At 40.9% G+C, this 72,089-nt stretch overlaps 3 protein-coding genes and 1 pseudogene across 3 annotated transcripts; all 4 read left to right on the forward strand.

Moving 5' to 3' along the window:
• The first annotated feature begins 13,602 nt into the window (after nt 1-13,602).
• LOC100425119 (pseudouridine-5'-phosphatase-like) lies at nt 13,603-14,389 on the forward strand (annotated as a pseudogene).
• Nucleotides 14,390-19,308: 4,919 nt separating this feature from the next.
• Nucleotides 19,309-32,345, forward strand: TCHH (trichohyalin). The gene is made up of 3 exons (XM_077982623.1): nt 19,309-19,351; nt 24,433-24,599; nt 25,457-32,345. Exons 1-3 carry the CDS (start codon nt 19,309-19,311, stop codon nt 31,235-31,237), a joined length of 5,991 nt encoding a protein of 1,996 aa, XP_077838749.1. The 3' UTR covers nt 31,238-32,345.
• Nucleotides 32,346-49,330: 16,985 nt separating this feature from the next.
• Nucleotides 49,331-54,233, forward strand: TCHHL1 (trichohyalin like 1). Its single transcript, XM_015151130.3, has 3 exons — nt 49,331-49,375; nt 50,226-50,383; nt 50,848-54,233. Exons 2-3 carry the CDS (start codon nt 50,246-50,248, stop codon nt 53,413-53,415), a joined length of 2,706 nt encoding a protein of 901 aa, XP_015006616.1. The 5' UTR covers nt 49,331-49,375; nt 50,226-50,245; the 3' UTR covers nt 53,416-54,233.
• A 6,160-nt stretch (nt 54,234-60,393) lies between these two features.
• Nucleotides 60,394-61,101, forward strand: LOC107000772 (high mobility group protein B3). The gene has a single exon (XM_077987343.1). The coding sequence runs from the start codon at nt 60,484-60,486 to the stop codon at nt 61,081-61,083; it is 600 nt and encodes a 199-aa protein (XP_077843469.1). The 5' UTR covers nt 60,394-60,483; the 3' UTR covers nt 61,084-61,101.
• Nucleotides 61,102-72,089: the final 10,988 nt, after the last annotated feature.

The raw sequence follows: 72,089 nt of genomic DNA on the forward strand, positions 1-72,089 counted from the left end.
GGATATTTTCACTCATGTATCTTACTCCCACTTGTGGTATAGCCAGATGAGTTTGTGGTGAGTCAGTTGAGAAATAGAAGCAGCCACACTTGATACCTAATGCCTCTGTGTCTGAGCAGAGCACTGAGGGGCTTGTAAATCACACCACGGCTGCTCTCCTAGTAGGTCCAATGGTCTATGTTGCCACGCCCATATGCTTGCTCTGAAAAACTTCAGCCAAGCTATTTTGGGAAACATCTATACCTCCAACCCTGCCAACCTCTTCAGAGAGTTATTTCCCCACATTTACAAGCTAAAATGGCCTAATTCTTCTCCCTTCATTTGTCTTTGAAGTTCAAAGAAAGGGTCCTCTATTTTTATAAAATTTGCTCCCAAGAAAGATAGGAATTTCCAGAAGACTAGGAGCCACATTCAAGAGCTTGAAATAAGATTCAGTAAACTACTAAACACTCCTCTTCTTTATAATTTGTTTCCTTTGAGAGGAAAAAAAAGCCAGAAAGCCGAAGAGCCATCTCTTCATGGAAATTAATAAGACTTTTCACCACAATTTGATTAAATAAAACTCTATAAAGAAACCAACAGGAAACAAGTATAAGGAAAGGAGTCAGATTCCTTGACAACCTACTGGGTCTTTACCAGCTTGAAATATCCTGGCCATTGATAAGTATACTTTATTCAGCATTTATTTGTTAAGTTATTCAATAAATATTGAGTGCCTACTATGTTCCAAGAACCATGGCACCAGGGATACAACAATTTTTAAAAATAGACAAAAAATATGGTCCATATAGAGTTTACATCCTAATGAAAAGAGAGTAGGAAATAAATAAGTAAAATACATATTATGTCAGATAATGATAAATGCTACAGAAAAAATAATAAAGCAATGAAGGAAAATAAGGAATGTTGAGGGTCACAACTTTAAGATGGCCAGTGAAGGTCTTCTGAGAAAGTAACATTGGAGCAAAGATGTGAAGAAGGTAAGAGAAAGAACCAAATGAATATCTGGCAGAACACTCCAGGGAGAACAGACAGCAGCTGCAAAGGCCCCAAGGCAGTAGCATGCCAGATGTGTTCAGAGAATAGCAAAGAGGCAAGTGGATATAAAGTGAGTAAGGGTGTGAGTCATAGGACATGAGGTAAGAAAAGTAGCTCTGCAGGCCCACTAATGGTTCAGGGTTTTCTGGTTGGCTTAAGAGCTTTAGATTTTCCTCAGAGCTAGGGGAAGAGTCATCAGGTGGTTATGCCCCAAACCTTTTCTATTTCCTGCACCTGGGATTTTCCCTTATGCATTTGAAGCCTACAGATCTGGACTCGATGATACTGACTTAAGTGACATCCCATGCCTCTGTAGGCTGTCATCTGACTCTTGTTTCTGCTGAAAGGTCCAGAGGTCTCGTCACCTAGGAGCAACATCATCAGGGATGCAGCACTTGGTTAACCAGCATGAGCCAGCCAATGTTATGTGGCTATCTAAGAATCACAAGAGCCCACTAAGCTAAACAGGGTCAGAAAAGAAACAAAATATAATTTCTGTCTTCAAGAGGTTTATAATCCAATTGGAAAAATCAAACAAATACACACATACACACACACACTTTGGAATGATTGCAAACAACCAACTACAAGTGTAAAATTTAATAACATCACTCTACGGAATATCACATGTACAACATGATGTTTTGTTATATATATACTTTGTTAAATGGTCACCACCCATCAAGCTAATTAATAGATCCATCACTTCACATAGTTACCTTTTTTGTAGTGAGAACATCTAACACCTACTCTCTTAGCAAATTTTAAATATACAATACAGTATTATTAACTATGTTCAAACCAAGCTGTACATTAGATTTTCAGAACTTACTCATCCTGCATAACTGAAACTTTGTACCTTTTGACAAATACCTCATTTCCCATAGTTCATTGTTAGTATACAGAGATGCAACTGATTTTTGTAAGTTGATTTTGTATCCTGCAACTTTACTGAATTCATTTATTAGTTCTCACAGTTGTTGTTTGTTTTTGTTTTGTTTTGTTTGTTTGTTTTTGGTGGAGTCTTTTGGGTTTTCTATACATAAAACTGTATCATCTGCAGAGACAATTTTACTTCATCCTTTCCAATTTGGATGATTTTGTTTCCTTTTTCTTGCTTGATGGATCTAGGTAGGACCCCAATACTATGTTCAATCGAAGTAGTGAGAGTAAGCATATTTGTCTTGTTGCTGATCAGGAGAAAAAGCTTTCAACTTTTCACCATTAAGGATGATATTAGCTGAATGCTTGTCATATACGGTCCTCACTGTGTTGAGGTACATTTCTTCTATACCTAGTTTTGTTGAGAGTTTTTATCATGAAAGGATGTTTAATTTTTTTCAAATGTTGTTTCTGCAGCTATTGAGATGATTGTGTGATTTTTTTTCCCTTCACTCTGTTAATCTGGTGTATCACATTCATTGATTTGCATATATTGAATCATCCTTGCATCCAAGGAAAAATCTCACTTAATCATGGTGTATCACACTTTTAATGTGTTAGTAAATTTGGGTTTTTAGTATTTTCTTGAGAATTTTTACCTATGTTCATCAGAAATTTTGGCATGTAATTTTCTTTTCTTGCAGTGTCCTTATCTGGTTTGGTATTAGGGTAATACTGGTCTCATAAAAGATGTTAGAAGTGTTCCCTTTCCTTCAATTTTTGGGAAAAGTTTGAGAAGAATTCCATTAATTCTTTTTTAAATGTTCGTTATAATTCACCAGTGAGGCAATCAGGTCCTTGGCTTTTCTTTATGCCAGGTTTTTTAAATTACTGATTCAGTCTCACTTCTTGATCAGTTCAGATTTTCTATTTATTGGTGAGCTGTGTGTTTCTAGAAATTTATCCATTTCTTCAAGGTATCTAATTTGTTGGCTTATAATTGTTCGTAATAGTCTCTTCTAATCCTATGTATTTCTGTGGCGCCAGTTGTAATGTCTCCACTTTCATTTTCAATTTTATTTATCTGAGTCTTCTCTCTTTTTTTCTTAGCCTAGCTAAAGGTTTGTCAGTTTTGTTTATCTTTTCCAAAAAGAAAACCAACTCTTGTTTTTGCTGATATTTTCTACTGCTTTTTTAGTCTTGAGTTTATTTGTTTCTGCTCTGGTCTTTGTTTTTTTTTTCTTTTTTCTAACATTTTCTTCTTTTCTCACTTCTTTGAGATGTAAAGTGAAGTTTTTTGAGATATTTCTTTTTTGTTAATGTAAAAAAATCACTATAAATTTCCCTCTTAGAATGGCTTTTGCTGTATCCAATAAGTTTTGGAATGTTGTGTTTTTATTTGTCATTTGTCTCAAGATTTTAAAAATTTTCTCTTTGATTTCTTCTTTGACCCATTAATTGTTGAGGAGTATGCTGTTTAATTTTCACATCTTTGTGAATTTTTCAGTTTTTGCCCTGTTATTGGTTTCTGTTTTCATACCATTGTGGCATGAAAAGATACTTGATATTATTTTAGTCTTTTTAAATTTGTTAGACTTGTTTTGTGGCCTGACATATGACCTTTACTGGAGAATGCTCCATTTGTTGCTGTTAGATGAATGTTTTATATGATGTTTGTTAGGTCCATTAGATCTACTGCACTGTTTAAGGCCACTGCTTTCTTACTGATTTTCTGTCTGGATGATCTTCCCATAGTTGAAAGTGGGGAATTGAGGTTTCCTCCTATGATTGTATTGCTATCTATTTCTCCCTTCAGTTATGTTAATATTTGCTCACTCTCTCTCTCTGATATTGGATATATATAAATTATTATATCCTCTTTATTAATTGACCTCTTTATTATTATATAATGACCTTTGTTTCTTGTGACAATTTTTGACTGAAATTCTATTTTATCTGATATAAGTATAGTCACCTCTGTTCTCTTCTGGCTACAATTTGAATGGAATAGCTTTTTTCATCCCTTTGCTTTCAGCCTATGCATATCCTTAAAACTAAAATGAGTTTCTGGCAGGCAGCATATAGTTGGATATTCTTTTTAAAAAAATTCTTTCGGCCAGTCTACATATATTAATTGGAGAATTTAAAGTAAGTGTTGATAGGTAATGACTTACTCTTGCCACTTGTTCATTGTTTTCTGTCTGTTTTGTAGTTATCTTATTTCTCTCTTCTATCTTCTTCTCTTCTTTTGTGATTTGATAGTGTTTTATAGTAGTATGCTTGATTCCTTTATTTTTATCATTTGTGTATCTACTGCATGTTTTCTGTGATTATCATGAAGCTTACATAAAATATCTTATAGTCATAATATTCTATTTTAAGTTACAACAGTAACTTTGACCACATACAACAACACTTTAACTTCTTTTCCCTCAAAATTGTATGTTATTGATATCACAATTAACACATTTTCATATTGTGTATACATTAAAAAATTATTGTATAGTTATTTTTAATACTTGTGTCTTTTACTTTTTACACTAGAGTTAAAAGTGATTTATGCACTACCAATATTGTATTGAAGTATTCTGAATTTCATTATATTCTTACCTTTATAGTAAGTTTTACACTTTCGTATGTTTTCCTGTTGTTAGTTAGTGTCCTTTAATTTCAACTTGAAGAACTCCCTTAAGCTTTTTTGTAAAGGAAGTCTAGTGGTAATAAAGTTCCTCAACTTTTGTTTGTCTGAGAAAGTATTTTTTGCTTCTTCCTTTCTGAAAGACAGCTTTTTTGGGCATAATATTCTTGGTTGGTAATTTTTTTCTCTCATGGTCAATAAGATTTCTGCTGAGAAATGTACTGACAGTCTTAAGGAAGTTCCTTTGTAAGTTGCTTTCTCTTGATGCTTTCAAAAATCTGTTTGCCTAACTTTTTGAGGATTTTATTATAATGTGTCTTAGTGAAGATCTGTTTATGTTTAATCTATTTGGAGTTGTTTGGGCTTCATATATGTGAATAGTCATTCACCTACCCAGACATGGGAAGTTTTCTGTTGTTCTTTTTTTTTTTCTTTCTTTGAGATGACATTTCACTCTGTCACCCAGGTTGGAGTACAGTGCTGTGATCTTGGCTCACTGCAACCTCCACCTCCCAGGCTGAAGTGATCTTCCCACCTCAGCCTCCCAAGGAGCTAGGACTACAGGTCTATGCCACCATGCCCAGCTAACTTTTTGTGTGTTTGGTAGAGACTGGGTTTCACCATGTTTCCCAGGCTGGTCTCAAACTCCTGAGCTCAGGCAATCCCCCCACCTTGGCCTCCCAAAATGGTGGGATTACAGGCATGAGCCACTGTGCCTGGCCTGTTGTTATTTCTTTAAATAGGCTTTCTTCTCCCATTCTCTTTATTTACTCTTTCTGGGAATTCTATGATGCATAAATTGTCTCACTTGATAGTGTCCTATAAGTTGCACAGGATTTCTTCACCGTTTTTTATTAATTTTTCTTTTTGTTCCTCTGATTATGTAATTTCAAATAACTTGTCTTCAGACTTGCTAATTCTTCCGCTTGATTGAGTCTACTGTTGAAATTTTCTATTGAATTTTCTAGTTCAATCATTGTGTTCCTTAGCTCCAGAATTTATGTTTGGTTCTTATATATGGTTTCTGTCTCTTTGCTAAAATTCTCACTTTGTTAATGTGTTACTTTCCTAATTTCATTTAGTTGTCTATCTGTGTTCTTTTGTAGCTCACTGAGCTTCTTTAATATGATCATTTTTTAATTCTCATGGTTATTTTTAAGTCTATGAACTGTCTGGCAGTTCATAGATTTCCATTTCTTTGGGTTTATTTGTTGATGCCTTATTTTGTTCCTGTGGTTGTGTCATGTTTCCCCAATTATTCATGATCTCTGTGGCTTTTGTGTCAATGTCCACACATTTGAAGAATTAGGCACATTTTTCAGTCTTTGCAGACTGGCTTTTGCAGAGAAAGCCCTTCATCAGTCAGCCCATCTAGAAATTTTGGGTGACCCAACTGGCAGGGTCCTTGGGTAGGCTTAATGCTGGAGTCTTCCGGTGGGCTACGCTGGTGTGTGGGTCAGTGGGCATGTGGGGCCTGGTGCCTGGGTCCACTAGGGCATGACTAGAGTTTGGATACACATGGGCAAGCCTGGCACCTATGTCTGCAGAGGTCAGCCTGGAGCTGGATCCTCTGGGTCTGACTTGGTGCTGGCATAGGTCTTCAGCCTGAGTCCACAGGGATGGGACTGAAGCCTGGGTCCCTGGGGACCAGCCTGGAACCTGTGTCTGTAAGTGCTAGCTTAGAGTCTGGGACCATGAGGGCTGGCCTGGCACTGGGGTGCATCTGGTGCCTGGGTATAAAGGAGCAGGTCTACAGCCTGGTTCCATAGGCAGTGACCTGGCACTGGGCAGGCCTGGAGCTTGGGTTTGCAAGAGCCAGCCTTGAGTTTATGTCTGCAGGGGTCAAACTTCACTTTGGGCCCATGGAGGTTGCCCTGGTACTGAGGTCCATGACAAAGTCAATTCCTCCTTTCATTCTCCTTCCCTCATATGAAGGGTATCTCTCCATACAGTGCTGCACAGGCTTGGGTAAGGGGTGACATGATTAATGTGAAACTGTCCTTTCTACCCTCTCCAATGTGTCTTTTCTTAATTCTGCACTGCACCCAAGTGCTATAATCTCTAATTTGGATTCCTTAGCTTTTAAGAAGTTATCTTCATGTGTGGATGATTGTTCAATGGATGTCTGTGAGAAGATGAGTGCTGGAAGCTCCTATTCTTCCATCTTGCTGATGTCATTCTCCCACATATGTAGCTTTTTACATTCTCAAAACTCATATCAATCCTTAAAAGTTGTTATTGCTATGAACATCTTACAGATACAGAAACTAATGCACTTTAGTGACTTCCTCAAGATGTTCCAGCTTATTAACATGTAGCAAAACCAGGACTTGAACTCAAATCTTCAGAGTCTAAGTCCAGGACTCTTGGCACTTTCTCATAGCTGGGCCATTTTTGACACAGAACTAAATGCATAAGGGAGTATCTAAAGGAGAGTAATTAGAATTGGGTAAAATTGATCAGATATTTATTAGAGGAGGAGCTTTTGAGCCAAACCTTAAGTATGGGCTGAATGTGAATTGACATCCTCAAGAAGAGGAGGAACCCTAAGCATCAGGAGTAGCTTGAGCAGAGACACAGATGAGCATCTACCAAGTTAAATGCATGAAAAAGAAAACAGATTAGGTGGCTATAGGTAAGAGTCATGCTAAGAAGTAACTGAAGATTGATTAGAAGAGCACTGCTCGTTGCTTTCTTCTTGACTTCTCACACCCTTAGTGTCCATAATGCTCCCTTCTCTCTAGGCTCTCCTATTCCTCTGGAAATGTCTTAGGCTTCTCCCTTATTTAGTCACCTTTAATGAGGCATTTCCTGCTCCTCTCAATCAAGTGCTTCTCAACTCTTGCTGCCACTTTATCATCTGGAGAGTTCTGAAACACTGGTACTTGGATTCTACTCCTAGAAATTCTAATTTTATAGGTCCGTGGTGTGACCTTGAAAATCTGGATTTTTAAAAGTTCCCCAGTGATTCTAACACACAGCTAAAGGTGAGAACCACTGACCTACACACTTCCTCTGGTCAATCTCATCTTCTCATCACATTCCTCCTAATGGCTTCCAAATGTATGTCTCCAGCCCAGATTTCTCTCCTTAGTTTCAGATCTAGATATCCTACTACCTCCTGGATGCCTTTACCTAAGTGTCTCACAAGCATCTTAAACTCAATATGCTCAAAATTGAACACCTCCTTCTATATCCTTCTACCTGTATACAATCCTACTGTCTTCCCAGCTGCTCAAGCCAAAACCCCAGACCTCCCCAATTATTTCCTCTTCCTTACCTTCTACATCCAGTATGTCAGCAATCCCTATGGGTTTCTATTTCTTAAAGTTTTCCAATTCAAATGATTTGTTTCTCAGCCCAACTGCAACTATCTTAGTTCAACCCTCCATTTCTCACCTATTTTACTACATGGATTCCTAAGTGACTTCACTGTACCCTACCTAGCCCTCCATCAACCCATTCTCAATGCTCCTGCTACAAAGACCTTTCTAAAATGTAAATCTGATTATGTCATCATCTCCTGCCTAATACCCTATAATTGTTCTCCATAGCCTGTGGGATAAAATCTACCTTCTTTACCTTTGCTCACAAAGTCCTTCATGATCTCCCCTCCTTAGTTCTCCCAACTTCAGCTCTCATCCCATTCTACCTCACACCCTATACCCAACTCGTCCAACAAGATTTGTCACAAGCAGCACCTTCTCTAAGCTACCTTCATTAAGCCCACTGTATGGGTGAGGTGTCCCTTCAGTGAGCTCCCATAATACCCTCTATCATAGCCTTTATTATCCTGGGTTAAAATAATGGGTTGACCTGGATGACTCCCTGACCACACTGTAATCTCCTCAAAGGTTAGGATCACATATTATTCCTCTTTATATATCTGATTCTTTGCATATCACAAGTGCTTAATTAAGGCTGTTGAACAAATGAGTGAATGAATAATGGCTGAGGAAGGCCAGCTGTTAAGGAAAGTTTACAACTGACTGATAATTGTACATTTAGCAATAGAAGGTCACTGTAAGCTTTTTTATCAGAAGAATGACATACATGAAAATACTAATTAAGGAAGAATGATTTGATAATAGAGAATATGGTACAGATTTATCATCACATGAGAGACATCGTACAAATCACTAAACTTCATGAGCATCAGTAGAACAGAGGGCTCATTTAAAAGAGCTGAAATATCATTATCTGTGGTGCCTGCTTCATATAGTGTTGCAAGTATAAAATAAAATAAAATTTTTGAAAATGTTCTGAATCCATAAGTCACTATACAAGTGTAAGAAATTATAATTATGCAAATAAGAGGTGTAGCCACCAAAGAGTTTTTAGTAAAACCCAAAACAGCAGGGCTGAGTGATACTGAAAAAGAGCATGGGTCAAATGACAGCTCCACCCCTTCACTATCATGTAACTTTCAGCAGATCATCTGGCCTTTCTATGCCTCAGTGTCTTCATCTACAAAGTATGAATACTACACTCATAGGTTTATTATGTTATTTTTGTATCTTGTATATAGCATGACAAATGGAAGGCATTCAATAAATTATACTTTTCCTTCCATCTTAAGCAACCACTCTACACTTGTTCTTATGAGATATTATCCCAAGCCTCTGACACAGGGACCAGAGCCCAGAGAAATTGGGATAAGTAAAAGAGTTGCACCTACTGAAACTCATATTAGTACTTAAGTAGGAAGAGAAGTGGGAAACTCTTGGCAACTAAATGAGAACCACAAGGAGATAATGGGGTAAATGGTGCTTTAGATAAATGAATTACATCAAAGATTAACAATGGTTGGGAGCGCGTAACAAAACAACTTTGGAACCTGATTTCCGAGCAGGTAGGTCCATGGAAAGGAATGGACTAAAAGGCGTAGGATCTGGGAGTGAGGTCAGGAGGGAAGAATCTCTCACTCACATCCTTCTTTCTCTCTTGTGCTTTTGAGTCATCATGTGGCCTCAGGCAAGTCCTTCCAACCTCTGCCTCCATCTTATGCCCTGAAAATGGGCATTGTGATAGCACAAGCACAGTAGAAAACTGAATGGCTTGTCTTCCTGACAGCACAAAGCTGCTGAGATGTCAGATCCTGATGGTCTGAGATAAAGACTATCCTAATATGCCAGTCCTGGAGTTCCTGGGCACATGGTAAGAAAAGACTAATGGAAGAACAAATCTCCAGCTACATTTTTGAATTTCAGCAAGTGGGTATTTACTAATGTATAATGAAGAGACATTGTTCCGAATCATAACACATAGTAGGAAAAAGATTTAATGCAAAAATGTAAAGTAATCAGACTGAATACCTCAGAGTCACAAAAGCTGATTATCAATTGACAGATAATGGAAAGAAAACACAAAACTCATAGCATTCACAGTGGTTTCAAGGAAGGCAATGTTCCGCATGAAGATTTGTGAAAGCAAAAAGGCTCTACCAATTACACACATGGGAGTCTCTTCCTGACCTCACCTCTCTGTTTATGGATCTGTTCCCAGAATTCTGCATTTAGAGACTAAAGAAAGAAAAAGAACATGCAGAAACTTAACATTTCTCCTCTTGCTTTTTTTTTTTTTTGAGACGGAGTCTCGCTCTGCCGCCCAGGCTGGAGTGCAGTGGCCGGATCTCAGCTCACTGCAGGCTCCGCCTCCTGGGTTCACGCAATTCTCCTGCCTCAGCCTCCCCAGTAGCTGGGACTACAGGCGCCCGCCACCTCGCCCGGCTAGTTTTTTGTATTTTTTAGTAGAGACGGGGTTTCACCGTGTCAGCCAGGATGGTCTCGATCTCCTGACCTCGTGATCCGCCCGCCTCGGCCTCCCAAAGTGCTGGGATTACAGGCTTGAGCCACCGCGCCCGGCCTCCTCTTGCTTTTTTTCTACAAATTCAAAATACCTTAGTTCAGCCCTCTATCAGTTTATGATCTCATTCCTTCCAGCACACCCCACTCTCCACCCCAGAGAGGAAGCCGGAGTCATTGTTGTAATTTTATAGACAGACACCTGGGGCCCAAAGAGTTTAAGTGACTCATGTAAGGTCACAGAGAATAGCAATTTCTCAGCTGGACCCATATCTGAGACCACTGGGCTCTCAATTTACCACATGGCCAGCTAGAATATATTTAAAAATTAACAATTGCTGAAAAAGACTAAGTTTTACATCCTGATGCCATCTTGTACAAAAAAAAATACACAAAGACCATTCTTATTATTTTGAATTATTGATAAAAATTATTTCAAGACATTGTCCATAATATGGTACAATATATATCACTTGATAGATGCTCCTAAGATCTTCATAGTAACACATGTCCTAACACATACCCTATAGTCAAAACTCACTTATTACATCACAATTGGTGTAATGGGACAGGGCCAAAAAGAAAAGTTCAGTTCAGAAGACATCTAGTTTATTTTCTGGGTTTGTGTACAAATTCATATCTAAATAGTTTATGCAGTAAGGAAGATATTTCGCCTGTGCTTCCCATGAGAATTTTGGAGACAGCATTTTCTCCTGTTCTATGACTCCAAGGAACAGAACGAAGCCCAGGAAGGAGCCACAGAAACAAGGAAGTGGACTGCATGCTGCCTGTCTGACGGGGGCATGCTCAGTTGCATTTTCTCAGGGCTGTTCTACAGAATGTCACTATCAGAAGATAGGTCGGGGATGGGGAGGGGAGAAACAGTCAGTTGTCCACAAGTTTCAGAAATGCTTTATCTATAGCCCCCCTTAGGAAACTCACCATATACACCCTATACATGCATAATAAACAAATAAATAAATAAATAACTTGTTTCAATTTGCTTAATCCCGAGTTCCCAAATTTAATTAAAACTAAAGCCTGGGCCGGGCGCGGTGGCTCAAGCCTGTAATCCCAGCACTTTGGGAGGCCGAGACGGGCGGATCACGAGGTCAGGAGATCGAGACCATCCTGGAGAACACCGTGAAACCCCGTCTCTACTAAAAAATACAAAAAACTAGCCGGGCGAGGTGGCGGGCGCCTGTAGTCCCAGCTACTGGGGAGGCTGAGGCAGGAGAATGGCGTAAACCTGGGAGGCGGAGCTTGCAGTGAGCTGAGATCCGGCCACTGCACTCCAGCCCGGGCTACAGAGCGAGACTCCGTCTCAAAAAAAAAAAAAAAAAAAAAAAAAAAACTAAAGCCTGAAGTACCTGAATACCTAGGAAGATCCCACGAAACTAGTGTCTTAACTAGAAACTTATGAAGTATAAGATGTTATCATGATACCACCTCCAAGCAAAAGAGAGTTACCTTGAGCTCCTCCAATGACCTCTCATGAGTACTATCAGAACTACCCACCACCTGTGCCTTTCTCTAAATGCCTGGAACTTGGAATCATTTGTTCAGGACCAATTCCTTCTTTTGGAGAGTAGAGGAAAAGAGGGTATATTAAAAAGGGAGAACCAAGAAGAGAGAGAGGAATGACAGAACTCTTCTATTTTTGATTCATCAAATTCTTAACAGCAAAATCAAAATCACATTGGAAGACAAAACACAAATTTCAAACCACAAAATCTACTACCTTCCAGATCTATAAGGCACCATTTCATTAGCTCTAAATCTCCATGGCTCCTATATCAACTAATTGATTGACCCAAAGGAGCAGACCTCATCTGTCCAATCCAGCAAGTTAGAACCAAATCTCAACTGCTGGGTGACCTCTGACAGGCAACTTAACCTCAGAGTGGCCCCATTTCCACACCTGAAAGCAAAGGAAGTAGCCCTTCAGTCAGGCTGGGCTGGATAGGGAACAACTAATAAAAAGAGGATCGTAAAACCCTTTGAAATACAATCAGTGTCTTGTAAAAACTTAATAATTATAATTAAGCTGTAGCTAGAAGTCTGCGAGGTCCACACATGACAGTCAGCAGTCATTATGCTGGTATCTGATAAGAAGACACCCTCTGCTCCACTGCCATCAGCTGCACAAACTAGTCTTGGCTGTGTCTGATTTCTTCACACAAAGTTGTCAGAGTAAAAATATTGCTGCAGTCAAGTTGTCTTGATCTAATCATCATCATGTTTCATTAGAGATAAAATCCTGCCAGCCTCCTACATATCATGAACCTCTGTTCCCTGTGACTGGGTCAATCTCCTTCATGAAACTAGCACCTGCTGCAGAGGCCACCCCACTGTAGAGCATGGGTTTGTTCTAACCACATCAGAAGGGGCAAAAGCACTCACCAAACTACAGTGGGGGTGGTAAAGACAACACCTTCTAACTGGTACTTTCCATAGCAAATTATTATTATCTCCACGCAAGTAATAAGGAATTAAAGTAGTAGTATTGAATAATGGTAGAGTGTGGGTTTTAGAGGCTGACAGATCTGGATTCGAATTCCAGCTCTGCGACTTGCCAACTTAATTGACCTTAGGTAAGTTACTTAGCATTACAAAGACTCAGTTTCTCCATCTACAAAATGAGACTATTCATGCTTACTACACAGGATTGGTGTAAGAATTAAAAAACAGAGACAATAGTTACTTTTGTTTCTGGCTTATAGTGATTGATGATGATAATGATGATCACAACAAATATAGAGTCCCCATCACCATATCTCATAGGCCAAAACCTCCCTCACTAAACTGGAGATGCAGGGCAGAGGTATATTTGGCCATATTTGAGTTCTCAGAACCTGAACCAATGTCCATTAAATTTGATTAGACTGAATTGATCATATAATGCTCAGTGCAGAAGATTAGGATGAAATATGTCAGATGCTTGGATTAGAAAGCTGAGGTCTCCATCCCAGCTAACACAGTGAAACCCCATCTCTACTAAAAATACAAAAAGCTAGACTGGCGTGGTGACACACACCTGTAGTCCTAGCTACTCCAGAGGCTGAGGCAGGAGAATCGCTTGAACCCGGGAGGTGGAGGTTGCAGTGAGCTGAGATCGTGCCACGGCACTACCGCCTAGGTGACAGAGTGAGACTCTGTCTAAAAAAAAAAAAAAAAAAAAAAAAAGAAAGATGAGGTCTCTTTGCTCCTCACTCCTACCCAGACTAAGAAGGCAGCACCATGGGAGCACTCTTGCCCACACCCTCACCACAGCCCATCACCCACCTCATCTTTGACATGGATGGCCTTCTTCTGGATACTGAATGGCTATATTCAGTGGTGTTTCAAGAAATACGCGATTGCTATGAAAAGAAATACAGCTGGGATGTAAAGTCCCTGGTAATGGGTAAGTAGGCATTAGAGGCAGCACATATTATAATAGACATCTTGCAGCTCCTGATGTCCAAGGAGGAGCTGGTGGAAGAAAGCCAAACAAAGTTAAAGGAAGTGTTCCCTATAGCTGTGCTCATGTCAGGGGCGGAGAAATTCATCATCCACCTGCAGAAACACAGCATCCCGTTTGCCATGGCCACCAGCTCAGGGTCTGCCTCATTGGAGATGAAGGCAAGCCAACACAAGGAGTTCTTCAGCTTGTTTTCTCACATCATGCTTGGAGATGACCCCAAAGTCCAGCACAGCAAGCCAGACCCCAACATCCTCCTAGCTTATGCCAAACGGTTCTCTCTGTCCTCCTATAGAGAAGTGCCTTGTCTTTGAAGATGCTCTCAACGAGGTGGAGATTACCCTGGCAACCAGGATGCAGGTGGTCATGGTTCCAGACAGAAACTTGAGCTGAGACGTGAAGAGAAAGGCCACCCTGGTGCTGAATTCCCTGAAGGACTTCCAGCCTGAGCTGTTTGGTTTGCTCCACCCCCCAGCCCACTCTCATGGTCCACACTACTGGGGGAAAGGGAAAGAAATCAGCAACCCCCAAATCCCAGACTGCACAATGATTTTAGCCTCCTAAGATTTGCCTTTCCATCCTGCATTGGCTTGCCCCACTCTAAAATGTTGATGAAATGTAGCTTGACAGCTGAGAGAAACTTAGTAGAGACAAAAACAAAGCCCAGAACAAAGATTGAACTTGAATTACCATCTCAAAAACCAAGCTGATGGAGTATGTGATAAAGTGAATATACATGCATATATATATGTATCAGTATGTTCATATGCATATAGGCATTACATGTATATGTATGTAGATATATCCATGTCTGTATATGTAAGATGTATACTTTTCCAAGACAAAATGGAACATGATTTCTGTTTTGTTCTAGTTTTTCTGAAACCCTGGCTGGAAAAATGTAAACTATGTATGCATGTAAGTATATGCTTCATGTGTACATATGTATGTATTATACGTATATTTATATCGATTATCCACATCACTCTCCTCAGTGTTCATGTCAACATGCAACGGCAACTGACAAAGTGAGATGATAGTTCTGGCTGGTTTGCGATCTGAGTGGGAAAGTCATGTTTTTGGTGAGCACTAAGAAATATTTCTCCTTATTAGCTAACATTAAAATTCTTTCTGTGACCTCAGAATATCTCTGGAGTTTCACTTTATCGACTGACTCTGAGCCACATCATCTATAATTTGTTGTTAGTGTGAACACAACTGTAGCATTTATCTGGTATCTACATCTTCATCCACATTCGAGAATGTTTTCTACCTCACAATAACCATTTGCCTCATTTAAGAACACTGATGGCCTACACTTTTTGTATAGAAATAGAATTTGATTTCAGAATGTATACTTAGTGAGACTGAGTGCCCAGGAACAATTTTGGAATCATTGATTAGACATTGCACTTCTGTGATTATTCACTTTTATAGATTTACTAAGTCTTTAGAATTTGTCTATGATTTGTCAGAGAAAAATGGTGATAGCCTTGGAAATGGGGAGTGAAGAAGTGCTGCTCAATTGTGGCTCAGCCATTCCCCGTGGCCTCTACCCTTTGACATCCTTGAGCTACTCTTCAACTCTGGAAGTTGTGGACAAACCATAGGAATGCATGTGTGTGTCTGGTGGAGTAACTGTGGATGACAGGCCCTGGCTATTGATTGATTGTGCATCTCTTTAGTAAATTCATTTTCTCATTCCTTTTTTTTTTTTTTTTTTTTTTCCTGAGATGGAGTCTCACTCTGTCACCATGCTGGAGTGCAGTGGCATGATCTCGGCTCACTGCAACCTCCATCTCCCGAGTTCAAGCAATTCTCCTGCCTCAGCCTCCCAAGTAACTGGGACTACAGGCATGCACTACCACACCTGGCTGATTTTTGTATTTTTAGTAGAGACGGGGTTTCACCATTTTGGCCAGGCTAATCTCGAACTCGTGACCTCAAGTGATCCACCCGCCTGGGTCTCCCAAAGTGTTGAGATTACAGGCATGAGCAACTGCACCCAGCCCATTTCCTCATTCCCGATGGCCTGTATACATTTCTGCACTTTGAATTCTCCTTCAAACCAGTTGTAATGTCTTACAGTTTCCCTCACAAATTGAATTAGTTTAATAAAATTTTGTAACATATGTTAAGAAGAAGAAGAAGAAGAAGAAAAGATGAGGTCTCTTTCGTAAGCCATCGAATATATGTGGGCAAAACCAGTTCACTTACCCTCTCCTAGGCTGATACCCCAGGCAGTTTCCTCACTGAGGCAAATTCTGCTGATTCAAATCTTTATTTGAATAATAATAGCAGAGGAAGTTCAGGTTGACTCAGATGATACTCTTGGAATTGCTTTTAAGATACAGATATGAAACCAGTCCCATGGCAAAAATCATTTCTCCAACCTCTATTTTTAATCTCTAAAATACCGCACTGATCAGGCCAGTGTAGGAAGAAGTAGGATAATTTTAATATTAACATCCTACCAAATATCAATAGACTGCTCTTGCCTTCCCCATCCTCAGTCCCACCTGTTTTGTCCCGACAATCTAGCCAATCATTCAGTGCTTTCAGAAAGATTTTTAAAAATAAAATTGTACTCACTCTCCATCTTATGGTTTACTGCTACTTCTCTCGAGTGTTCCTTTTCTACTCCATCTCTTCTTCCCAATCCCGCTATCAAAAAGTGACTTCTTCTGAATTCTTACAGGGCTACTCTCTAGTCATGGCATTTGCATATAGTCTTGTATATGAAAAATACATGCAATTCATTCATTCTTTCAATTAAAAAATATTTCCTGAGGGCCTTCTCTCTGCCACTGAGAACACAACAGCAAACAAAACATAAGTGGAACTGCTTTCATGGAACCTGCATCTTACTGTATTCAATTCCTTTCTTCCTGAACGGATGGAGGGTTGAAATCAATTTTTTCTTCTGCAAGGTCAACCCTTGAAAGGATCAAGGCAACATGGCCTTTTGCCAAAGAGTGATAAAGTCTCCACTATAATCTGACTGTTCAACTCTCTTTTTCTCAAAATATGCTTTGCCCATTCCTACTCCCCATCTTTCCTCACACTGCCTGGAATGTCTCTGTTTCACCTGGCCTGCCTGAAATCCACTCACCCTATCCAGAACAACTCCCATCTCCTCCCTGAAGCCTTCCTACACCACTTCACCCAGCAGTAGTCCCTTTTTCCTTGTAGAGCACTTGTGGAATATAACCTAACGTCACAACTATATCATATCTTCTGAATGCCTTGAATGGGTCTTTTCCAATGCTCTATACTCTTTCACCTTCCATTTATCAGGTTCTTAATGAAAGTTTTTGATTAGCTAAGTAGCAAGGCAGTGTGAAGATTCATGGAACAGATGAGGATAAATTATCTAGAATGATGAAATCAGTATCTAGGGCTTGTATTCAGAGACTTTCAAAGAGTTTTGCACCTTGAAAAACACAACAAAAGAGACTTTAAAGACTAATTTTGAAATGTTGGCCCTGAAAGTATGGATTACATTTATATTAGAATAACTGAATTTTGATCTTATGAGAAGTTGTAATTATTCCCCCACTTGTCATATCTATAGGATGTGGTTCACTTCAAAGATCAAATTTGTGCTGCCAAAAGCATTTGTTTTTTATAATTTAGGAAATACTCTCAAGGATCTGGTTGTAGATGAGCTATTAGTGGTTCACCCTCTGCCCAGAGCTAACAGTGAGCCCACTGAGAGCCCAGAGCCAGACTGGGCTTGGTCAGATACCCAGAGAAGCAGCACCGACAGCACTCTTCATCTGCAGATAAGGAAGAGCCTCAGAAAAAAATCTGTAAAGTTCTAACCATACATCTGACAAAATAGCCAAAAGACTAGCACTTATTGTACAATCACTTTAGTGACTGTTAAGGTTTTTTAAGGGCCATTTAACTTTATTACACTTACAAAAATTTTATTAAAAATATATTAAGCACCGAGTGTCCTGCCAGGTACAATATAAACTGAGTAAATAAAGTACATTCTTGTCTTCTCTTTATTTCATCTCCTTTCTCTTGGAATCAAACTTTTATTTTAAATGATTCTATGTATTTAATTTGTAATAGGTAACATATTCACATGGCTTAAATATTAAAAAGTAGAAGAAAGCGTGCAGTAAAAAGGCACTTACCCACCCCTCTCCCTATAGGTAACCACTGTTGTTGGGTTTGTTTGTTTTTCTAATTATTACAAAAAAATTATAGCATGTACAAGAAAATACCAATATCAGTCTTATTTTTGGAATTGAACCTTTCTTACCATAATATATCCCACTTCAAATCATCGGGAGGTAGGGTGGAGTGCCTCTTGCTACCATGAACAATGTCTACAGTAGAACAGAGGGCTCAATAAATGCTTATGGACCAAGAGAGACTCACTGAGAGAAGAACCAGGAAGGACACAGTCAATTTTCTGTTTCTTTACCAATACTACTATGAACTCAATCAGATCCTCACTTGAGGGAAAGGGACACAGATCTTGACTGGCTCCCCTTGAGGTCTCCTCATCCCTCTCCTATTTCCCTATCTGAGATTAAATGGTTTTGAGTGTGGGATGGGAAAAGAGAAATTTAAAAAGAGAAGAGAAGAGGAAATAAGGAAAGGAAAGAAACTGAAAGAAAGATGCTGAGGCAGACAGGGAAGGCAGAGCTCCAGAGAAGCATGCACTGCTCTGAGAGGAAGGATCAGAAGGAAGGCCATCAAAACACTCAACACTGCCATCCACCCTACTGCCTTGTTCCACTGCCATCCTTACTTCAGGGACAGAGTAGGATTCATGGTGCTGAAACATCCAAGATTAGGACTGAATAATTACATCATGACATGAAGCAGTTATGGGATGTCTGGACCTGAAGAAAACATTTCAAGCTAGACTGATACATGCCTGCCTATGCTCTTTCCCACATTTGGGAGGCCATGGCCTTAATTCCCACACCCAAAGTATGTATTACGTGTGAAGCCTCAGTTCCAGCCTTTTTATGGTATGCCTTTTGTCAGAAGCAAAATCTCTCTCAAAAACATTTTTTTCAGTTCTTCACATAGTAACTTACAATTCTATTAGAACCACATCTAAGTCCAAGAAAAATCTGGAATGTCATACAGCACCTCTACCCTTGAGGAGCTATGACCCTTCTTTCATACTGCAGTTGAAAAACTCTTTATAACAGACACCGTAAAGCCTCTATGGCCCAGTGAAAGATACCTGCTTCCTTAATTCACAATATTGCTCAAATGATAAAAATTCATTTGTACCATTTAGTGTGTCTCCGTGAAACTGAGGAGCTGCTGGTTAGGATAAAGATACTGTTATAGAACAAAGAATACAAATCACTTGAAATCTATAACCAGTTTAACAACAAAGACAGCCAGAAACCCTCTGCTACTCCGGGTGAGAGCAGGAGCAGGCAGATGGTAGAAATGCCCTCCCTGGCACCCATGCCCAGTCACCCTGCAAAGCATGACGTAAGATGAAAGCATCTGCTGACTCTCAGAGGTATAATTACAACCAGGGTGGGGGTGTAATTAAAGTAAGGGTAATTTACCTTAAAGAAGATAAAAATTAAGGATTATTAATGATCATAATAATTAGCTCTTTTATATCTAAGAATCACAAAATGCTTTACAAGCTGCAATTATCACAGCTCCCCTCTGAGGAAGGGATTCATATCTTACAGTTCCTCATTTAACAGTGGGAGGAAGCAATGGGCATCAGGGAAGGCAGAGGGAGGTGGACTACTGTCTCCTCTGTCATCTGTCCTATAAGTGGTGAAACTAGAAAGAGGCCCCAAAAGGGCTGACTCTTATTAAGGTGAGTACCCTCATCCCCAAGTCATCACGCAAACAGATGGTCCATCCCAGAACAAGTGATTCATCTCATTCTGGCCTGTTGGTCATTTAAACTGCCACAATGCAATAAAATTATATCATATCAGCAAGCATTTTTTAAAACATCTAGTAGAAATAAAAGATATAGCACTACCTTCAAGCAACTTAAAACCTAATGGAGAACACAAAACAAGCACCCATTAAACTAGAGAAGAATATGAAAAGTACACATTAACTAGTACTAGATTGTAAAATGCTGACTATGTATGCTGTGGGGGGAAATTTTTAATAGAAAGATCATTGCGTGTAAAGGTCAAAGAAGGTTTTGGAGAGGAGATGGAACTTCCCTGGGGCCTAAAAGAAATTATATTAGGTTTTAGACTGACAGAGGTGAGGTCTAGGAGGTGGGTCAATGAATAAAAAGAAATGATCAGAAAACTTGAAAGATTTAACACATAATTTTTTTAAGAAGTCTTTGATGGAGAAGTGTTTGAAGTACTTTACATTTTTTCAAAGCCATGTAGAATCACCCTACTTTGAACACTTTCCCAGAGTGTCAACATCATAGTTTATGCTGGGTTCTGGAGAAGTACATTAGGCTAAAGATGACAATAGAACCTTCTCTGTTTTATCTAAATTTTCACTCTGGAAGTTATCCAGTTGAGCTAAGTCAGGGCCTGGGCCAGGTAAATGCCACAGGATGTCAAAAAGTGACAAGGCTTCATATTGATATAAAATTAAAGCATCTAAGTGATACAAATTTTATTTTCTCTTTTCAATTCCTCTGTAATAAAGAACTCAGGTATCAACGTCAAGTGCCAGGATAATACTATAGCTGTGCTCTGGACTGATAAAGAAGGGCATTCTTGCAGAAATGGAGCAGGATCACCCAGGTCATTCCTGGGCCGGTCAGTAGTATTCTCTGACCTTTCAGTGTCTCAGTCTCCAGTCTTAAAAAAGAGTGATATTGGAGCTTTTTGTATGGAGACCTTTCAGATTATAACAATATTTTTATTTTTTGGTGGTCCACAGTAAAGGAACACTACTACATTCCAAGAATTCCCAGTTGGTCTTAACTAAAAATAGACTGAACCAATTTGTTAGCATTTGATATAATTTTCTACATTCTTTAGCATTTACCAACATTTTGAAAAACTAGAAAGCCATGGAAACTATTTCCCTGTCCAAACCTTATGTTACAGACTCCTTTTAAAATGATATTCTCAAATAATGACAGTGTGTAAAATAAAAGAACATTATGTAGCAATGAAGATACTTCACCAGGAGAATTTCAAACTTGATTTTGGATTTAGCATCTGAATCTACTTTACAACCTTTCTGATGATGGACCAAGAGCAGGAAGGGAGGCCAATTCTCTTAGGGTTATGCAGGTTTTTAAATATTTTCCCTTATGCTGAACTGACTTTAAATAAAAGTGGGTAGGAGCACCATCACTAAATTTAAGATCTAGCTTCATTCAGAGAGGAGAAAGGGTTTTTCTGTTATAATAAACGCAATTTGGGGTATTTTTTCAAGGCTGTTCAAAAGCATAGTAGTGGGGGGAATTGCCATTCTAACTACAATTTTAGAATGGTTAATGCTACTTTTCCCTTTATTTCCATGGAATCTAACACTTTCCAGTTCCCTTTTGGGTTTATTCACTATAGGAAAGTAATGGAGTCATGCAAATGCATCCCATCACCTGAGCTGAGGTTCCCAATAGATCACACACAGGAGGATACAAACAAAAGCAGACATAAGGCAGGCCTTGCCTAGGTTATTCCTTGAAGAACACTCATACAAAAGGCTAGTGCCCTCTGTGAGAGAGTGAGCTTCCATGGTCACATGATTGCAGTGCAGTGTGATCAGTGCTTATGATGGTCCTATCTTAGAATCCAAAGAGTAAGAGAGCTGCATAAAACCCTAAAAAGAAGGGGAAAAATGAGAAGTCTTCACCCTTCACCAACGAGTTGCCACATCAAGTTTGCTAACTTAGCCCAAGAAATAGTGACAGTTCTGACAGTACTAGGAAAACCACTAAATCGTAGACTTCAGTGTTGAAGTCCTTAAGAGGCAGAAATTAGCCTTGCTTATAATTGTCTTCCCACTCCCTGTCACTTCTACCTTCCTCTGTATCCCACATCTGGGATGGCAGCAAGTGAGGGGGCAAATAGAGTTCAACTCCATTATCATTTGGACCAATCTGCAAATAAAGAAATAGCCATCAAGATTTAGATTCCAAACTTTCACTCAAGCCATTGAAGGATCCTATAATTGCCTCAAAATTCAGAAAACCAATACTTGCCTCTGTTAGACAAAGGAGACAAAAGTGCAGAGAAGCCATTGAATCATTTAATAGTCTTCATAAATTATGAACCAAAGTTTCACATAGTCTGAAATGTAAGGATGGAAGTCACTGACAACCATGGATAAAATCCAATTCCTTACAATAAAACAGCACTGAAATTTGCAAATGATCAGCCAGATTGAGAAAGCCCTGATGGATATAATGGGCTAGAATGACTGATTACCTCAATGTGCTTCCAGGAGAAGCAGACTCAAGTGTTTAGGTGTCATAACCATTAGTAACTTAGGCTGAGCAGGATGATTATATCTACAATAATGCATTACACCAGCTCTTTTTCCCCAAGGGCATCAATATGCTAACGAGAAAAACTAATGAACAAACTTCATTTAGGTTTAATGTCTCCAAGAAGGAAATTTCACAGATTTCAAATTTTCTTATGAACAGTTTAATAAAAATATATTTCTAAGGTACCCTTCCAAACTGCTTACTAAGGAGGCAGTACCCAATCTGTAGGAAAACCATCATAAGATCCAGGAAACAAATGTAAAAAATTTTCCCACCTGCATTTTTAGAGAAGAAACTAACCAATTCTTTACATCTCTCTCATTGCCCTAGAATTGAAGCAACAGCTTCTGGCACGGCTTATGAGCAGCTCACCATGGACTGTCACATCCCATGGAGAAATTAATTGGTCTTCATCAGTTTATTTCAAAGTTTCTGCTTAATCCCAAACTAGAGATTATATCTTTTACAAAGCAAATGGCTTAGAGTTTACTCCTTTGTAATGAAGTAATAATCAATTAAGATTGTGAACATTTAATACCTTTGTTTTATTATTTAATTTAGTTTTAACAGTTAAAGAAAATTGGAGATTCTGCCAAATATTCTACCCTCTCATGTTAGGTGGGGCCAGTACCATGAGTGTCAGGAGGCAAGGTCTGTGAACCTCATGCCAAATAGCTACGTGAGCAAATAGTGAGATAAACAAGCCATTTGTGGAGACAGAGGTGGAGCTGGGCTTGGTTAGGAATGAATCAGGCCATCCCACAGAGTGGGTGTCTCCTTCCCAAGTTGCTTTCCAGGGCACAATTAAAATCCCTATAAAAGGCCCAGCTCCCAGTTACTCAGTACACTTGCCCGTGGTGTCAGCGAGCACTCAACTTCTTCCTCTGGTGAAGTGGGTAAGTCCCATTCTGTGGGATCGTGGTCTTCTTTATGATTCTCCATTTTTATAGCTACTTCAGATGTTGGGATATGCGGGGAGGATCTATGTGCCAGAAGGTATCAGTATTTTGCAGGGATAAATAAACTTTCACTAACTCTATCCCATCTTCTTATGGTTGGAGCCATCACTTGAACTGAAGCATGGCCCTTCTCCCTGGGCTCTGAACTCTATACTTTTGCACATCAAGGATGATCATGTGTGGCTCTGATAGGGTTCATCTTCCTAAAAACTGCTATCTCAAAAGTTTGTTACCCTTCTATTCTCTTTTACGTTGGTTCTACCTAATATGGGCCATCTTCATACAGTCACAGCATTTAAGGTATTGGAGTTGAGAAGTACATAAAGAAGTTAGCTAGATGATCCACTACACATATTCCACCAGCAAAGTCATTCTATGTATTCTTATAACATCGATCTACTGTTGGCTAATGCTTTATAAAAAGCCAAGATTCCAATGATATATTTGGGTTTAACAAAACCAATATCATTCGCAGTTTTCTGGATTCAGTTGGTTTAGAAAGGACCTCTCAGAAGCTTTCAATACTTCAGTATCCGAATATCTGTACTAAATCTGAGTTGAGGCAGGTAACATACACTTTCTGTTTTCTGCACGTGTGTATCTGAATGTTACAATGCCATCTTTTGACTAGGAAGAAGTACTATTTAATCTTTGAATTGTTGACTTATGAATTATATTCTATAAGAGTTCCTAAATCCTTTATGGACTATAATGTTGAGGAATCATTCATACTCCCTTTTCATTGTTCTATCTTCTTCTAAATGTTTTGCTGACATGGCCTCTAACCACTTTAAGATACTCTCAAGTCTTCCTTCACCTTTTGGGTTTTACCTGTCCTCTTTGCTCAACTTTAAAGGAAGGTGTGTAGAAATATATAAAATTTTAATTTCTGCACTCCTCTCTTTATTTTCTACTCTGAAATATGGTGGAAAGCTGGAAGAAAGAGAGAAGAAAAGGACAGATAATCCACATTGGGTGGACAATCAAAAACTGACAACAGGATAGTCTGAAGATGATTCCCTCGCTTGGAATTTCTCAGGATCACTCTTTCTCTTTCTGATACAATATTCAAAGATTAAAATGCTCTGAAAGTCCAGGTGGAAAATACTGCTGTAAATTCAAATTATTTAGGTATCTGCCTGAAATAGTGTGAATGACGCTTTCCCAAGAGCAGAAACGGGATTTTGATTCTGGATCTTGTTTTATTGTTCTAGGTTTACTTGAACTTGAAGGAAAGAAAAAAATGTCACCACTTCTGAGAAGCATCTGTGACATCACTGAAATTTTCAATCAATATGTCTCACATGATTGTGATGGAGCAGCATTAACTAAGAAAGACCTGAAGAACCTCCTGGAAAGGGAATTTGGAGCTGTCCTTCGGGTAAGAACTAACAAGAAAATGAGATCTATTGACTTGAGGCTATGAGATTTATTCTCAGAGGAGACCAGAGCAAGGACTGGTGGGTTTATATTCATTTTACACCATGACAGATCTACACTACATCCCCCATTCATTTCTCAGTCAGAAGGTACTAACTTGGCATTGCAGTCTGAATAATAAAGTATTTCATGTACTTGACGGCATGGCCATGTGAATGAGCTCTTCATGGGACATCACCACAAAAGATGTCAAATCAAACTAGACTTGGAGGAACTTAAATTTGTTTCCAAATTTCAAAACTGAGATCAGCCTGATCTCTACTAAAATGGTGCTACCCGTAAATGTTTTGTTCTGTTTTCTAATATGGAATAGAAACCAAATCAAGAGTACTAGCTGCTTCAGACAGAAATGGCTACTGCAAATCTTCATAAATTTCCATTGTATCTCTCTCAAGAGTGAGTTCATTCTTACCCAATTAAAGCGAACTTGTGTTATTCTTTCTTGAGGTTGAGTAGCTTTGTTAATTTTACACACAAGTTCACGAGGCTGTTTTGAATCTTCACCTCAAGCTCTGCCTCTAAGATGCGTAGGCTTACCCGTTATTCTACTTTGTGTCTCTCTTCCTGCATCCTCCAGTTTGGTCAGCATAAATTACGAGCTGCAAAAATTTCAAACGAATATATGCTTTAAAATGAGGGTTCACATTTTACATGGGGACAAGACTTGATACACACTGGACATTTTTCTAATTGCTCTGAATGTCTCTTGAATGTCAGCATAGCATAAAATATGTGTGAAAACAATTTTATCACCTGTAGATAGTACATTATAAATTTTTGTTTTCATCTTTTTTATAGAGACCACATGACCCCAAGACGGTAGATCTGATCCTGGAACTTCTGGATCGTGACCGTAATGGGCGTGTCGATTTCAACGAATTCCTCCTATTTATTTTCAAAGTGGCTCAAGCTTGTTACTATGCTCTCGGCCAGGCCACGGGACTGGATGAGGAGAAGCGAGCCCGGTGTGACGGAAAGGAGAGCCTGTTACAAGATCGCAGGCAAGAAGAAGACCAAAGGAGATTCGAGTCCCGGGACAGACAACTGGAAGAAGAACCTGGGCAACGACGCAGGCAGAAGAGGCAGGAAGAGGAGAGGGAGCTCGCTGAGGGAGAGGAGCAAAGTGAGAAACAAGAGCGACTTCAGCAGCGCGACAGGCAGCGCCGCGACGAGGAGCTATGGCGGCAAAGGCGAGAACGGAGAGAACAGGAAGAGCGCCGTGCAGAGGAAGAGCAGCTGCAGAGGTGCAAGGGTCACGAAACTGAGGCGTTTCCAGATGAAGAGCAACAACGAAGGCGGGAGCTGCAGGAGCTGAGGAGGGAGCGCCGCGAGGAGAAGCAGCAGCAAAGGCGAGAGCGGCAAGAAAGAGTGCTCCAGGAGGAAGAAGAGAAAGAGTGGAGGAAGCGCGAGAGAGTGCACCGGCAGGAAGAGAAACTGCAGGAAGAAGAGCCGCAGCTGCAAAGAGAGCTCCAGGAGGAAGAAGAGCAGCTACAGAAGCTGGAGCGGCAAGAGCTGAAGAGGGAGCGCCAGGCGGAAGAGCAGCAGCAGCAAAGGCTGAGGCGCGAGCAGCAACTAAGGCGCGAGCAGGAGGAGGAGAGGCGCGAGCAGGAGGAGAGGCGCGAGCAGCGGCTGAAGCGCGAGCAGGAGGAGAGGCGCGAGCAGCAGGAGAGGCGCGAGCAGCGGCTGAAGCGCGAGGAGGAGGAGAGGCGCGATTGGCTGAAGCGCGAGGAGGAGAAGGAGAGGCGCGAGGAGCGGCTGAAGAGCGAGCAGGAGGAGGAGAGGCGCGAGCATTGGCTGAAGTGCGAGGAGGAGGAGAAGAGGCGCGAGCAGGAGAGGCGCGAGCAGCGGCTGAAGCGCCAGGAGGAGGAAGAGAGGCGCGAGCAGCGGCTGAAGCGCCAGGAGGAGGAAGAGAGGCGCGAGCAGCTGCTGAAGCGCGAGGAGGAGAGGCTCCAGCAGGAGAGGCGCGAGCAGTGGCTGAAGCGCGAACAGGAGGAGAGGCGCGAGCAGTGGCTGAAGCGCGAGCAGGAGGAGGAGAGGCGCGATCAGCTGCTGAAGCGCGAGGAGGAGGAGAAGAGGCGCCAGCAGGAGGAGAGGCGCGAGCAGCGGTTGAAGCGCCAGGAGGAGGAAGAGAGGCGCGAGCAGCTGCTGAAGCGCGAGGAGGAGGAGAGGCTTGAGCAGGAGGAGAGGCGCGAGCAGCGGCTGAAGCGCGAACAGGAGGAGAGGCGCGAGCAGCGGCTGAAGCGCGAGCAGGAGGAGAGGCGCGAGCAGCGGCTGAAGCGCGAACAGGAGGAGAGGCGCGAGCAGCTGCTGAAGCGCGAGGAGGAGGAGGAGAGGCTTGAGCAGGAGGAGAGGCGCGAGCAGCGGCTGAAGCGCGAGCAGGAAGAGAGGCGCGAGCAGGAAGAGAGGCGCGAGCAGCGGCTGAAGCGCGAGGAGGAAGAGAGACTCGAGCAGGAGAAGAGGCGCGAGCAGCTGGAAGAGAGGCGCCAGCAGTGGCTGAGGCGCGAGCAGGAGCTGGCTGAGGAGGAGCAGGAACAGGCCCGGGAGCGGATTAAGAGCCAGACCCCGAAGTGGCAGTGGCAGCTAGAAAGCGAGGCCGACGCACGGCAAAGCAAAGTCTACTCGAGGCCCCGCAAGCAGGAAGGGCAGAGGCGCCGTCAAGAGCAGGAGGAAAAGAGGCGGCGCCGGGAGCGTGAGCTGCAATGGCAGGAGGAGGAACAGGCTCGCCGGCAGCAGCAGGAAGAGGAGCAGCGCCGGGACTTCACTTGGCAGTGGCAGGCGGAGGAAGAGCGCCAGAGGGGCCGTCAGAGGCTGTCAGCCAGGCCCTCATTGCGCGAGCAGCGGGAGAGGCAGCTGAGAGCCGAGGAGCGCCAGCAGCGGGAACAACGGTTTCTCCAGGAGGAGGAGAAGGAGCAGCGGCGGCGCCAGCGTCGCGAGAGGGAGAGAGAGCTGCAGTTCCTGGAGGAAGAGGAGCAGCTCCAGCGGCGGGAGCGTGCCCAACAGCTCCAGGAGGAGGGGTACGGCCCCCAAGAGGATCAGGAGAGGAGGCGAAGCCCGGAGCAGCGCCGCGACCAAAAATGGAGGTGGCAACTAGAAGAAGAAAGGAAGAGACGCCACTACACGGTGTACGCCAAGCCAGCCCTACGAGGGCAGCTGAGAAAGGAACAGCAGCTGCAGCAGCAGGAGGAGGAGGAGCTGCAGAGAGAGGAGCGCGAGAAGAGAAGGCGCCAGGAGCAGGAGAGACAATACCGCGAGGAAGAGCAGCTACAGCAGGAGGAAGAGCAGCTGCTGAGAGAGGAACGGGAGAAAAGAAGACGCCAAGAGCGGGAAAGGCAATACCGGGAGGATGAGGAGCTACAGCAGGAGGAAGAGCAGCTGCTGGGAGAGGAACGGGAGAAGAGAAGGCGCCGGGAGCGGGAGAGACAATACCGCAAAGAAGAGGAGCTGCAGCAGGAGGAAGAGCAGCTGCTGAGAGAGGAACGGGAGAAAAGAAGACGCCAGGAGCAGGAGAGAGAATACCGCAAGGAAGAGGAACTGCAGCAGGAGGAAGAGCAGCTGCTGAGAGAGGAACGGGAGAAGAGAAGCCTCCAGGAGCGGGAGAGACAATACCGCAAAGAAGAGGAGCTGCAGCAGGAAGAAGAGCAGCTGCTGAGAGAGGAACGGGAGAAAAGACGCCTAGAGCGGGAAAGGCGATATCGGGAGGAAGAGGAGCTGCAGCAGGAGGAAAAGCAGCTGCTGAGAGAGGAAAGGGAGAAGAGAAGGCGCCAGGAGCTGGAGAGGCAATACCGCGAGGAAGAGGAGCTGCAGCAGGAAGAAGAGCAGCTGCTGAGAGAGGAACAGGAGAAAAGGCGCCAGGAGCCGGAGAGGCAGTATCTGGAGGAGGAGGAGCTTCAGCACCAAGAGAGGAAGCGGCGATACCGGGATGAGGATCAGCGCCGTGATCTGAAATGGCAGTGGGAACCAGAAAAAGAAAATGCAGTTCGTAATAACAGGGTTTACTGCAAACGTAGAGAGAATGAACAGTTCCGGCAGTCGGAAGATTCCCAGGTGCGCGACAGACAGTCCCAGCAAGATCTGCAGCCCCTGCTGGATGAACCGCAAGAGAGAGGTGGTAAGCAAGAGAAGAGGCGCTGGCAGCAGCGCGACAGGCATTTCCCAGAGGAAGAACAACTGGAGCGAGAAGAGCAAAAGGAAGCCAAAAGGCGCGACAGGAAGTTCCAAGAGGAAAAGCAGTTGCTGAGAGAGGAAAAAGAGAAGAGAGTCCGTCAGGGGAGAGACAGAAGATTCCGCGAGGAGGAACAGCTGCTCCAGGAAAGGGAGGAACAGCAGCTGAGCCGCCAAGAGCGTGACAGAAAATTCCGCGAAGAGGAACTGCGCCGTCAGGAACGAGAGAGAAAATTCCTCGAGGAGGAACAGCAGCTGCGCCGCCAGGAGCTAGAACAACAGCTCCGCCACGACCGCGACAGAAAATTCCGCGAAGAGGAACAGCTGCTCCAGGAAAGGGAGGAACAGCAGCTGCGCCGCCAAGAGCGTGATAGAAAATTCCTCGAGGAGGAACAGCAGCTGCGCCAAGACCGCGACAGAAAATTCCGCGAAGAGGAACAGCTGCTCCAGGAAAGGGAGGAACAGCAGCTGCGCCGCCAAGAGCGTGATAGAAAATTCCTCGAGGAGGAACAGCAGCTGCGCCAAGACCGCGACAGAAAATTCCGCGAAGAGGAACAGCTGCTCCAGGAAAGGGAGGAACAGCAGCTGCGCCGCCAAGAGCGTGATAGAAAATTCCTCGAGGAGGAACAGCAGCTGCGCCAAGACCGCGACAGAAAATTCCGCGAAGAGGAACAGCTGCTCCAGGAAAGGGAGGAACAGCAGCTGCGCCGCCAAGAGCGTGATAGAAAATTCCTCGAGGAGGAACAGCAGCTGCGCCAAGACCGCGACAGAAAATTCCGCGAAGAGGAACAGCTGCTCCAGGAAAGGGAGGAACAGCAGCTGCGCCGCCAAGAGCGTGATAGAAAATTCCTCGAGGAGGAACAGCAGCTGCGCCAAGACCGCGACAGAAAATTCCGCGAAGAGGAACAGCTGCTCCAGGAAAGGGAGGAACAGCAGCTGCGCCGCCAAGAGCGCGATAGAAAATTTCTCGAGGAGGAACAGCAGCTGCGCCGCCAGGAGCGCGAACAACAGCTCCGCCATGACCGCGACAGAAAATTCCGTGAAGAGGAACAGCTGCTCCAGGAAAGGGAGGAACAGCAGCTGCGCCGCCAAGAGCGTGACAGAAAATTCCTCGAGGAGGAACAGCAGCTGCGCCGCCAAGAGCGTGACAGAAAATTCCTCGAGGAGGAACAGCAGCTGCGCCGCCAAGAGCGTGACAGAAAATTCCGCGAAGAGGAACAGCAGCTGCGCCCTCAGGAACTAGAGAGAAAATTCCTCCAGGAGGAACAGCAGCTGCGCCGCCAGGAACTGGAGAGAAAATTCCGTGAGGAGGAACAGCTGCGCCAAGAAACGGAGGAAGAGCAGCTGCGCCGCCAAGAGCGCGACAGAAAATTCCTGGAGGAAGAGCAGCTCCGTCAGGAAAGGGAAGAACAGCAGCTGCGCCGCCAGGAGCGCAACAAAAAATTCCGGGAGGAGGAACAGCAGCTCCGTCAGGAAAGGGAAGAACAGCAGCTGCGCCGCCAGGAGCGCGACAGAAAATTCCGCGAGGAGGAACAGCAGCTGCGCCGCCAAGAGCGTGACAGAAAATTCCTCGCGGAACTGCAGCTGCGCCGCCAGGAGCGCGAACAACAGCTCCGCCAGGACCTCGACAGAAAATTCCGCGAAGAGGAACAACTGCTCCAGGAAAGGGAAGAACAGCAGCTGCGCCGCCAAGAGCGTGACAGAAAATTCCGCGAAGAGGAACAGCAGCTGCGCCGCCAGGAACTGGAGAGAAAATTCCTTGAGGAGGAACAGCTGCGCCAAGAAACGGAGGAAGAGCAGCTGCACCGCCAAGAACGCGACAGAAAATTCCTGGAGGAAGAGCAGCTCCGTCAGGAAAGGGAAGAAAAGCAGCTGCGCCGCCAGGAGCGCGACAGAAAATTCCGCGAGGAGGAACAGCTCCGCCAGGAGAGGGAGGAACAGCAGCTGCGCCGCCAAGAGCGTGACAGAAAATTCCGCGAGGAGGAACAGCTCCCCCAGGAGAGGGAAGAACAGCAGCTGCGCCGCCAAGATCGTGACAGAAAGTATCGCTGGGAAGAAGAGCAGCTGCAGCTTAAGAAACAGGAAGAGCAGAGGCTCAGGCAGGAGCGAGACGGGCAGTACCGGGCGGAGGAGCAGTTTGCCACGCAGGAGAAGAGTCGTCGTCAGGCACAAGAACTATGGCAAGAAGAAGAGCAGAAACGTCGCCAGGAACGGGAAAGGAAATTACGGGAAGACCACCTCCGCAGCCAGCAGGAGGAGGAACAGAGGCGCCGCCAAGTCCGGGAAACACAATCCCAAGAAGGGAAGGGCCATGGGCGGCTTCTGGAGCCCGGCAGTCATCAGTTTGCCAGCGTCCCAGTGCGCTCCAGCCCTCTCTATGAGTACATCCAAGAGCAGAAATCTCAATACCGCCCTTAAGAGATGTTGCCAATATCCTGACACCCGCCAAAGCTTCGAGCACGGGAAAATGAGAAACACTGGGTACCAAGTGATAACTCAGATGTTTCTGGTTGTGGGAAAGCTATCTGATGTTAGAATGTCTTCTTCCAAAATCTTAAACTACGCTCATTTTATGTACTTTGTACTCCTGCCTTTTATTCTTCCTCAAGTAGTTCTTTACTGCAAGATGTCTTTCTTTTGCTCTTTGATGCAGATGTGGTGTGCATTTTTTAAAAAGCATATAAATCATTTAATTTGTTTAAGAAATTTTGTTTGATGAACATGTTCATTTATTGCTTTCGGAAGCAACAAGAAGAAGAAGATGATTTGAGATTCTAAACAATGGGTCTGTTTGTTTAATGATTGACCCATCTTGTGGAAAGTGCAGATACTTTTAATGTTCAAGTTGCTATTTCTTCTTGAACCTAAATTGATCATTTTCTCCAAACAGCTTTTCATCTTTTGTGGCATAATAAGCACAAATTCCAGGTAACTAAATTTTTATAACCCTTGTTGAATAATGCAGGAGGAGTGACCTCTGCATAAAAACTTCCTGTGAAATCAGCCCATTACTGGAAGAAATATCTGTTATAAATAGGTTTAGCTTTGAAGATTTAGAATTCAAATTAGATTTTTTTTACACTCAACGCCACTTAAACACATGATCTCATGAAGCAAAAATGAGGTGTTTCTCAAACAACTTCAGAGTTCAAATTTTAAAATTATGTCTGTTGTAGTCTGTAGTGTTGATTCTACTTCCCCAAGTTTTGATGAGAGAATATTACGAACCTTTGTTAATTTTAGCTTATTAGAAGGAAGCTGCTCAGAATCCCATAAACATCTGTCTTACTCTAGGGCCAATAAGAGATCACATAGAGCATGTTGGGGGTGTAAAAGGGAAAAATGTGTGAACATAGGGGCAAATTTCTAGAGGCCCTTTGACAAGACCCATCAGCCCACAATCATTTGAGGCCTGTTGATAATACCTTAGAGATACTCTTGTTGAAATAATTGAACTGTGAAAAAATTAATAAATGTTTAGCAAGTAACTACTTTTGTCTGTTTTAACTCTGCGTCAATCATAACTCAAGATCTCATGGTCTGGAAACTAACACAAGTTCCCAATCATGTAAGGGCATTTCGTTACTTATCTATGTCCAAATATGAAAAAAGAGGGGAGAGAATTCTTTGTTTTTCCCTAATCTTTTTTTCTTCTTCTTCTTTTTTTTTCAGTTAGGGTGAACTCTATTTCCATCCCCACACTGAGATTCTCTTTCGGAGTGTTTTTGTTCTTGACACCACAGCTTTCTATGCCATTTCTTGCAGCGACTCACTGGTCATGACAAATACTGGTGCTCCTAATATTTGTTAAGATTTCCTTTAGAGAATGCAGCAGCCTCTTAGTCTTTGATGTCTGATGAGCCAATGATAGAAAATGGCCTGAAACTTCAGATCAGCACTATAAAAACTGTAGATGTCCTGTTGATTTAAGCAACACAATCCATGAGGTGACTGAGTCAGAAGGTATTTAATAGTAATCAGGCTGAAGTATCAAATTATTATCTTATTAGATAATCATTTATTAGATAATAATAACTAACACCCCTGTGCTGCCTGCTGGATTCTTATATTTAGGAGTCACAGTTTACTAACTAGAAATAAGTCCAAGAAGGCCCTGATCAAAACAATATCATTTCTAATCTTGATAGTCATGATGACAAGATGCCCTAAAGTTATAGTCACTCAACATTTTGATCAGTGGTGGAGACAAGCTAAGCTTATAGCTCCTGAGTATCATTCTGATAGAGTAAGATGGCATTTTTTTCAAGAAGCAAAGCCTCTCTCTCTCTCACTTTAACAAATGGCAGATGCCCACCAAAGACATAACCTGGGAATCCCCTGACATTGTCTTGGAATTTCATCTCTTTCAAATGATTTCTAACTGCAAAACTATTTTTCCCCTAAAGTATACTCTTTTTCTTACTTAAGGACCTTCAAAGAAATTCTGGAAGAGCTTCACTGACTTTCCTCAGGACCCTCTATGGGTACTCATTCAAGAGCCTCCTTATAAATGCCCAGCCTCAGGATACCACTGAAATATACACTTCATCAGCTAAGCTACTGTTTAACAATGATAATTATGGTAAAAATAAGCAAAGCCCTGGGGACTTGTAGCACCTTACAAGAAGGTAAAGCCAATTTCCAAAGAAGAAAGTATTGTTTCATCACAGTTATAATTACATGTAGTTTAAAAAAAAATGTGTCAGCCAGTCCATGCCCTCTAGCTGTTATTTTAGCATGTTGGCAAGGAAACATGGAGGCCAAGCCTCCTGCTCCACCTGAATAATACACACGCATGTGCAGAACCTTGAGGCTGTTGGGCAATTGTCTACTTAATTATAAACTGGGAACTCTATTAGCATCACTTGAGCTGCTGCTGGGAACTGCGATCAAGAGTTTAATATGCAGTGATAGAAAAGCTGGTCTCTATGTGTTGTTGTGACCTCCCCACTCCCACAGAGGTTCATGTGTTGAAGTCTCAGTACCTCAGAATGTAATCATATTTGAAGATATGGTATGTATAGAGGTAACTAAATTAAAATGAGTTTGTTAGTTTGGGCCCTAATCCAATATGACTGATGTCCTAATAAGAAGATGAAATTTGGACACAAACATGGACAGAGGGAAGATGATGTGAAGATACAGGGAGAAGATGGCCATCAACAAGCTAAGGAGATAATCCTAGAACAGATCCTTCCCTCATGGCCCTCTGAAGAAACCAGCTCAGGCAACATCTTGATCTTGGACTTCTAGATCCCAGAACTGTAAGAAAATAAATTTCTGTTCAATCCACCTAGTCTATGATACCTTGGTATAACAGCCCTAACAAACTAATACAATATGTATCAGCAAGGTGGCATTATGTTGCTAGGTAAGCCTATCTGTATCATGATGGTCATTATCATTTGACATTGTGCAAGCAGGTTCTGATTGCTCAAATATAAATCATTTTCCCATTAAATCTGCCATAATTTATATGGTAGAGTAGAAAGGATGCTACAAGGAATCAAAAGCCTTGGGTTTATTCATTTATTCACTCAATAAGTGTTTAGTGAGCTCCTGCTATGTGCCAGGCATTGTTCCAGGCAATATACATACAGTGGCTTGTTTCTTCACTTTACTATCTGTATGTCTTTGTCCAAGACACTTAAGGTTTCTGGGTCTTCGTTATTTTGTGTTTAAAACTATGAGGCTGGAATAGCTATCACTGAGGTTATTCTCAGGACTGAAAATAAAATTATTTTAATACCAACATTCAGCTTGTTAAATGGGAACTCTCAAAGAAACTCAAATAATGCCTAACATCAACTTCTACCTTTAGCTAACACACACACAAAAAAAGGGGGGAGGGGGAGAAATTGACTGATGAAAGTGATTATCAGAGCCTAGTTCCGGCTTCAAAGATCTTCCCTTTCTGCCCAATCACCTATGAACTTCCCTCCATTTGTCTCCCAAACTCCTTCCCAGAGCCCCCTCCTATCATCCCACATTTATTCACTGAGGGAAAACACCCTAAACGTACCCCATTTTCTCTGACCCTGATACTACCAAAGATTATTGTCCCTCTATTTATGAACTTGACATATACATTTAATTATTCTCTTCCTTTTCTGAAGAGAAAACTAAACTGAGTTCTAGAATTTGGTCCCACTCAAACTAAAATTCAGTAGTCAGTAGTTAAGTACTGTAAGTACCCATCTCTGCTCCATCTTCTGCACTAATTGCACATTGCTAATATTTGCATTGTCATGGTAATTATAAGTTTTCTCAGCAAGTATACTCTGTCAAAGATTATAATCTATGCAATATGTAATAAGCACTTTTCCCTTGTTAGTAAACAGCTGACAGTCACATGCAATAATCTGAAACTAACCCAAAAGATAGATTTTTGAGCAGGTTATTATTTTCTGAACGCTTAAAACATCCGTAACAAGAATTCAAATAACAAAAGATTTTAAAAATCTGATTTGTCACCACTCTTCTTTAAAAAATAAAATAAAATTGTGTGGCAATTTCTGCAAGATGAAATCCGAGATTTTCAGTTTGGAATTTAAGGCTCTCCACAATTTAGTGTCAATCCTCCTTCTAAACTGTGGCTCCCATGATAATTTCTGCAGTCAAGCATGCGTTCAAACCAGACTAGTCTATTTGCTGTCATTATGATGCCTTATGATTGTCTTTACTTCAAAGACATATTGGCATACTTTTATCTATTTGGAATGCTTCTCTCCTTCCTGGCTATCTGAACAATTTCTATGCAGTTTATAAGACCTAGGCTGAGTCCTGCCTCCTCCCTAAAATATTTCCCTAGTCACCCTGACACACAATGATCTTTCTCTTCATTGAGATTCTAAGACAAACATCTATTATCTTCACTACTCATTGAATGGTTAAAATATTTTGCCTTAGTTCACTTTATACTTTTTTTATTTCAATAGGTTTTTGGGGAACAGTTGGTGTTACTAGACGGAGTTTTGCTCTTATTGCCCAGGCTGGAGTGCAATGGCACGATCTCGGTTCACTGTAACCTCCGCCTCCCAGGTTCAAGTGATTCTCCTGTCTCAGCCTCTCGAGTAGCTGAGATTACAGGCACCCACCACACCCAGCTAATTTTTGTATTTTTAATAGAGATGGGGTTTCATCATATTGGTCAGGATGGTTTCAAACTCCTGACCTCAGGTGATCTGCCCACCTCGGCCTCCCAATGTGCTGGGATTACAAGCATGAGCCACCACGCCCGGCCGAAACTTTCTTAACTTCAGGCTAAAATACGACTCAAGGACTCACAAGAATTAAATGTACAATACAGACACTCAATAGATACATGTTAAATGAGTGAAATAATATATACTTTATAGCTCTTTTCTGTTGAGGGTCTCTATTGCCTATCTGTGAAATATGCATCCCTCCCTTCTGAATATTGAAGCCCTAAGTCCTTTCTTGTATCTTGAAAATTCCTCAACCTTGGGCATTACTGAGGCATTATTTCTTCTCCATCTATTTTAAGTTCTACCTAAGAATTGAAGTGAACGCTGGTCTTAGCATCTGTCAGTGCCCTTTAGTGGGATGAGAATGCAGGCATAGGTGGAGGGAAAGATGAGTTATTGTCCCATGTATTGTTGGGGTGTGGGTGCAGTGCGAAAGAGAAGTGAGACTTTAACTCCAGGTTGTGGCTGGTTTTCTCATGCACTTGAGTTCAAATGCAATTCATTACTATGAGGATTATTTTCCTTTTGAAAGCCTCCTTTTCTGGTATATATGCGTCCATTTTATTCCTCCTATTAACATTACTTTGACCCTATTTCTTATGAAATAATAACCTTGATCTTATGCTAAGAGTACCTTTGCCTCCCTTTTTCCCTGGAGCACCATACAAAATGTCTTCACATTCGCTTTTTTTTTCTTTTTTTTTTTTTTTTTACAGGATCTCACTTTGTTGCCCAGGCTGGAGCGCAGTGGCATGATCTCAGCTCACTGCAACCTCCGCCTTCCAGTTTCAACAGATTCTTGTGCCTCAGCTTCCCAAGTAGCTGGGATTACACCTGGCTAATTTTTTTATTTTTAGTAGGGACAGATTTTGCCATGTTAGCCAAGCTGGTCTCAAACTCCTGGCCTCAAGTGATATGCCCACCTCGGCCTCCCAAAGTGTTGGGATTACAGGCATGAGACACTGCATCTGGCCACATTAGCTCTAATATGTGGACCATGACCAAGTCAATCCCCAGGTTTCATCCCTGACCATATGTAAAGAGGAGATGAGTAGAAGTAGGCTGGTGAGACGAATTTCACACCATCTTGCTACGAACACAATGGTCAGAGAAGCCCAGAGTAACTGGTATTAAAGCTGAAACCTGAGGATAGGGAGGAAGTTAGCCTGGTGAATAGGAAAATAAAGAGTGAAATTAAGTCCGAATGCAAGAGAAAGCACATTGGGTTCAAGGAAGTCAGCATTAATCTGACTAGAACCTAGAATACCAAGCGATAAATGGAAAACATGAAGTTAGAAGGTTTATGAGGGCCTTGCAAACCATATTAAGTTTATCTTGAGGGCAACAAAAAATCATTATCATTTTAAGCAGCAAAGTGATTAACCAGATTGACAGTTTATGAGGATCACTCAGGCTGCAGTGTGGAGAATGGGTTGGAGAAGGTCACAACGGAAACAAAGAAAACATTAGAAGGCTATTACAGTAGTTCCATAAGAGACAATGATGACCCAGGTAGATAATGGGGTGGGGGGGAGAGAGCAGTGAATATATTCAAGAATTAAAATCAATAGGAGTTGGTAATATATTGAAGGGATGGTGGAGAGAAGGAGATAAAAGATGATATTAGATTTATAGTTGTGGAAACTGAGTGGATAGTGGTGTCATTGCTGAGATGAAAGCACAAAGGAGGCTCACTGTGGTGTAGGGAGATGACGAGTTCAGTTTTACCTACATTGAGTTGGAGGTGCCTCTGAGGCTTCAAAAACTGATATGTTTTTGGCAATTGGTTTCGTGGGTCTGGAATTCAGGTGATAGGTTTGGATTTTATGTGTAAACGGAAAATATCAACATATCAATAGTAATCAAAGTCATAGAGTAGATGAGATTATTCAGGACATATGGGAAGAAAAAGATGGAGAACTGGCCAGGCGCAGTGGCTCATGCCTGTAATCCCAGCACTTTGGGAGGCCGAGGTGGGCAGATCACCTGAGGTCAGGGGTTCGAGACCAGCCTGGCCAACATGGCAAAACCCCGTCTCTGCAAAAAATACAAAAAAAAAAATTAGCCAGGCCTGGTGGCATGTGCCTGTAGTCCTGGCTACTGGGGAGGCTGAGGCAGGAGAATCGATTGAACTCAGGAGGCGGAGGTTGCAGTGAGCTGAGATCACACCACTACACTCAAGCCTCGGCGATAGAAAGAGACTCCATATCAAAAAAAAAAAAAAAAAAAACATGGAGAACTAGTCCAGGACAGACCCTGAGGAACAGCAACATTTTTTAAAATGGCAAAAGTTAAAAACAAAAAAAAACAAAAAAAAAACAAAAAAACAAAAAACCCTAACTAAAAGGAAAATTGAAAGAAGCAGTCAGAGAGGTAGATGGAAAACCAGGTATATATGGTGTCACAAAAGCTAGGAAAGAACATGCTGCAAGAAAGAGGAGGTAATTATCATCAAGTATTTCTGAGAATCCCAGTAAGATAAGTGCTGAAAAGCACCTGATGATTTGGTAACATGGTGGTCAGTGATGGTCAATGGAATGGGTTGAGGAATACAAGGAAAATAAGTAGAAGCATAAGAGATAAATGTTTCAAGAAAACTAACTATGGCCGGGCATGATGGCTCACACCTGTAATCTCAGCACTTTGGGAGGCCGAGGCAGGCAGATCACCTGACAACAAGGATGCCACCTGACAACAACAATTTCCTCCTGCTAAGAAGAATGTCAGCAGTTTGAGACTAGCCTGGCCAACATGGTAAAACCCCATCTTTGCCAAAAATACCAAAAAAATAATTAGCTGGGCATGGTGGCAGGTGCCTGTAATCCCAGCTACTTGGGAGGCTGAGGTAGGAGAATCACTTGAACCCAGGAGGCAGAGGTTGCAGTGAGCCAAGAACATGCCAATGCACTCCAGCCTGGGTAACAGAGAGAGACTCCATCTCAAAAAAAAAAAGAGAGAGAATACTAACTATGAAGGGGAGGAGAAATATCAAGTGGGGTTGTGTGCACAAGGCAGGATTTAGCAAAATGAGCGAGATTTGAGTGTGTGTAAATGTTAACGGGAAAGAACCAATAAAGAGAGACTGAAGTATAGAAAAGTGAGGGAATGATCAACATAGCAAGTTTCTTGAGAAGGCAGGAGAAGATAGCATCCAGGGAGACCGATTACACTTAGATGAACACTTTTCTGATGTAACAGAAATAAAACATGAATACAAATAAATGTCAGCAAGTTTGTGATTCCATGAAAGTTTAGGAATTTTTATTTGTTGATTTTTCTTTTCTTTTGTTAATTTTTTATTTTTATTTTTGAGACGGAGTCTTGCTCTGTCACCCAGGCTGGAGTGCAATGGGTCAGTCTCAGGTCACTGCAAGCTCCGACTCCCGGGTTCACGCCATTCCCCTTCCTCAGCCTCCCGAGTAGCTGGGACTACAGGCACCCGCCACTAAGCCTGGCTAATTTTTTGTATTTTAAGTAGAGACGGGGTTTCACCGTGTTAGCCAGGATGATCTCAATCTCCTGACCTCGTGATCTACCCGCCTCAGCCTCCCAAAGTGCTAGGATTGCAGGCGTGAGCCACCACGCCCGGCCTCTTTTGTTAATTTTTTATGTCAATAGCTTTAGGGATACAAGTGGTTTTTTGTTACAGGGATGAATTATATGGTGGTAAAGTCTAGGATTTTAATGCACCAGCCACCTGAGTAGTATATGTTATACCCAGCAGGTAGTTTTTCATTCCCAACCCTCCTTACTTCCTCCCCACTTCTGAGTTTCCAGTGTCCATTATACTACTCTGTATGCTTTTGTGTACCCATAGATTAGCTCCCACTCATGAGTGGGAACACGTGGCATTTGGTTTTCAAATCCTGAGTTAACTCACCCAGAATAATGTCCTCTAGTTCCATCCAAGTTGCTGCAAAAGACATTATTTCATTCTTCTTTATGGCTGAGTAGTATTCCATGGTATGATTTTTATTTTCTTTCTAAAAGAGACAAGACCACCTTTTAAAAGTGAGAAGGAATAGGAAGGAGTCAAATAATTGAAGAGAGTAGAGGTAGTTTAAAATAACTGTTGTAGAACACAGAAAACTAACCATAGAAGCTGTATGATCACCAAAAAGTGCTGAGTTTCCATTTGAAGTTAGAAATTATGAATTTGTCATGGCACCAATGTATTCAGCTGTGGGACTTTTCTCCAGCCATGCTCAGTCGCTAAGATGCAGAAAACAAATTGGGACCCAACCAGGGCTGAGATTTTTCCTGGCAAGTGTGACTGAAAGATAAACAGGGAACGGGAACTGAGGATACCAGCAAGAAATGGGTTTGTTGAAGTAATGGACCATGAAATCTGTATCAGTCAGGGTTCTCTAGAGAAACAGAATCTATTTTATATAAAGAGTGTGCATATATAAAAAGAGCTGTATTTTAAGGAATTTGTTCAACCAACAACAAAGGTTGGCAAGTCCAAAATCTACAGGGTAGGCTGGCAAAGACTGAGGGAAGAGCCAATACTGCAGTTCAAGCCCAATAGTGATCTGCTCACAAAATTTCCTCCTGCTAACAAGATAAATGTGTGGACTGTGGGTTCCAAAGAGACAGAAAATGCAATGTATTGAGAAACAGCGAATGGGAGAGCTTTAAGGAGAGGAGGCAGTGGAAAACAATTGTGAAAACCAAAGGTATTATTCCAGTCGCTAGACGGTCTGCTCAGCATCTCTGGACAGCTGACAGTGAAAGGCTTTCCCAGACAAAGCCAGTCTCCAAAGACTAGAATATGTACTCACTTCTTCAAATGCATAGACCACCACATAGACATAAGGATCAAGAACATTCAAGGAAACATGATATCACCAAAGGGACAAAATAAAGCCCCAGTCACTGATCCTAAAGAAATGAAGATGTATGAACTGCCTGACAAAGAATTCAGAATAATTTTTAAGGAAGCTTGGTGAACTTCAAGAAAGTACAGTGAAACAAATGAAATGAGAAAAGCAATAAACGACCAAAACAAGAAATCTAACAGACAGACTGGCATTATAAACTTATTATTACAGAGGTGGAGGTGATTCCAAGTAATGATAAGTTCCAGGGTAACATGTAACAAAATAATACTTCTTTACAAAATAGTTAGACCAATATTTTTCCCTACCATTTTTTCTAGAAGTTTAAAATACTGATTGGCCCACTAAATATATCTGTAGCCAGTGTAGAGTAGAACAGATTCATGAGCTTTTAGAGCTTGCAGGGAACTTGTTATTAACTGAATGCTTATATCCCTTCAAAACTCATCCCTAACCCCCAGTGTGAAAGTATTAGGAGATGTGGCCTTTGGGGGGTGATTAAGTTATGAGTGTGGAGCCCTCATAAATAGAACTTATGCAGTCATAATAGGGATCCCAGAGAGCTCTTCTACCATGTGAGGATACAGGGAGAAGTGGTCATCTGTGAACCAGGAAGCATATCAGTTCATAGGTGGACATCTATGAACCAGAATTTAACCATGCTTGCACCCTGATCTCAGATTTCCAGTTGCCAGAACTGTGAGAAATAAATTTCTGTTATTTGTAAGCCACCCAGTCTTTGGTACTTTGTTATAGCAGCCTGGGCTGACTAAGCAAGGCTTCTGGTTATTAACAGGGAGGTAACATTGTATAAAAGAAAGAATTCAGTTGTTAGAGTCATGAAAACCCAGTCAGTTTACACAGTATCTTTAAGCTTCAATTTCCTTATAATAATCCATAATTATCAGGATTATGAAGAGTAGAAATAATGTATGCAAAATATAAGGTAAGTAGTCAATAAATGAGATTACTATTATCTAGCCCATCCACTTCAGTTTTCATGAGGATACTAAATCTACAGAAGTAAAGACTCAAATTTATAGAACTAGAGATAGGAATAAGTCTAGTTCTTTTAATTCTGGTATCTTTCATTTTAGTACATTTCTCTCAATCTTCTTTCACTAAACAAATATTTATTGAGGACTTAATATGGGCTGGTGATATAACTGTGATCAAGATACACATAGTCCCAGCCTTCCCATGGTTGTTAATTCAGCAGAATGCACTATAAACCAAACATTTTTGCTAAATGTTTTACATATGTTACTTCATGTAATTAACATTACAGTTCTGGAATTCTGGACAATGTTATCCCCCTTCCCCATTTCTGAATAAGGAAATCAAACTCAGAATAGTTTAGAAACTTGTTTAAGATTAATCACTGAAGTTCAGAGGTAGATCCATAAGGACTTCCTCATTTGTTTATTCAACAGTTATCTCTTGGTCACCTAACAGCCATTGAAAGAATTCCTGTAATATGGACGTAAATACACTGTACATGTTGATTATACAAGGGCCTCAATATGCTATTAAGTGTTTGCACAACTCATGAAAACATCTTTTCTGCTTAAACATAAAATGATATGGTAGCTAGAACAAACATCAACCATTTCATTTTCAAAACTGTGCTTGTTAAAAAGGGCCTTTTAAGAAGGGATAATTTGGAGGAGACTATGGTTCTTTAAAAGTTTGATTACAATGTGCACAAAGATTTAACTACAAGATATTCATCATACCATGACTCATAATAGTGAAAAACTGGAAACAAGATATCAAAAAAAGGATGGTGACATATTCTGTAGTATATTCATGGAATGAACTGCTATGTACATATCAAAACATGTAAAAGGATACTTAATGTACTAAAAATCTGTTCATCTTATAAAACAAAGAAAATTACAAACTGGTATGAACAGGATGATTTCAGTTTTATAGTAGCAATTTGAGAGAAAATGAGAAAAATATATACATACAAAATGTAAACACTGGTGATATATGGATGATAAGTGGTAGAGGTGGGTTTTGAACTGAGATTGTCTAATTCTAACTCAAGTGGCTTTTTTCCTCATTATATTTCTTGTAGAAAAGCTAATTATCACAAATAATCTATAATTCAGTCTCTCCCTCCAGGTATTTAAAATGCATTTGGGAAGATAAGGTTTGCACACATAAAATGATTATTAAGTAAGAATAGTTGATAAATGTTAATTTCTTCTCTGTATATTATGTAATAGGTATTCATAAAATCAAAAAATTATTATATTAAACTAATTCAGAATATAAATGATAACATATCAAATGGTATAGAAAAGCTTACCATAAAAATGAATAAATAAATAAGTGTCCTGCTTCACATTTCTTCAACCCCAGTCCCATTCCCCAGAGGAAAAGTTCTCTTTCAATGTTTTGTGTTTATTCTTCTGGCAGCAACCTCTAAGAGTAAAAATTACCAATTTTAAATGATATCTCCAGTATGGCAGGCAAGGATTTAAATCACTTATACACTACCTTGCTTCTCTTTATCTCAATGTTTGATGTTTTTATTTTTTCAATTTTGTTACTTATCTAATTCTAAATAATATACTTATTTTGCTTTTTCCAACAATTTTTGACAGTATCACTTACATTTTTACATTTCTAATACAAGCAAATATGCCATATTTTTTCCATGGATAGATGCTAATACCTGGTGATATGGTTTGGCTGTGTCCCCACCCAAATCTCATCTTGAATTGTAGCTCTCATAATCTCCATGTATTGTGGGAGGGACCTGGTGAGAGGTAATTGAATCATGGGAGTGGATTTTCCTATGCTGTTCTCATGATAGTGAATAAGTCTCATGATATGTGACACTTTTGTAAATGGCAGTTGCCCTGCACATATGCTTTTCCTGCCTCCATGTAAAATGTGCCTTAGATCCTCCTTTGCCTTCCGCCATGATTGTGAGGCCTCCCTAGCCATGTGAAACTGTAGTCCATTAAACCTCTTTTTTTTTCATAAATTACCCAGTCTTAGGTATTTCTTTATAGCAGTATGAAAACAGACTAATACACTAGGTAACCAATAAATATCTATATTGTGATATTGAGCACATAGGCATAAAAGTAAGAAGCCTGAGAGCAAAAACTGGGTTTACCACTTGCTAACTTTATAGCCATGAGCAAGATAATTGACCATTCTTTTCCTCATCCTTGGTGTTCTAAAATGTCCAAGGATAAATCTAGTGAAAATCTTGTGGAGTCTCTAAGAAATATTCACCAATTCTTTGATAAATGTATTTCCTTTTTTTTTTCCCATTTTATCTTTCCAAGTTTCTTATTACTTGAAAGTGGGATCTCTTAAGTTAATTATATATGTTTCTTCTTTTCTCCCACCTCTTACATTTCTTTCTCTTTTTGTTGTACATTCTAAACTGTATTGTCCAATAAGGTAGTCACTAGCCACATGTGGCTGCTTATATTTAACTTTTAATTAATAAATATTAACTAATATTAAAAATTTAGTTCCTCAGTCACACTAGTATCATTTCAAGTGCTTCGTAGCCATATATAGCTAGTGGCTACCATACTGGAAAGTGCAAATATATAAAGTTCTATTGGATAACACTATTGCAAAAGATTTTGTCAACTTTGTTTTTTTTTATTGTAGAAGTTACTTTGAATCTAAAAATTTTTTTTGTTCTCCAGTTGCCTCTTTTGCCTTTTGGTCTTGTCTCATTTTAAACTCTTTGGAATACATTAATTAGAATTGTTTTTATTTGTTTTTAAATTGATAAACCAAAGTTGTACAAAAAAGTATTGTACTTGGATGATGGACACCCTAAATACCCTAACTTGATCACTATATGAATTTTGTTATATGCATGTAACAAAATTTCACATGTACCCCATAAATCTGTACAAATGTTTTACAAAGAAGAAAAGAACTGTTTAAATGAAAATAATAAGAAAAGTTGCATATATTTATGATGTACAGTGTAATGTTTTTGTTTTGATACATGTATAGATTGTGAAATGATTAAATCAAGCTAATTAACACATCCATCACCTCACATGCTTATCTCATTTAAAATCTACTCTCTATGCAATATTCAAGTATACAATACATTATTATTAACTATAGTCATCATACTGTAAAATAGATCTCCAGACATAATTCTCCTGTCTAACAGAAACTTTGTATCTTTTGGCCAACATCTCCTTATTTGCCCTTTCCACACAGTCCCTGGTCACCACCATTTTACTCTCTGCATCTATGAGTTCAACTTATGAGATATGCAGTATTTATCTTTCTGTGCCTAGGTTATTTCACCAGGCATAATGTCCTTTAAGTTCATCAGTATTGTCATAAATGACAGTATTTCCTTCCTTTTAAAGGCTGAATAGTTATTCTATTGTGTGTGTGTGTGTGTGTGTATATATATATATATATATATATATATATATATATATATATCTCACATTTTCTTTATCTATTCATGCACTGATGGACACTTAGGTTGAGTCCATATCTTGGCTATTGTGAATAGTGTGCCACAGCGAACATGGGAGTGTGGATATCTCTTTGACATACTTATTACATTTCCTTAGGATATATAGCCAGAAGTAGAATGCTAGGGGTTAATATACAAAATATATAAGGAACTCAAATAACTCAATAGCAAGTAAACAATCCAATTTAAAAATGGGCAAAGGACCTGAATAGACATTTCTCAAAAGAAGATATACAAATAGCTAACAGGTTATTTGAAAAAAATGCTCAACATCACTAATCAGATAATTGCAAATTAAAACCACAATAAGATATCACCTCACACCTTTTTAAATGGCTAGTATCAAAAAGACAAAAGACAACAAGTTTTGGCAAGGGCATGAAGAAAAGGGAACCCTCATACACGTTGGTAAAAATGTAAAGTGGTACCATCATTGTGGAAAACAGTATGGAAGCTCCTCAAAGAATTAAAAATATTAATTAGAGTTTTTTAATTTTTCTTTTGTTATCTGAATTACTTCTATTTCCTCTAGGGTCAGTTTTCTTAAGCATAATATTGTTCTTTCTCTTTCCAGCTGTTGACTTATTCATATGCTTAAATAGTCTTAGTTGCCCATTTATATCAATAAAAAGATCTGGTTTTTCCTGATTTGCATAAATAGGACCATTTTTACACTTAGTGGGAATTTTGTGGCAGGTTTGGGGAAAAAGTCTTTCAATTTGCAAGTAAGTGGCTATCAGGCTGCAAACTTCCCCTACCTCTAAATGTTATCATAAAGCAGGTTTTCCTGTAGCAACAATATTAATACTAGATGTCTTTCAGACAGTCTATTAGTTGGTCAACAAATACTGACAGAGCACCTACCACAGTCCAGGTACTCTCCTAACTTCTGAAGATAAAGTGGAAAATAAAGCACAGAGAGTCCTGCCCTCAAGGAACTTACATTTAGTATTTGTAAGAAGTTTGTCCAATTTCTTTAGGAAAGAGTCATGTGGAATTTTGCTAGAGAGATTAGAAAGTAGATGCCCATATATCTATGCTCTACACTATAAAGTGGAAGAGGGAGATGGGAATGACCACTAAGACAGAATCCCTTATACAAACCTTCAACTACTGTGCCTGTTTACAGCCCCACTTCTCATTCATACTTCCATCATACCTGCTAATTCTGAGTCCAGTGCTTTTCCAGGTTCAGATTTGCCTTCACCTCTGCCATGCCCTCATAATACATTCTGGGATGAGGCTTTCTCCACTTATTTCAGTCATGAACATTCTACCATCCACTTTCCATTTTCCATAAATTTATTGAAATCTCTTACTCAGTTATGATTCTCCTTTATTTCTGTTCATAATTTCGGTTTATTTTTTTCTTTTTGTATATTGATCCTTTTAGAAGATTTAGGGACTTTAGAATATACATTTTTTAGTTCATCATCATCTTGAACAAACTTCTGTTACTTCTATAAGTAAAAAAGATAATGAAAATATAAGTATAAGCTGCAGCCCTCTTTTTTTGCTTGCCAAATTTTCCAGTATTATAATCATTAAAAATTGTTTTATTAGCCATTTCTTTTCAAAGTAGCCATCATAGGTTTTATCTAAAGCCCTCATTCAAGACTTCAGTTGTGACCTTTGAAGAATAATTGGCTCTTAAAGATAGTTCTATATTAATCAACATATTTTTGTTGTGTTCTTCTCCCTCAGCCTCTGATCCCGCCTCGCCACTTCCTTTCTATACTATCCCCATATAAAATTAGACAGGGCTGTTAGAGGGATCTGTTTTGAAGGAGAAGAAAGGGCAAACAAGATCTTCTCTTTGGTAATTGTTGAGTTGTTTGTGGCTTTTTGTACAGCAATCCAAATACTTTTTTTTAAGCACTGGACAGAAAGCAATCTCTTTCCTCCTGTGGCCATCCCTCTTAGTTACCATGCACCCAGAGTATGGGTATTAATTAAATGGTCTTGAGTAAGGACTAAAAAAGCAGGAATGCCTATAAAACAGTTACAGAGCCACTGTTTAGAGGCAAGGCAAGATCCAACTCTAACTTCCTAAATAGAAACTATAACATAAAACCATAGACATTTAAAATTGAAAGAGCTCTATACCCTTCACAGTAAGCCACTCCTGTCTTACGTCTTCCCATGGCAAGACTTCTCCCAAAACCTAGCCAACAGATCATGATTCAGCCTCTGTAGGAACACTTTATTGCTCTAGTAGTGGCCCAAGTCATTGTCAGACAACTCTGCTCCCTAGAAAGTTCTTAAGAGATAGAGTCTGCTTTTCAGAAAGTTTTAAGCATTGATTCCAGCTGTATTACCTGGCATTACACAAATAAGAAACTCAAGGTAATGAAAAAAACTATGGGTTCCGAGACATACTTTCTTGAGACATTTCATTTCTGAATCCTGGATCTGCCATTACCTAGTAAAGGTACACGTCCGTAGGTAAACTGCTTAACAGCTAAAAGCCTTAACTTTCTTATCTGTTAAAAGAGGATAATAACTACCTAAAAGGGTTGTGAGGATTAAGATAGCCCATGTAAAGCTCCTGACATGTCATAAGTGTTCAATAAACATTAATTCTTTTCTCTTCCACACCCATAAAAATCCTTCAAGTGTTTGAAGACAGTTATTATGTCTCCCATAAGTGTTTCTTTCCAATCCAGCCTTGAATATACCCAGTTCTTCATGAGACTGGCCCATGAGCTCCAGGGCAGGAAGATATAACTTACTCAACTCTAAACACTTCAGTTCCTGGCATAGTGTTGAGAAATAGTTGGTACTCAGGGGATATTAACCAATCAGAACTAAGATGACCTTCACATGCCAATTCCAATTCCCCGAAGTCTTCTCCCTTTGGTGGGATGCTGAGAAATTGTTTATAGGTGTAAATTATCAGTATGGATGTTTTTCTCCAAAATTTAGTTCCCTTGTATGTTCCTTGATAATCAGGAAATTCAGAATAAGGTTTTTGCTCAATAGTAATGCTTCCCTTAGCTTCAGCTTTCTCATATAATTACCCCCATTCCCACCCCATCTTTAACTTGGTCTGTGTCTTTTATATTTGTTTGCATTGATCTGTCTATTTCTTTCATCCCTGACAGGGAGGCAAGGGTGTTTTAAAACATACTCTATTTTTAAAAAATATTTAAGAAAACCATTGAATCTAATTCTTATTTTTATTAAATATTCTCTACCAAGAAGGATGCAGATTAGGAGACAAAATGTTTGCCAGTTCAGCATCTCAGACTTACTTCTGTTCTCAGCTTGATGATTTCAACATCTCCCTTTCCCCTTTACAGGGAGAACACAGTAATGTAGATTATTGGTTCCAAGTTCCTTGGATAGTAAAAGTGTCTTTAAAAAGCAAATATCAATCACATTTTTAAAATAGCACATCTTAGGTAAGCAAGGTTTTGCACATCAAGCAAGAGATTTTTTTTTTCTAACTCTGCCTCTGGGCAAGGAGAGCAGAGCATTGAAACCTCTGAATCAACTGTTGTCTCCACTTTTGTCACATGGCTAAATGGGGGCCTTTATTTTTAAACACATGATTGACACCCCTCTCTCAGGGTTGGGTCAAATACAGGCCATCCTGCAGGCAGACAGAGGAATCAGATGACTTATGAGGTCCCTGCCAGCACTATGATTTGTCAGACAGAAATATAATTATGTCCTTAGGTTAAAAAATGGGGGAGGGAAGCCAACACTACCTTGAAGAGCCTTCAAAACTATAATCTGCAAAAGTCAGTTAATGATTCAAGAAATCCCTTCCCCTTTCTTTTGATGCATCTGAAGCTAAGATTTAATTGAAACTGCCTAAAGAAGGAAATAAAATTAAGACAACTGACAACAGAGGAGGGGAGACTGAATTTGGTGGTGATGTCAGGTCATCAGACCCAGAGGGTGTCTCCTTCTTAACTGTGCAATTAGGACCTCAATAAAAGGTTCCAGCTACTGCTGTCAGATCACAGCCCGCTGCCCCACGTTCTACCTGCTCTTGTTTGTGAACTAGGTAAGTCCATCTGCTTGAGCGTACTTGGGATTTCATCTGCTGTTTTGCTTATATGTGAGATTGCAAGAGGATTTCAGAGGAAACACACTTTAAGTCTATGTCAACCCTTATTAATAATAATAAACTGGGAGTGCCAGCCACCTAAATGCATTCCTTGCTTATGGAACTTCTTTGATCATTTTCTTTTTCAAAAAAAATATAAATTGTTTGGACATCATAGGCATGAATATTATTCAACAAGGCACAGGATCAGATCTCTATTGCAATGAAAATGTAGAAGCATTTAAAGGATGGGAAATGAAGGGGTTGGGACATGGAATCATGTCTTCTTGGTTAAAGCATGTTGTTACCACCTGCAAACATAGGGGTTAATTTTCTTGGTGTGACTTCTCTTTCCACTAGAAACTTTACTAACTTTAAAGGTTATACCCTCCTAACCAGAGGAGGCTAGACTGAGCCAAAGAGAGAGGAAAGCAGATAGACACTCTTGGATGAGGCTGGAAGAATGGGTCCAACTCTATTGGCTTCATTTCTGCATTTCAATCCTTATGCTTGAGTTCCCTTATCACCTTCCTTTTGCAATGAAGCTTTCTCTGAGCACATGAATGTTGCTGTTTACTGAAGGTTGGGGTGAATTGTCTCTTATAATACCTACCTATGCTGGATCTGATCTCACCACAATGTCTGGTACAAAACTAAATCACCCCTGGAGTTCAGATATAATATTTTAAGATACAGAATAGAGCAGGGGTTGCAGTGGAGATGGGGGAGGAACAAAAAGGATGATTTTGGTATCTCCTCCCTGAAGGACCCATCCTGGAAAATTAGCTTTGTTTATTCTTTCTCACAGCCTCTCCTGAGTTTGTAAAGATGCCTCGGCTCCTGAGAGATGTCCTCTGTGTAATTGAGACATTCCACAAATATGCCAGTGAGGACAGTAACGGGGCCACACTGACTGGCAGAGAGCTGAAACAACTCCTCCAGGGCGAGTTTGGGGACTTTTTTCAGGTGAGCTGCTCACAGAGCTGTGGAAATTCTTTCCCACTCACCCTTTCTTTATAATCCAAGCAAGATAAGCATATGCGATCCCCAACCATTTTACATCTAGCTAACAGTTCTCAGCACTCACTGTCTCTTGAACAACTATTTTCAGTCTCAATTCCCTACTCTGTTCAATTGCTTAGAGAAAAAAGAGGTTTTCATTACTGGGATTATTGCTTCTGCAAAGCCGACTTCTGAAAGGAGTCACAAACCATTAGGCATCAAAATGCAACTCACAAGTGTTGTAAATGCTCTTTCCCGGGCATAGCCCTCTGATGAAAAATGGCATGCAGAATCAATAAATTCTTGCTATTCTGGGAAAGTTAACCAGTTACTGAGGAATGGGGTCAGAAAAACAGGATTCTTGGGAGACTCATAGGACACTGGACCGCATACAGATAAGCTGACTTCTCACTGTGTTTTTCATGCAGCCATGTGTCCTTCATGCTGTGGAAAAAAATTCGAATCTTCTGAATATTGACAATAATGGCATCATCAGTTTTGATGAATTTGTTCTTGCAATCTTCAACTTGTTGAACCTCTGTTATCTTGACATACAATTGTTACTAAGTTCAGAACTAAGACAGGTGACTAAACCAGAGAAGGAGAAGCCAGATGATGTGGATCTTCAGGCAACCACCGGAGATGGTCAGTGGACAGCGGGAACTTCCCCAACTCAAGAAGAGAGGATGCTTCCTTCAGGAATGGCATCATTATCTCAGCTCATCCCTGAAGAAAGTGGAGCAGTTGGAAACAACAGAGTGGACCCATGGAGAGAAGCCAAGACTCACAACTTTCCAGGAGAAGCATCTGAATACAATGACCCTAAGAACCAACACCTGGAAGGAGATGAACAGATTCAGGAAGTGGCCCAAGATGTACAAACAACAGAAGACAATGAAGGCCAACTTAAGGCAAATAAGCCAATGGCAAGATCAAAACAGACCAGTAGTCCCACAAAGAGGAAGGGACAAGATAAGAAGATCTCCCAGGAGGGAGACGAACCAGTCAGAGAGCAAAGTGTCTCCAAGATAAGAGACCATTTTGGAGAACAAGAAGGAAACTTGGAACCCCAAAATTCACCACCAGAAGAAGAAACACAAAGACCATCTGAAGATCAGGAAGTTAGAACAGAAAAGGAGAAATACTCTAATACACAAGAACCACCCCTGCAAGGAGAAGATGAACCCAGTTCAGAGCGTGCTGACCTGCCAGAACAAGCTGCTGCCAGGACACTATCTCAGACACAGAAATCAACTGATCCCGAGGATGTCTGTAGAACATTTGACACTCAAGATCCAGGAAAGGATGCTGACCAGACACCAGCTGAGACAACGAATTCGGGTGAACCTGAGGATTATGGCAGAACATCTGAGACCCAAGAAAAAGAAAGTGAAACAAAGGACCTGCCAGTCCAAGGTGGTAGCAGAAATGGTTCAGAAACACCTGACATGAGAGATGAAAGGAAAGAGAGGAGAGGCCCTGAGACCCATGAAACAGCAGGGCAGAAAGAACGTGACAGAAAAACTCAGCCACTAGTCCTGGAAACCCAAACACAGGATGGGCAGTATCAGGAATTCCAAGGATTATCAAAATCAAAAGATGCTAAAAAGGATTCTGAGACACAATATCTAAGCTCAGAAGGAGGAGATCAGACTCACCCTGAACTTGAAGGAACGGCAGTCTCAGGAGGAGAGGCAGAACACACAAAAGAAGGCACAACAGAAGCATTTGTGAACAGAAAAAACGCACCTGCAGCAGCAAGGACACTGGGGGCAAGAGAAAGCACACAAGACTTAGCACCACTTGAGAAGCAGTCTGCAGGAGAAAATAGTAGGGCCACCAAGACTCATGACAAACCAGTTGAGGAGGAGGATGGTTACCAGGGGGAGGACTCTGAGTCACCATTCACACAGAATGATGAGGGGTCTTCTGAAACTCCCAGTAGCCTGGCTTCAGGGGAAGATAACAGCAGCTCAGAGACAGGTGAACTGTCTATGCAAGGGGACTCCAAGAGTCAAGGGGACCCACATGGAGGGTCTGTGCAAGGAGGTCACAATAATAACCCAGATACCCAGAGGCAGGGAACACCTGGTGAGAAAAACAGAGCTCAGGAGGCAGTGGTGCCGGCAGTCAGAGGAGAGGATGTACAGCTCACAGACGACCAGGAACAGCCTTCCAGAGGAGAACACAAGTATCAAGGCCCAGGGACCAAAGGCCCAGGTGCAGCTGTGGAGCCCAGTGGACACCCAGAAGCACAGGAATCCACAGCAGGAGATAAAAACAGAAAGTCCCTGGAAATAGAGATCACAGGTGCCCTGGATGAAGACTTCACTGACCAGCTTTCCCTAATGCAGCTCCCTGGAAAGGAAGATAGCAGAAATGAATTAAAGGTCCAAGGCCCAAGTAGCAAAGAAGAGAAAGGTAGAGCAACAGAGGCCCAGAATACTATGTTAAAAAGTCTGGATAAGGACAATTCAGCCTCCCACAAGATACAACTTGAAACAAAGGAAACTGTAACATCTGAGGAGGAAGATGAAAGTCCCCAAGAGCTGGCAGGAGAAGGTGGTGACCAAAAAAGTCCAGCCAAGAAAGAGGACAATTCTTCAGTCCCCTGGCCAAGTCTTGAAAAGCAGGTGCAGAGAGACCAAGAGCCCTGTTCTGTGGAGAGGGGTGCCATCCATTCCAGTCCACTATACCAGTACCTACAGGAGAAGATACTGCAGCAAACAAACATAACCCAAGAGGACCATCAAAAGCAAGTTCAGATAGCCCAGGCATCAGGCCCAGAGCTTTGTAGTGTATCCCTCACCAGTGAGACCTCAGATTTTTCTGTCTTTTTCAACTACAGCCAAGCATCACAACCATATACCAGGGGACTTCCATTTGATGAGAGTCCTGCTGGTGCACCATCTCCCCAGGCCTTGGAAGATAAGCAGGATTACCCTCAGAGAGAGAGGCTGGTACCACAAAGGGAGGCAAGCACCACAAAGCAATGAATCATTATCATCTCAACATGCACCCAATTTCTCTCCCAATCACCCTCACTATTCATGTGTACACATTCAGATGCAGATTAACAATATTTTAAATTTTCTTCCTAAATTTCTACAAGAGCAAATAATAAAGTATTCAGCAGTGGGAGCCACCACTAAAGAAACATCTGAACAAATACAGTCAGTAAAACTCCTACCAAACGATGCTACTTCCAAGTGTCAAAATGGACTTTGTCATGAGACAATTTACCTCAATGTACCTGTCATTAAAAATAGAAAAATTCCTTCCATATCTTTAGCAGGTCCCAGTTTTTCCAACTGATTCATTGAATTTAAAATGGAGCAGTAGGAAATTATGAGACTCTGCAATGCTATCTCATAATCATAAAATATTAATTCATAGATACAGATTACTCTGCTTCATGACATTTCCTAGAAGTATTTCAATTCATCCTAAAATTTTATCCTTCAAAATAATTTTAGACAACACCATAACTTATGATTTTGTAGCACTTGATTAAAGTAAATTTATGATTCTTTGCTCATGTTCAGGTGCAGCTGAATCTATTACCATGGATTCATTCATTCAACTACTCATCCAACAAATTTTTATTAAATCCCACTCCTTATGCAAACTTATCATAGCTTTTGGCTCAAATAAACAATCAGAATAATTATGAGAGAGAACACAAATCTAAAGTATGTTTGATTTTATAAGAAGCTCTTGTAACCAACCATCCAGTGAGTCTACTAAGTGTTTACCTATATGGTTTGATGAGGGCATTAAATTAAAATTGATAATTAAACAACCTGATGATCAATTTCTTTTGTTGGTTCATTTTTTTTCCCCTTCATTCTCCATCTTGCCTTGGAGACACTGATCAAAAACAAAAACAATCTTATTTATTTGTGTTTTTTCAAAATACTATAATTAAAGTATGATGCTCTTCCAGCTTAGTCATAACCCAAGAAAGGAACAAAATTGTTATCATACAGTGTTTCCTGAAGCCGAAAAGCAGTCCAATACTCCATCTCCCATTGCATTCTGCCTTCTAGGTTCAGTATTCTTACACTTCAACCTTCACATTTTCCAGAGCCCAAAATCCAAGTATATACCCTCCCCCTCCAATATTTTCAGCTCTTTTCATTCTACACTCAAACATGAATTATATCCCTACCTGAAAATAATATTATTTTAAATGAGCAAGAGACATGAGACAATTCATAAAAAAGAAAAATATATATATTTTTTATTTTAGCTTGTCTATGCTCTAGTATATATACACACAAATACACATATACACTGTACTAGAGCATAGACTTACTAAAGAAAAAAATTATATATATAATTTTTTAGCTTATAAAATTATATATATAATTTTTAGTTTATAAAATTATATACATAATTTTTAGTTTATAATACTATATATAACTTTTTAGTTTATAAAACTATGTATATTTTTTAGTTTATGAAACTATATAATTTTTTAGTTTATAAAACTATACATAATTTTTTAGTTTATAAAATTATATATTTTCAGTTTATAAAATATAATTTTTATTTATATATAATTATATATAATTTTAGTATAAATATATATATACATACTAGAGCATAAACTCATCATCCCTTTTGGCAAGCAATGTGGCAATAGGTATCTGAGTCCATAAAAATGAAAAACTTCCTTATTAATAAATTCACAAAAGAAGCTATACAGATAGCCAATAAACATTTGAAATCCTCACTAGAATTGAAGAAAATGTGAATGACAAAACAGCTCCAGTGGCAATGGTGCTGGCAGTCAGAGGAAAGGATACACAACTCAGAGAAACAAGAACAGTCAAAAAGCAGAAACATTTACCTATATGGTTTGCTGAGGGCATTAAATAAATGGGCAGTAATCCCAGCAGTTTGGGAAGCCAAGGCAGGAGGATCACTTGAGCTCAGGAGTTTGAGACTAGCCTGGACAACATAGTGAGATCTAATCTCTACTAAAACAGAAAAAGAAATCAAAATTTTCTGTACAATAAGCATATTTTATTTTCTTAACTGAAAAAATTAAAAACTTAATAGCAATAATTTTTAAACATTCTCTTAGTATTCTAGCAATCAGCCCTAATAGAATGGTGGGCAGAAAGAATAACAGTTAGCTGAATATATATATATGTTTTTGCCATCATCCTTCAAGAAGTATTCCTTTGAAGGTGATGTTGCCCTCCATCCAATAAGCCTAAAGATTTCCAACTTCCACAGTTCTGGACAGTGGGCACTGATGACCGTCTTTCATGAAATACTCCCTTCAATGGTCTTTCCCCATCTCCCCAGGTAATTCCTCTCATCCAGTTCCCAAGACTGTGCGGCCTTTCCAAGGACTCTTCTTTTTATGAACTTTCTCCTCGTGAGAACCCATGCTTGGTCCAACTTACTATTATCTTTTTCACACTGAGTCTCAATTCACCTTGTTCAGACCTGATTGTGCACTTCAATCCAGTCTCTACAAATGCTCACAGATATGATGCCTTCTATTGTCAACGACTTCCAGACAAACTGGCTTGTCTTCTCAATTTCTTTCCTACTGCCATTCTCTCAATCTTCATTCTATCATGCTTCAAAGGCACAAACTTTGGAATCATCATTGGCCTTGTCTTATTCTTCACATCTCATCCACTCTGTTATCTCAATAGTTGTTCTTAAGTCTGTATTATAGATCCATCTTTCATTCTCCATTCCCTGTAGGACTTCATGTACCCTCCACCTAAAATAATATCTTTCCCCGCAACTTTTCCTGAATGACCAAATTCCGTTTGTCTTATGGGATCTGATGCTGATGATACTTTATTCATTCATTCCAAATTTTCTTTAAAAAAAAAAAAAATCCATGTTACTGCCAGATATTAGGCGAAGTATTAGGGATACAGCAGTGTCCAAAACAAGTTAGCTCGTCATCTTGGAGCTTGTATTCTACTGAAGAAAGGGAGAGACAAACAACAACAAATAAACAAGACAATTCAAGGTAATAATGGAAGATAATGTGACAGAGAGGAGGCAGGGGAGTAGGGAGGCAGAGGCAGGCAGGACGCAGCTCCAGAGTACTGCTTGAACCCTTCCTGATGCTTCGGCCAGAGCAGATCTTATCCTTTTCTGAACTCCATAGTCTTTATTTGTGCTATTAAAAAAATCATTGTTTATTGAGTTATAATTATTTGTGTGCTTGTCTAAGCTCTCCCTTTAGACTATAAACTCCTTGATGGCAAGGCTCACAACTTACACATCTTGCTATTCTTCAGCAGCATGAAGTTTGGCGCCAGATGTAGTCTTTTTTTTTTTTTTTTTTTTTTTTTGAGGTGGAGTTTCAGTCTTTTTCCCTAGGCTGGAGTACAATGGCACTATCTCAGCTCACTACAACCTCCGCCTCCTGGGTTCAAGCGATTCTCCTGCCTCAGCCTCCCAAGTAGCTGGGATTACAGGTGCCTGCCACCACAGTTGGCTAATTTTTTTGTATTTTTAGTAGAGACGGGGTTTCACCGTGTTGGCCAGGATGGTCTCGATCTCTTGACCTCATGATCCACCCGCCTCAGCCTCCAAAAGTGCTGGGATTACAGGCGTGAGCCACCGCACCCGGCCATGCCAGATGTATTCTACAGTTTCAATAAATGTTTGTTGAATACATAAGTGAGTGCCTATATCATTGCAACAGCCTCTTCTTAGCTGTCCCCCTGCTTCTTGTCCAGTCCCCATTCAATCACTTATGAATTTTGCAAAACACTGTTTGCACTTTTTCACCTCCCTCTGTTCAAGACCTCTCAGTGACACTTTATGCTTTCCTACATGCCACATCAAGTTTTAACTGATCAGAATCTCTATAATCTCTCTCTCTAATTACAATTTACCACTAGTTCCTGTAGAAATCTTTCAGAAGCCATAAATTGGTCATCTAATTGTCTTTTAACTTTTAACCCTCACCTTAATCATTTAAATTCTATCCTATTAAGTCTACAGGGACATTGTTGGGATTGAATTCACTCATTCATTCATTTTATTTGAACATATTTATTAAGCACTGGTCATGTGCCAGGCACCATGGGGTACACTGGACATGCCTGAGTGAATGGAACAGTCATGGTCCCTGCACTCATGTCCCTGCATAAGAGAGGTGGTCTTAAGACAGAAAAAAGTTCTGCAAAGGGCTATTCAAAGGCAAGTTGTTAGTAGTATTATTACTTCCAGCTCCGTGCCTCTGCTCTTGTGGTCACCCTCCCTGAAATGTTTTTTTAATTTCCTCTCTACTTCCTCAGTTATACCTATCCTTCAAGCCTTAGACTAAATCTGACCTCCACTAGAAATCTCACACTGATCTTTTAACTATTACATCATTCATAGCCTGCACCATACAGATTAATTCTTTAATATTTACTAACTAATATTACTCATAATTGTTCTCAGCATTATTTCCCCAAACAAGTAGATAAAAAGCCACTGAAGAGAAGGAATAATTTTTATACCCTAATACTCCAAGTGTCCTTGAGTAAATTACTTAACTTCTGTGACCTCAGTATCTGCCTGTATAAAATGTTATTATAATTCACAGTTATTGTAAAGAATTAAAAAGAAATAGAGCTAGTGTGCAGAAGTTACAAAGTATGCCTATAAGTCAATGAGTAAAAGGCAATCTCTTTTCTTAAAAAATAAAAAGGAAAAGACATAAAAGAAGATATTTTCAAAGCCAGTAAAAAAGATATTGGCTCAACCTCATCAGGTATCAGATAATTGCAAATTAAATCATGTTGAGAACCACTCATACCTATCAAATGTCTGAAATTTGCAAGTAATAATGTCAAGTGTGTGCAAAGATGTAGAGCAACTAGAACTCTCACACTAGTAGTAGGAAAATAATTGATATAGTAATCATTTAGGAGAACTGTAGGACAATCTCTCTAAAGCTAAACATATGCAAACTCCATAGCTAAGTAACTCCAGCCTAGGCAGATAACCCAACAGAAATGCACCAAAAGGCATATTGAAAAATATTCATTGCAGCATGGTTTGTTACACCCCAAAGGAGAAGACAATCCAAAGATCTATTAACTGAAAATGGACAACAACAAATTGTGCTATAATCATACAATGCACTATTATACAGCAATGAGACTGAAAGAATTAAAGCCATATGCCACAACATAGAAGAACTTCACAAACATAATGTTGACAAAATTAAGCCAGACACAAAGACCTTCATACTGAGTGGCTGCATTTACATAAAGCTCAAAAACAACAACCAAAAACAACACTAATCTATGGCATTAGAAGTCAGGATAATGGTACCACAAGGGAGGAGGGAGCGGGTAGAACATGGGGACTTTCAGGGTCTTGATTAATGTTCTATTTCTTGATTTGGGCAGTGGTTACATGGAGGTGTTTACTTTGTAATAATTCATCATTATACACTTATGACCTGAATATTCTTCAATAAGAAAATGTGTTTAAAAGGGGATAAGTGGAACAATATATATGAAAGTGCCCAGCAAACCACCTGGCATTAGTAGGTGCTCAATATGTATCTGTTTACTATTTAACATTGAACCTGGAATAGTACCAAATATGAGAGACACTTTATTCATCTATTAACTTAACAATTGACCACCTACTAAACTATGTATACAGGGTATATGGTGAGTAACAAAACAGACAATTCATAATAGCTTTCACCAAGTCACATATTGAAGTCAGATCCTTAATTTTGTTATGTACATTGAATAAAACCCCCTCATTCATGTGCTCAATTTTTGCCAAAACTATAAGAAATACACATGTGAAACTCACCACTTCTTCGGCTGTCAAAATGCTGTTGAGAACTTTGTCCATTTTATCATGTGGTACCCACCTTTATAAAGTCCCCCATGAGATATTCTTTTTAGAATTCAGTTCTGAGAAATGCTCTCTTTTGCCACAAAAAAACTTAGTTATCTTACTTTCTGATTGTGAAGGCCATGTAACTGATGGTGTTTTCCTTTGAGAATTGCTGTCAGAAATCCCTGAACCAAGATTGAAGAGCAATAACAGCAATTGTGTTGACCCTCATGGTCAACAAATTTGAATTTTCCTTTTTCTTAGTTTTAATTTTCTACTTTTTTTATGTAACCACTTTACTGTGTATGATAAGCTGCTTCAAATCCATATGAAGAGGCTGTAAATAAATATACTGAAAAGGGAAAAAGTAAGTCTCTCTCAAAGACTACTTCATAAGTAGTGGATAAAGACATACTTTGGTTTATATACAGTGATCTATGTTTCTAGTTTTACAACCACTTTTAATGCCAGGAATATGTTTGTCAGAATCTAGGTTAGGAAGGTGGAAGAAAGAGCCGCAGACATTCAGACAATGGTCAGAGATACCACATACTGCAAGGAGAACCCAGGATTTTACATAAGGACCCAAATGCAGCTTCCAATAGCCACACCCACTCTGTCCTTAGGGTCAATTTGACCTCATCAGGATTTGCTATCACTAATCAATCAGTCAATAAGCAGTTAATGACCACATTGGAACAATAAACAGATAAGCACTAATGGAATCCAGACCCATTTCAAGTGTTAAGTAGTTAAGAAGAAGAACAAAATTTGATCTCTACCCCCAAGTAGTTCACAACATAATTAAGACAAGACCTGCACGTGAAACAACTGGAGAGCGCACAGCTCAGGGCATGAATAAAGCTTCATCATCCAACTCCTGCCAAATGCCTCAGTGCAGGCCTGGCTGGTCATGGCACCTATAATCAGTGTAGAAACTTTTTTTAAGGGGGGTAAAATATGGTAGTTAGAGTTGTTTATTTGTTTTTCAACAAATATTTACTACATGACTACCACCTGGTAAGCAATTTCTAGGTGTTGGGAATAAAGCGGTGAACAAAGCAGAACAAGTCTCCACCCTCATGTTTCTACATTCTAATGGGGAAAGTAGAAAATAAACAGAGAGAAGGCGGCTCTCGTGGAGGCAGCTAGTGCGAGGCTGGGGAGCGCTGAGCCGCGCATCGTGCCCTGCGCTGCGCAGACTAGCGGACAATACAGTCAGGATGGCTAAAGGTGACCCGAAGAAACCAAAGGGCAAGATGTCTGCTTATGCCTTCTTTGTGCAGACGTGCAGAGAAGAACATAAGAAGAAAAACCCAGAGGTCCCTGTCAATTTTGCAGAATTTTCCAAGAAGTGCTCTGAGAGGTGGAAGACGATGTCCGGGAAAGAGAAATCTAAATTTGATGAAATGGCAAAGGCAGATAAAGTGCGCTATGATCGGGAAATGAAGGATTATGGACCAGCTAAGGGAGGCAAGAAGAAGAAGGATCCTAATGCTCCCAAAAGGCCACCGTCTGGATTCTTCCTGTTCTGTTCAGAATTCCGTCCCAAGATCAAATCCACAAACCCCGGCATCTCTATTGGAGATGTGGCAAAAAAGCTGGGTGAGATGTGGAATAATTTAAATGACAGTGAAAAGCAGCCTTACATCACTAAGGCAGCAAAGCTGAAGGAGAAGTATGAGAAGGATGTTGCTGACTATAAGTCAAAAGGAAAGTTTGATGGTGCAAAGGGTCCTGCTAAAGTTGCCCGGAAAAAGGTGGAAGAGGAAGATGAAGAAGAGGAGGAGGAAGAAGAGGAGGAGGAGGAGGAGGATGAATAAAGAAACTGTTTATCTGTCTCCTTGTGAATACTTAGAGTAGGGGAGCGCCGTAATTGACTCATCTCTTATTTGAGAAGTGTCTGTTGCCCTCATTAGGTTTAATTACAAAATTTTATCACGATCATATTGTAGTCTCTCAGAGTGCTCTAGAAATGGTCATTGGTTTACATGAAGTGGCCATGGGTGTCTGGAGCACCCTGAAACTGTATCAAAGTTGTACATATTTCCAAACATTTTTAAAATGAAAAGGCCCTCTTCGTGTTCTCCTCACTCTGTGCACTTTGCTGTGGGTGTGACAAGGCATTTAAAGATGCTTCTGGCTTTTGTTTTTTAATTTGTAAGGTGGTGTTAACTATGGTTATTGGCTAGAAATTCTGAGTTTTCAACTGTATATATCTATAGTTTGTAAAAAGAACAAAACAACCGAGACAAACTCTTGATGCTCCTTGCTCGGCGTTGAGGCTGTGGGGAAGATGCCTTTTGGAGGGGCTGTAGCTCAGGGCGTGCACTGTGAGGCTGGACCTGTTGACTCTGCAGGGGCATCCATTTAGCTTCAGGTTGTCTTGTTTCTGTATATAGTGACATAGCATTCTGCTGCCATCTTAGCTGTGGACAGAGAGGTCAGCTGGCATGAGAATTTTTTTTTAAGTGCGGTAGTTTTTAAACTGTTTGTTTTTAAACAAACTGTAGAACTCTTCATTGTCAGCAAAGCAAAGAGCCACTGCATCAATGAAAGTTCAAGAACCTCCTGTACTTAAACATGATTTGCAACGTTCTGTTATTTTTTTTTTTTGTATGTTTAGAATGCTGAAATGTTTTTGAAGTTAAATAAACAGTATTACATTTAAAAAAAAAAAGAAAATAAACAGAGAGACAAACAACTGTGTACTAACTCATGTGGGATAAATGTTAGGGAGAGTAAAAAGCAGAGTAGGAAGGTAGGGAGGGAGTCAGGGGAAGTGAGAGTGTTACTGTTTAAGAGAGGATGGTCAAATGACACCTGAACAGAGACCTGCAGACGGTGAGGAAGGAAACCATGCACTTCAGAAAAGAGCACTTCAACAGAGGAAACAGCACGTACTAAGGCCCGGAAATGGGCATGCCTGGCACATTCAAGGAACAACAAGGAGGATGGTATGGTCGGAATGTTGTGAGCAATGATGATGACAGTGGGAGAAGAGGACGTCAGCGAAATGTGGACCCAACCAAGTCACCAGGGAAGGCTCCCAGGAGAAGGTGGAGTTTGGCTAGCAGGGATGGGCCTGGTTCCCCTCAGGCCAAAAGGAACAACATTAACAAAGGCATTGAGGCAGGCAAGAGGGTGTGGTGCCCAGAGAGCCAGGAGTACAGTCAATCCTATTCCAGATATGCGCAAACAGGACAGAAGCCTGGATGGTGAGGAGGGCCTGTGATGGAGTCTCCTAAAAACAGCCATAAACCTTATTTCTTGAGAACTTGTCAAACCACTGAGATAGGAGTTGCAACCCCAGCACTGTCCTTTCCACAGGAACCCATCCTAGGCAACATTTTAAGGAAAGAAAGTAAAAATAGAAAGAAAAGAGAATTTGAAGAAAAGACGGAATTCTTCCATCACTATCGATATATGTCTGGGTGTATATGTCATCTGAAGGGGCCAGCAGGGTTCCTGACAACATTAGGATTGTCCAGAACCTCCACAAAATATCACATGTGTTTCTTCCTGACCTTCATAAACCACTGAAGGAGAAACCAGGGAATGTTTCAGAGCCAACTCTGAGGGTGGCTGATGACACACAACTGCCCCTGAAGGGACCCCCACGAATATGGACAGGAGTTTCTTTTAGGTCTATGTCTGGGCAAGTGGAGCATGAGGATAGGGATACCTGGAGGCTGAGACAGGGAGCCTGAGGCAGACAGGAAGACTCTCAGCAGCCGTGCTTCTTTGCTGAGCCCTTTAGATCAAGCTTAAAGCTCAGGCGTTTTTGTAAAGCCATGAGAATATTCTGGTTTCCACTGGGTGGGTTGAGGCGGTTTTGAAACACAGAATCTGAAACTTGCCCAGCTGAGTTACTAGCTCTACTTGAGTAAACTGCGGGACAATAATTTTTCTCAAACAAGGGTTTAGTTAACTGTTCCTCACCATTCCCCTCACTTCTCCATGATTCTATGCCAGGCCTGGGAGTGGTGTGGAATCAGATCAAGGAGCTCCTGTGGTTTCTGGTCTCAAGAAGCATACAATCTGGCCCAGGATATGAGGTTAAACTACAGGGGAAAACCATGTGGAGACTTGTGTGCCATGTCCACCTTGGTTTTCTCTACCTCTAAAGATGGAAAAGCTTGGAAAGAAAAACACCAAACTGATAATGGTCATTGCCTCTGAGAAAAGTAAAAGGGAATCAGGAGAGACGGTAGTAGTCAAAGAAGTCTTAGATGTCATCAAGTAATGTTTCAATTTTTTCAAGGATCAGGAATGTATATATTATTTTTGTGTAAATAAAAATTACTTTGAGATCTTAATTACTTCCATGTTTTAATCACAAACAAGAAAATCATACCCTATACTGATTTGGGTCTTAAAATCCTTAACAATCATAGTTTCAGAAAAAGGTCTTGATACATAAGGAAAGTCAGTTAAATGTTAACATTCTTTGGCCACTGGGTTTATTATCTTCTTCTAAGAAAGACACAAGGGATGAGAACTTTCTGCTTTTTTCCATTTTCTGATCAAGAAAAGTTTGACTGAGCTAACCAAGAACATGTCAAGGACCTGAGAGTCCCCTGCCATGCCCCAGTTCATTCAGTTACATCCCTTCCTAATTGCGAACATGTTTAGGGGAGCCTACATTCCTGTAATTACTGGCCCCAGTGTATTTTTAAAAGCCTCATTCAGATGGAACAAATTGTTTGCATTTGGTCATGCTGAACCTCATAATAAACACAATAACTGGGATTTGCATGGTGCTTTTCTTCAGATGAGCTTAAAACACATTACAATCCAGTGTTTCCCTGAGCCACATCATATCCTTGTGACACATCTAAGAAATGGTGACCACTAGATCCCACTGCTGAGGCTCAGAGAGATTTAGTAAGATGCCTGAGGTTGCCGAGCAGGCAAAGTCCAAATGTGCACTCAGGATAGCCACCCCCAGCAGCAACTCCTCCGATCACCAAGCTTCTCCTACAGACAACTTGATGCCTTCAAATGACTCTGGCAGTCTCCTCTTATATGTAATCATGGCTGTGGACACTTTCCAGGAAACTCCTCTCAGGCAGTGTCAAGACAAACCTTGACACTGAGGCGCAAAGACTATGTCACCAGAAGAGTGTCACCACAGAAGTCATTCTGTCACCATTGGGCATGGACTCTGGGTCAGAAAATGTCCTGCTCGTACAGGCAGTGTGGGTGGTAAAGCATGGGCCCCGGCACCAAGCAGGCCTCTCCACTGTGTGACTGTGGCAGGCTATCTCCTGGTGTGGACACACAGTAAGTGTCGCTTTCCCTTCTCGTAGCAAGAACTGGATGTATTCATTTTCAGTCTACTTGGCTTTTATTTTCCCTGATAGAAACTAATAAATTTTTAGGTAAAAGAATGAAAGAAAAGATCAAACTGAATGGAGACTTCAAGTCTGGAACGAATGGGGTGGGAGTAGAGAGGGGGAAGAGACAGAGGTAAGAAAAGGCACATGAAGAAAGGGACAATGAGAAACAGAAAGAGATTGAAACGTTGAAAGGGGGGAAGACAAAAGGAAGACAGAAAAGAGAACAGAGACCACCAGAAAATGAGAAAGAGCGGAGAAAAGCAAGAAGGCCCGGGAATCAGATAAGACAAACTCAGGAGAGAAGGGCAGCAGACCAGGTGTGTCAGCAATAGCAGCCCGGAGACCACAGGCAAGATCCAGAAGCTGCAGGTCTGGCTGCCAAAGACGATTTACCAAGAGGGTGGGGAGACATTTGCACAAGGATAATTCCTCTCAAAAGCAAGGCTTTTCAAAGCAAGAATTATAATTATCTCTATTACGCTCATTAATCACCCTGACGGCAACTAATGACCACAGGGAGCCCGTTCATCAGGCTCCTGCCCTTTAGACACACAGGGCAGTCAACTCCTCCAGGGTCACCCAGGGTGGGTGGCGTGCAAGCTGGGGAGAAAGACCTCCCTCCTCCTCCTGCAGTAGTCAGCCATGCCTGGGGCTGTCTGAATACGGGCATGAAAGGGTTTCCTACACAAATTCAAAAATAATGAAATATTATTGAGTCAAGTATCCGGAATACTTCCTCACAGAAACTATTTTGTTTTGTTTTGTTTTGTTTTGAATAAATAATACACTTTAGACACTCTAGAAAAAATAAACTCCCCAGGGCCATGGGGATGTTTAGGAGAGAAACTGAAGACATTTTATATTTTTATTACAGACATCAGGAAAAGCTAAAAATGTCTTTATTACATACAATTTTAGAAGTCATGGAGGAGACTTAAAAACAAACAAACCAAATTAGATGTAAACAGATTTAGAATCCAGGCTTGTGTTGCTTTGGGAAACAGCAGTAGCCTACGGCCTCAGTATCCCCACGCAGGAAAGGTGTCTCCTTGTGGAGCTATTCTCAAAATCAGGGTGAGCAACAAAAAAAAAAGGGGTTCCATGCTCCTCAGGAAATACATTTGCCTGTATTCACTTATCTGATTTGACAGCTCTTCAATCTGTTTGTCATATCCACAGGCTATTAAAGATGTCTCCAATACTGCTTACTTCATAGCCATTAACAAGATTATAGAACTAGCTATCTCAGAGAATCCTACAGAATGCCTGCAGTAAAGGTGGGTGGAGGGGGAGCGGTGGGAGGGAGAGCATCAGGAAGAGTAGCTAACGGGTGCTGGGCTTATTATCTTGGTGGTGGGTTGCTCTGTGCAACCAACCACCATGGCAGACGTTTACCTATGTAACAAACCTGCACATCCTGCACATGTACCTCAGAACTTAAAATAAAAATTGATAAATTTTTTAAAAGGTGAGTGGGAATTATTTTTAGTATCATAAAGGATTATGTTAGAGTGCATCCACCTATACATAATTTCTTCAGAAACAAAGAAACTATTTATAAGCTGGTGAAATTGAAAATGGTTTTTAATTTTCAAGAAGTGACGTTTCAACAGACCACCAACTCTGCAGCCCACAGATCCTCTCCTGTGTCCAACATTTGCTGCTATCACCACTGAATAAGAAAAGTTGTTATCTCTCGGCCGGGCACAGTGGCTCACGCCTGTAATCCCAGCACTTTGGGAGGCCGAGGTGGGCAGATCACGAGGTCAGGAGATCGAGACCATCCTGGCTAACACGTTGAAACCCCGTCTCTACTAAAAATACAAAAAAAGTAGCCAGGTGTGTGCCTGTAGTCCCAGCTACTGGGGAGGCTGAGTCAGGAGAATGGCGTGAACCCAGGAGGCGGAGCTTGCAGGGAGCCAAGATCGCGCCACTGCACTCCAGCCTGGGCAACAGAGCGAGACTCCGTCTCAAAAAAAAAAAAAAAGAAAAAAGTTGTTATCGCTCACACAGGGCAAACATCTTATGCTTTGACAGCTTTGACAGCAGATAGACACAGGGAGACGGGTCATGAGGCACAGAACCACCCGCCAAAGGAACAGGCCAGGTGAGGATTAAGACAGACCCACATTTGTGTTTTACATCACAGTATAGCAAGCATCTAATGCAACTGGGCACTTCAGCCTCAACATATCCAAATAAAATGTGCAATTGCAGACAGTGAAAGCGATCTTGTTCATGACTAAAATGGCTCAGGTTAAGAACTCACTTATTTTACTTGCAGGAGATGAGGCCACTCTTGGTTCACAAGGTTTTTCTTGAGAGTACTTCAGCACACTGTCAAGACATCCTGGTGGTACTGTGGCCCCACAGGGATGTGAGAAGTAGCTGTCCCTCAGGACCCAGGCTGTAGACACAGAACAAATGCAAAATAGGGGTGGCATTCAAGGAAATGCTGAGTTTAAAAGCCCCGCTGAGAGGGGAAACAGGTGGAAGGGGGTTTGGTTGGCAATCAGTCAGTCCATTATACACCAAGGGTGTTGTCTGCAAAAGATGGCAGGTTAAAAGCTGTTATTAAAATCCCTGTATAAGCACCAGGATCCCCAAGCCCAGTATTCCATAAGCTCTCAGGCCTGAGTCCTCCGTTTCTCTTGGCAATCTAGGTAAGTTCTTCAAAAAAATTCTATTTGTGTTTTTATAAATGTTTTCCTTTCTTAGTATTCTTATGTAGACAATCAGATTGCACAGGTATAGCTTTGGCTTTCTGGAAAATTCTATGAAATTTCTAACACTGACAAGTTGTAATCAGAATGACAGAAGCAATATCCTAGTGGACTTTGCCCATGTTTTAAAAATACTGCTCTATCATCTTCAAAAATGGCATCATCTAAGAGGAGCTCCTGTCTTAGTCCCTAGCCACTGCTATGTGTAAATTATGAGACTGTACTGAGATAACTGCATCTCCTCCTCCAAGCTTTGAATTCCTTGAGGAAATATTTCTTATTCATCTCCCAGAACACAACACAGCATTGGCACAAAGGAAATTAAGAAATACTTGCTGAGTCAGTTAATGCATTATTATTGCCATTGCAAAACTTTCTAGCTGCAAAGGATCCCAGAGATCAGGTGGCCAGTAGTTCTTGCGGCTGCAAAGGAATCAGTGGGGAGCTTTTTAAATGCAGAGTCTAGGACTCTACCCCAGACCTATTGGGCCACTCTCGCTGGAGGTGGGGCCTGGAGTCTTTATTTCTTTAAAGTTCCCCCTGATAACTCTACAGTACAGCGAAGTTTGGGAACTGCAGACCTAATCCAACACCACTCAAATCAGGGTTCACTCATTTGTTTCTGCACCCATTCACCAGGTGTTTATTGAACTTCTACTATATTTGAAGCACTAGCATAAACAAAAAATAGATAAGACACGGTCCTGGCCCTCAAAAAACAATCTCTAAAGGAGTCAGATAAGAAACAATCCAATAAATCAGATCTTTACACTGTAATTTACCTCCAAGAGATAAAGAAAGAAGGGATGATAGAGATTCAGGAAAATTAAACAAGGTAGGTATTCCTTGGTGCATTCCAGGTGCACTCCAGTTGGCAAAACAAGATGCCTCCCTATCTTCTGAGGAGCAGCATCAGTATCATCGATGTTTTCCACAAGCACGCAGAGAGTGATGGAGACTGCTAGAGGCTGAACAAGACAAAACTCAAGACACTTCTCAGGCAAGAGTTTGGAATGGCCTTGGAGGTAAGAAGGACAGGGACTCACTCCTTGCACATTTACTCTGTTACTTGGAACTGTCTTCTTGGCTCCAGTGACACTACCCTCTCCTAGGTTTCCTCTTATGTCTCCAGCTGTCTCCTCTCAGTCATTTCAAGTTCCTCTTCCTCTGCCCATCACTTAAGGGTTGATATGTTCTGGAATTCTCTTCTCACTCTATGCATGTCTCCTGGGGATTTCATAGACTCTCACTGCCTCAACCACTGTATGCTGAAACCACTCTCTGTATGCTGAAACTTTCAGTCACCTCATCAACCATCTCTCTCTCCTGTGCTTCAGACCCGTGGAGAATCTCCATTAGATATGGCACAAGCATTTCAAATTCAACTTGTGCAAACCTCGTCTTCCTTTTACATCCTATATCTAAACAAATACAGCAGTACTACCCATTCATTTGTCCAAGTCAAGAACTTGGGTGCTAGCCTTGACAGCTCCATCTATTTTACCTCTCACATCTAATTGCATCAGCCAGCCCTCCTGATTCTGACTTCTAAATAAATATCTCTCAGACCTGGCCACTTCTCTCCTCAACCACTGCCCCTGAAGTTTTCTAGGCCACCAGTATCTCTGACTTGAATTATTGCAATAACCTCCTAATTGGTCTCTTCCCCCTCTATTCTTGTCCTTCCCTATCAACACTATCCACAATCTATTACTTACATGCAGCCAAAGTGACCCTATTTAGGTGTTTGTCATACAGGCTCCCATTTCACCCCTGTGGCACTTATCACAGTGTGTTATAATTACTTGTTTACTTGTCTGTGAAGGCAGAGACCATGTCCTTTTGTGCTTTTATTTGTTTCTCTGGCATCTGGAATCATTCCTGTTATATATTTATTAATTCATTTATTCAACTGATATTTACTTAGCATCACATACATGCCAGATATCTCTGTAGGCTCTGGGAAGAGTAGCCCACAAAATAGACATGGTTCCTGCCTTCAAAAAACTTATAGACAATAAACCAAATAAACATAACAATGTATAGTTAAAAACACTATGGCTGGGCATGGTGGCTCATGCCTGTAATCCCAGCACTTTGGGACGCCAAAGCGGGCAGATCACTTGAGGTCAGGATTTGGAGACCAGCCTGGCCAACATGGTGAAACCCCATCTCTACTAAAAATACAAAAATCAGCCAGGCGTGGTGACACGTACCTGTAGTCCCAGTTACTCTGGAGGCTGAGGTAGGAGAATCGCCTGAACCTGGGAGATGGAGGTTGCAGTGAGCCAAGATTGCACCACTGCATTCCAGCCTGGGCAACAGAGCGAGACTCCATCTGAAAAAATTAAAAAACAGAAAAAAAAACAAAACCAATAATAAGAGTTATGTTCTGTTGGGAAGTCAGAGGAGATTCTTTAAGGACATTACATTTAAGTCAAGACTTGAAAGATGTGTAGGAGTTGACTAGATGAAGAATAGGAAGTGTTCCAGGAAAAAAAGGAATACAAATAAAGTCCTTGAGTAAGGAAATAGCTTTTGTGCTCAAGGAACTAGAAGTTCAGTGTGGCTGGGCAGAAAGAATGTCAGGAGATGAAAGTGGAGAGCCAGGCAGGGACTAAATCAGACAGAGCTTTTTCAACCATGTTAAGTAATTTAGATACTTTCCCCAAATGCAATAGGAAGGCATTAAAGAGTTCTGAGCAGAGGAATAACTAAATCTAAATCACAAATTTTTAAATTCACTTAGTGTTTGGATGGGCAAATTTTTAAATTCACTTTGTATTTGGATGGGCAAAAGAAGAAGCAAAGAAACCACTTAGAACACTACTGCAGAGCCAGGCACAGTGGCTTGCACCTGTAATTCCAGCTACTTGGGAAGCTAGGGCAAAAGGATCACTTGAGCCCAGGAGTTTGAGACTCTAGTGAGCTGTGATCATGCCACTGCACTCCAGTCTGGGTGACAGAGTAAGACCCTGACTCAAAAAAAAAAAAAAAAAAAAAGGGCTACTGCAACAGTATTGGCAAAAGATGATGGTAGCTTGGATTGAGGGAGTCCAAACAATGGAGAAGGAAAGAAGTAGATGGGTTGATAATATATTCTGGAGGTAGAAACAAAAGGCTTTATTATGGACTGGACTGTAGGGGTAAATGAGAGGAAAGAATCAAATACAGCTATCAAGCTTCTGGCTTGACAAACTGGAAGGATGGTGGTGCCATTTACTGAGATGGGGTGGACTTGATGAGAAATAGACGTAAGAAGAAAATCAAGAGTTGGACATGTTGCATTTATTCTACCTGTGATATATCACAGAAAAGATGTCACCAAAGCAGTTAGACATACATGTCTGGAACTCAGAAGAGAGATCTGGCTTGCACAAAGACAAAAATCTGATTATCATCTGCTAATTAATGGTATCAAGCTATGGGAATAGATGAGAATGTAAAAACATAGGATAGGAAAAGTGTCCTATACGAAACCCTGAGTAACTCCAACATTTAGAGGCTAAGTAGAAAAGGAGAAACAGCCGGGCGCGGTGGCTCAAGCCTGTAATCCCAGCACTTTGGGAGGCCGAGACGGGCGGATCACTAGGTCAGGAGATCGAGACAATCCTGGCTAACACGGTGAAACCCCGTCTCTACTAAAAAATACAAAAAACTAGCCGGGAGAAGTGGCGGGCGCCTGTAGTCCCAGCTACTCGGGAAGCTGACGCAGGAGAATGGCTAAACCCGGGAGGCGGAGTTTGCAGTGAGCTGAGATCCGGTCACTGCACTCCAGCCTGGGCGACAGAGCGAGACTCCGTCTCAAAAAAAAAAAGAAAAGAAAAGAAAAGGAGAAACAAGGATAGAAAATGGAAACATGGGGCCAAAGATATAGAATGAAAACCAGGAGAGTGGGATGTCATGAAATACAAGATAAGAAAATGTTTCCAAAGGAAGGATTAGTCAGTTGTGTCAACTGAGGCTTAGAAGTCAAGTAAAGAAAAGATTGTATCCACTGTATTTGGTAAAACGGAAACCACTTGGTATGGTGGTGAATATGGATGCCAGAATAGCACATAAAGAGTAAAGAATAAAGAGTAAAGAGTAATAAAGAGTAAAGAAGAGAATAAAGAGTAAAGAAGTGGAGACATTTACAGATAACTCTTTCAAGAGGCTTGGCAATAAATGGTGAGAAGAGATATTGGGTGGTAGAAAGAAAGAGACATGAGATGTGAGAATGTGGTGCACAGGAAATTTTTTTCTTTTTTTTTTTTTTTTTTTTTTTTTTTTTGAGATGGAGTCTTGCTCTGTCACCCAGGCTGGAGTGTAGTGGCATGATCTCCATTCACTGCAACTTCTGCCTCCCGGGTTCAAGCAATTCTCCTGCCTCAGCCTCCTGAGTAGCTGGAATTACAGGCACCTGCGGCCATGCCTGGCTAATTTTTTAATTTTTAGGAGATATGGGGTTTCACCATGTCGGCCAGGCTAGTCTTGAACTCCTGACCTCAGGTGATCTGCCCGCCTCCACAGCCTCCCAAAGTGCTAGGATTACAGGCCTGAATTGCTGCTCCCGGCCCACAGGAAATTTTTTAAAGTATGATAGCTAATAAAGCATACTCCTTCTCTGTCCAGAATGATCCAGTGGAGACTAAAGCATCAAAAAGTCAAGAGAAAGAGAAATTATCAGAAGTAACTCAGTCTTTTATAAAGTAAACGGCATGAACTCCAGGGCACAAACAGATGGATTTGCTTTGGATAGAAAGAGAAAAATTTCCTCTACTG

The sequence above is a fragment of the Macaca mulatta genome, chromosome 1, assembly GCF_049350105.2.
Source record: "Macaca mulatta isolate MMU2019108-1 chromosome 1, T2T-MMU8v2.0, whole genome shotgun sequence".
NCBI classification, from domain to species: Eukaryota; Metazoa; Chordata; class Mammalia; order Primates; family Cercopithecidae; genus Macaca; species Macaca mulatta.

Bases quoted from the DNA above. Each gene is read 5' to 3' on its own strand.
- TCHHL1 (XM_015151130.3), top strand. From the start codon at position 50,246: ATGCCTCGGCTCCTGAGAGATGTCCTCTGTGTAATTGAGACATTCCAC. The intron at 50,384-50,847 runs GTGAGCTGCTCA...TTTTTCATGCAG, and splicing joins AGTTTGGGGACTTTTTTCAG to CCATGTGTCCTTCATGCTGT.
- LOC107000772 (XM_077987343.1), top strand. From the start codon at position 60,484: ATGGCTAAAGGTGACCCGAAGAAACCAAAGGGCAAGATGTCTGCTTAT.
- TCHH (XM_077982623.1), top strand. From the start codon at position 19,309: ATGAAAGCATCTGCTGACTCTCAGAGGTATAATTACAACCAGG. The intron at 19,352-24,432 runs GTGGGGGTGTAA...TTATTGTTCTAG, and splicing joins GAGGTATAATTACAACCAGG to GTTTACTTGAACTTGAAGGA. The intron at 24,600-25,456 runs GTAAGAACTAAC...TCTTTTTTATAG, and splicing joins AATTTGGAGCTGTCCTTCGG to AGACCACATGACCCCAAGAC.